This window comes from Bos indicus, chromosome 24 (assembly GCF_029378745.1).
Source record: "Bos indicus isolate NIAB-ARS_2022 breed Sahiwal x Tharparkar chromosome 24, NIAB-ARS_B.indTharparkar_mat_pri_1.0, whole genome shotgun sequence".
NCBI classification, from domain to species: domain Eukaryota; kingdom Metazoa; phylum Chordata; class Mammalia; order Artiodactyla; family Bovidae; genus Bos; species Bos indicus.
Window position 1 is genome coordinate 2344519 of NC_091783.1, and position 72089 is coordinate 2416607.

The 72089-nt window shown below is 46.7% G+C and overlaps 1 long non-coding RNA gene across 1 annotated transcript; it reads right to left on the bottom strand.

The window, feature by feature from the left end:
• Nucleotides 1-30058: 30058 nt before the first annotated feature.
• On the bottom strand, nucleotides 30059-41786 carry LOC139179369 (uncharacterized). The gene is made up of 3 exons (XR_011563741.1): nucleotides 39938-41786; nucleotides 31818-31955; nucleotides 30059-30471 (listed from the first exon to the last, which is right to left on the bottom strand). It is a non-coding gene; the product is annotated as an uncharacterized lncRNA (long non-coding RNA).
• Between the last annotated feature and the right edge of the window lie 30303 nt (nucleotides 41787-72089).

Here is a 72089-nt window from a genome sequence, read left to right on the forward strand (position 1 = left end):
ATTTGCCTATTTTACTTTGTTAGGTAAAATGATGGTGGAGGGTTCAACTTTGAAAGTTCTTATTGTTGTAGCCATGCGTTCCTGGAAACAAACTGTCAAGTGAGTGTATGTTCCTCAGTTTTTGTCTCGTCACAACAAAGATTTGGAATGACGGACATTAAACCCCCTCGACGTGTCACAGCTCTCGGGTCTTGGATAGACCGTGTTACAGCTCTCAGGTCGCAAAAGGACCGTGTTATAGCTCTTAGACAAATCAGTGTTACAGCTCAGTGTTACAGCTCTATTTTATTTAGAAGATAGCAGGAAAATCCATCTTCGAGGCGTGAGGGCATGTCGATCCAAAGACACGAAAGAGAGAGAGAGAGCAAGAGAGCAAGCTAGCTTTGGCTCCTCTATTTATATGTTTATCTCTCTCTGGGCCTGTCCTATGTAAATTGGGCCAGCCAGGAGTGTTGTTTGTTTTACCGGAGGTCCTCACTGGGGTCCTCGGGATCTTCTTTTGTTCTATTTTTGCGGGCTTTTCCCTTCCTTGTCTTTTAGCCACCGCCATTTTGGACTCCTTTTCCCTATTCTGTCTACCTAACATTTCCCCTTCAAGAGATGGGAGGCCCAATTCCTTGGGAATAAGGGCGTCGAGGTCTTTCTGGCTACTTCCTGCTGAATTGGGATGGTGGGGGTATTGGGCCTCCCCTTCTTGCTAGTCTAAAGCCTCAGAGTCCTTATAGCGGTGTCTCTAAAGGTGAGTGATATTTTCCGTGGTCGGCTGTAGTTTTATATCTTTGTTGAACTGGCACTGCATGTTGTAGCTGGTTGACCTGGGCAGAGACAAAACAGGTTAGACTATTGACAGTACATGGAATAATCATAAGCATCATCAGTATAGCATAACAAGGACTAGTAGGGGCATTAGCCAATTTTAAATTTACATTGCCAGGATGGCTCAAGTCCCTCCATGTTCAGGGATCAGAAGATCTATCTCCTGTCTGTTCTGGGGTACAGTCCCTACCAAGCTGTGTTGGCTCTTTAGAGCTATCCTGAGAAATCTTATCCCTAGAAACCAGATTTTGGGGGTGTTCATTAGAATGGCACTCATTGGTAGTCCTGAATAGGAATCTGAGAGCTCCCAGGGGCTCACAGGTGTACTGAGTGTCCTCTTCTGTTTTCTTCCATGGCTTGACTCGTGAGTAGTGAATCCAGGAGTCATGTCCTGGCACCTTGACTGCTGTGGGGGTAGAAAGTATTACAGGGTAGGGGCCCTTCCACGTGAGCTGGAGTTGAGCCTTTGGGGACCCATCTTTCCAGACTTTAATTAGGACTTGAGTCCCTGGAGCATATAGTGGTGACTCCTTTTGGGTCCTGGTTCATACCCCACAAAGATATATCCTGTTGAAATTGCCCAATGGCCATGGTATAAGACTGGAGGGTCTGAACCTCTGGATCTAAGAAGATGTCATTGACATAAACAAAAGGTCTCCCATATAGCATCTCATAAGGACTAAGACCAACCTGTTCCTTAGGGGCAATGCGGGTGTGGAGGAGAGCTATTGGTAAAGCCTCCTTCCATCCCAGGCAGGTCTCCCCGGTTATCTTTTTTATCTCTGATTTTAAGAATTGATTGGCTCTTTCTACTTTTCCTGAAGACTGAGGCCTCCAGGCGCAATGGAGGTAATAAGTACTGCCCAATGCTTTAGAGACCCCTTGGGTGGCCTTAGAAGTAAATGATGTCCCATTGTCACTTTGTAATGACCTGGGCAGACCAAATCTTGTAATGATTTCATGGAGCATTTTTTTTACCACCTCCTCAGCCTTCTCAGTCCGGGTGGGAAAGCCTTCAGTCCATCCTGTGAATGTATCTATCATGACTAATAGGTACTTATGCCCTTGAGAAACTGGCATCTGGGTGAAGTCCATCTGCCAGTCCTCTCCTGGGTAGGCCCCACATCATTGGACAGGCTGGGCCAGCTGGGGTCTTTGAGCTCCTTGGGGGTTGTTTAATTGGCAAGTGGGACAAGAGGAGGCCACCTGTCTTTTAGTTGTTTGGAGGCCTGTTCCTCTGAAGGACCTTTCTAGTAATCTTTGGAGGGACTTTGCTCCTAAATGAGTGGTGGCATGTAAGGAGTTAACCAACTTCCATTGGAGGTTCCCAGGCAGAAAAAGGAGTCCCTCCTTTTGAAACCACCCCATATGATCTTCTTGAGAGCCCTCACTCTTAGCTTTAAGAGTCTCACCTTCAGTATATGAAGGAGTTTCTGGCAAATTAGTCTGTGGAACTAAGGTGGCCACCCCTATTAGGTCATGGTTCTGTAATGCTGCTCTCCTAGCTGCCTGATCAGCTAGTTGGTTCCCTCGTGCCACTTCGTGTTCCCTTTTTGGTGTCCTTTACAGCGGGAGACTGAAACCTCAGCAGGCAGATGGACTGCCTCCAAGAGTCGAAGAATCTGATCACCATATTTGATTGGGGACCCTTGAAAGTGGTCAAGTGGCCCCTTTCTTTCCAAATAGCCCATGTGCATGTAGCACCAGAAAGGCATACTTGGAGTCAGTGTAAATGGCTGCTCTTTTTCCTTTTCCCAGCTCTAAAGCGCTAGTCAGGGCTATGAGCTCAGCTAATTGGGCTAAAGTACCTGGTGGCAGAGGCTTAGCTTCTATGGTCTCAAAATTGGAGACTACTGCATACCCGGCTCTTCTTTTTCCATCCAAGACAAAGCTGCTTCCATCAGTGTAACAGATTTCCTCAGGATTGGTCAGAGGATCTTCTGACAATCCCTCTCAGGGTTTTGTCCAGTGGTCCAAGGTTTCCAGACAAGAGTGAAAGGAGAGAGAGCCCTCGGGGGTAGGCAGGAGGGTGGCTGGGTTAAGAACCTCACAAGGGGATATAGTGAGGCCTGGATTTTCCATCAGCATTACTTGATATCTGAGGATTCTTTGATCAGACATCCATAAATGGCCTCTCCCATTTAGAAGTTGTTTTACTTGGTGGCTGGTAAAAATAGTTAGTTTGCCCCCAAAGGAGAGTTTTAAAGCATCTTCTATCATGATTGCATAGCTGCAAGATTTCAAAGGCAGGGGGGCCAGCCTCAGGTGGTTGGATTGAGCCTCTTGGATAAGTAAGCTACAGGCTGGGGCTCAGATCCCAACCTCTGAGTTAACACTCCCAAGGCTATTCCCTCTCTTTCATGGACATAAAGTTGGAATGCTTTTTCTGGGTCTGGCAACCTCAAGGCAGGTGCCTGAGTTAAGCCTGTTTTAGTGTAGCCTCTGCCTTCTTTTGAGGAGTTCCCCACATCAGTGGGATTGAATCATCTCGTCCCTTTAAGCTTTCATATAAGGGCAAGGCAATTAGACCGTAGTTGGGTATCCAGATTCTACAATATCCATTTAGCCCCAGGAAAGCTCGCAATTGTTTGAGTCATGGGGGAGGGCAACTGGAGGATTCCTTGTACCCGATCAGAGAACAGCCTCCTGGACCGGTGTGTAATCTGAACTCCCAGGTAAGTGACCTTTGTCTTGACCATCTGTGCCTTAGCACAGGAGACTTTATATCCCCTCTCTGCCAAGAAATTTAGAACCTGAATTGCATGTTGTTGGGCACTTTTCTCTTCTGAAGAGCAGACTAGTAGTTCATCTACGTATTGTAATATTTTCCCATTAGGTCCTAGGTCCAGATCTAGGAGATCCTGGCTAAGGGCCTGTCCAAACAGGTGGGAGCTATCTCTGAACCCTTGGTGTAATACTGCCCAAGTAATCTGTTGGTGTTTTTATCCTGGGGTCTCCCACTCAAAGGCAAAAAGATATTGGGATTCTTTAGCCAGTGGTATGCAAAAAAATGCATCTTTGAGATCCAAGACTGTAAACCACTTGGCACTGGGTGGGATTTCTCCCAAGATTCCATAGGGATTGGGTACTGTGGGATGGAGGGGGACTACAGCTTTATTTATGATCCGGAGATCTTGAACCATTCGCCAGGTTCCGTCTTTTTTCTTTACTGAGAGGATTGGGGTGTTACATGGTGAACTGGTGGGGAACAATAGCCCACAAGCAAGGAATTTATTTATTAAAGGCTGTAGTCCCTCCTGAGCCTCTCTTTTGAGAGGATATTGTTTCTGGTTAGGAAACCGAGTGGGATCTCGGAGGACAATGATGACCGGTTCAGCTTGGTGGGCTCATCTAGGAATCCCCGGGTCCCACACCTGGGGGTTAATTTTGTCTTCCCATAGGTTTTGGGCCCTCTCTATTGAAGGTGTAACGGGTTCTTCAGTAGTAACCAGGAGCTGCAGAGCTCTAGGGGCTGAAAAACTTCCCATCATAGGGTGGTCCCCAGTTCACTGAGTATATCTCTTCCCAATAAGGGAGTAGGACACTCAGGGACCACCAGAAACTGGTGGGAAAATATTTGTCCATCGCAGCAACAAAGAGCTCGGGTGAATCTTTTAGTAGTTACTTTTCCTGTAGCACCCAAAATGGTACAGGTTTGGGAGGAGAAGGCTCCGGAGTAGAAGATCAAGACAGAGTAGGTAGCCCCGTGTCAACCAAGAAATTCTCGGACTTACCTGCCACATCCAGTTGCACCTTGGCTCCAGCCCCGTGATGGTTATCTGTGACAAGCAGGCTGGCTGGAGCGGGCCGCTTCAGTCCTCTTGAACCATCGTGAGGGTAGGCTCGACGCTTGACCTTGAGGCTCTTGGGTCCGGAGGGCAGAGTGCCGCCCAATGTCCCAGTTGATGGCATTTGTGGCAAGCCGTTCTAAGAGACTTGTCACGGTTGGGACACTCTTTGGCCCAATGCCCCACCTGTCTACAGATAAGGCATTTGTCTCGTGCCTTGTCCTTCAAGGACTCCGGGTTTGCCATAGGGCTTCTCCGGAGGGCGGCCAGCATCTGGGCATGCCTTGTCTCTTTCCTTCTCTCCCTCTCCTGGGCCTTGGCCTCCTTCTCCTGTTCTCTGTTATAAAAGGTATTGGTGGCTGTCTGGACCATCTCATCTAGAGGCAGCAGGGTCCTGCTGTTGTAGCTGCTGTAGTTTAATTCTAATATCTGATGCACATTAGGACAAGAGTTTGTCCTTTAAAATCACCCGTCCCTCGTAAGAGTCTAAGTCCAGGTTGGTAAACTTTTGGAGTGCCTCTTTTAGCCTCTCCAGAAAGGCAGTGGGGTTCTCATTGGGCTCCTGAGTTACTGCTGAGACCCGGGCACAGCTAATTACTTTTTGTTGGGCTGCTTTCAGTCCTGCCTTCACACAGATTAGAAAATGATCCCTTTCCCAGATGTGCTCAGGGTCATTATAATTCCAATTAGGATCGGAGGAGGGGACTGCAGTTTCCCCTACTGGGTATCTATCACTGGACATATGAAGCCCTGTTGCATACCTCTGGGCTTCCTTTAAGACCCTAGTATGTTCAGAGTCAGATAAAGTTTGACTAAATATGACCGTGATGTCTTTCCACATCAAGTCAAAGTCCAAGGTAGTATGTTGGAATGTATCTATATATTTGCCTGGGTCATCTGTATAGCTTCCCAGGTCTTGTTTACTCTGTCTTAGTTCTAAGAGGGAGAAGGGCTTATGGACCCGGGTTGGTCCGAATTCTCCTCCAGTTTCAACTAAAGGACATACTCGAGCTGGCTTTTGTGGAGGAGGTGCTCCCGGATATGGGGGCACATTTGGATACAAGGAAGGACAACAGGCAACTCGGGAGCTGTGGGGGGTGAGCCTTCACAGGAGGGTTTCTTCTCCTGGTTGCCTGTGCCTAACACCATTTGCCTATGGGGCTCACTTTTAGGGTGTACAACAATCCCATACTTAAGACAGAGTTCCTTCATATCTCTTAGTCGGAAGAAAATTTGGACATTGGGGATCTCTGTCCATTTCCCTTGTCTTTGCAGAATAATTCTAATTGCAGGATGGTATTGTAATTTAAAGTCCCATCCTCAGGCCAGTGTTCCTTGTCCCCCGGTGGATACTGTGGCCATATAGTGGCACAAAAGAATTTCAAGTGACTTCTCCTTACAGCTAGAGGGTTGAACAGCTTCCAGTTATCAAGGATGCATCTCAGGGGCCTCTGCCAGGAAGTGGATTGGTTATTTCCCAACTGAAAGACAGTCATGACAGAGAGAAAAGAAAAGACCTCTTTCGATTTTCATGGGTGGACTTCCTTAGGGGTGAGTCTTTCTGAAGCTTATCCTACCCAGAACTGTTGCAACCTGAGAGCCAGGCGTCCCCGGGTCAGGGTGCAGATCCCCAGGCAGGGCTGAGGCATGACAACCTCCTAGAGATAGAATCCCTGGACAGGTTGAGGCGTGACAGCCTCCCAAGAATTGGGTCCCTGGGCAGGTGAAGGTGTGACGACCTCCTGGGACCCCTGGGACTAGTGGATCCCCGAGCAGGTTGAGGTGTGACAACCTTTCAAGGCCCAGATCCCTAGGCAGGTCAAGGCGTGATGACCTCCTGGGACCCCCCAGACTGGAGTTGGGCGTCCCTAAGATCTCCAGTGTGACCAGTACTGGGTAGTATTAGGGGGTTGGATATTACACAGTATTTCCCTCCCAATGCCAGCTATTTTCTGGTTGTCTCTCCAGAAGATTGTAGAGGCAACCTTGTGGGTCTGCATGGGGCTCAGGAAAAGAGCATGAAACAGGAGGGAAGGGGGCAGAGCACAACCTTTGAAAGAAAGACATAGCACAAGGGTATAACATAAACCAATTAAAATCAATTGGGTCCAAGATGACAAGTCAAATTCAAGTAAACCTTAGTCCCCAATCTATAAGACACACCCAGAGGTGGCAGGACAGCTCCAAGGCACAAGGTCAGAAGAGGGAGGAGTGGGTGGCTCCCCAGTGGCTGGGACGATCCTCTCGCTCATTAGCATATGAATTCACCCCGCTCGCAAAACCTAGCCAGGCCGCTTTCCATGGCCAGTACCCTGTAGAGTGGGCGCTTCTCTCTGAATCTTAACAAGTCTGCCTCTTATCTATCACTTTAACTCTCAATGAATTTTTGCAATGAGACCTCAGAGCCTGAGCTTTATTAGGTTCTGAAGCCGGGCATCCTGGGTTTTAGTTGGGCTCAAGTCCCAGGACAGAGAGCTGAAGCAGTGGGAAAAACGTGCCAAGGAATCCCCTTCATAGCCTGCCAGAAATTTTGCTAAATCTCTGACTGGTGCTCACAGTTTCATTGGTCTGATCCTTGGCACAGAGAAGAGAAAGGACAGAAGAACCCCCACCGGCTTGTGTAACAGCTCCTGGGGCTCAGCAGATAGAGCCTTTGGGACGTGCTGAGGAGTAGCCTCTCCAGAGTCCCTCGGTTGTGCCTACTGCCGCCCGCCTGTTTGCGGGAGGTTCAAGGAAACAAGAAATGAGAGATTGTAAAGGAATTAAGATTTCATTAGGCATGTCCCTCCAGCCACAGGAGTGAGGACCTACCTTAACCGGAAGTCTTCTGGAATCTGAGACTGAGCCGAGAAAGCTTTCTGCTGAGCTCATTTGTCCCTATCCCGGTTTCCAGCACAATGGGCCTTCCCCTGCGCTGGGTTTTCTCCGAGTTCACCTTCTACTGCGGGAGCTTTGCTGAGTTGGGCTCCTGCTGTGCTTGGCCTCTTCCGAACAGAGGTTGTTTCAGCCAGGTTAAACCCGAGTCGCAGCACCATAGATATTACGCGAGTGTATGTTCCTCGGTTTTTGTCTTGTCACAACAAAGATTTGGAATGACGGACATTAAACCCCCTCGGCGTGTCACAGCTCTCGGGTCTTGGATAGACTGTGTTATAGCTCTCAGGTTGCAGAAGGACTGTGTTATAGCTCTTAGACAAATCAATGCTACAGCTCAGTGTTACAGCTCTATTTTATTTAGAAGATAGCAGGAAAATCCATCTTCAAGGCGTGAGGGCACGTTGATCCAAAGACGCGAAGAGAAGAACACCCCAGTGCGGGAGAGAGAGAGAGAGCTAGCTTTGGCTCCTCTTTTTATATGTTTATCTCTCCCTGGGCCCGTCCTGTGACAACTGGGCCAGCCAGGAGTGTTGTTTGTTTTACCTGAGGTCCTCACTCCGGTCCTCGGATCTTCTTTTGTTCTATTTTCCTGAGCTTTTCCCTTCCTTGTCTTTTAGCCACTGCCATTTTGGACTCCTTTTCCCTATTCTACCTAAATTCACTCAGAAGGACAATGCAGATAGTGGAGTGCAGTTTATTACACCAGTGGGCCCAAGGCAGAGTCTCCTCTTAGCCGAGAACCCCGACCAGTTTTTGTGAAAACCTTATATACCCTAAGTGTACGTGCCCAAACCCACCTCCCCAAATTCCCTGAAACTAGTCTGAACAAAGGAAAAGAACGATACAATCAAAGTTAACCCGGGTTCATATGCCTTAAGCCTAGGTAGTTAACAGTGGACAATTATCAATAGGCCTGTGTCATACCCCAATAAGCATAATAAATGTTACACAGATAATTAGGGTATTCTTTTAGCCTATGGAGAGTCTAAATATGATCTAGGTATGGGACTCTTCCGTGGTCCGGTCGGGGGGTGGGGGTGCTGGTTTCCCAGATGGTATGTCATTTCCATAGATACAGGGCATACAGCTCAAAGTCCACGGTCCAGCCCAAGATGGAGTCCTGCTTTCAAGATAGACCCTGTTCTGTCTGTTTCCTCCTTCATTATCAGTTAGAGATGCACATTGGAGACATATTTAGGGGTGAAAATTGCATGACAGATTTGCTGGAAAAACACAATACACAAGTGAGGGGCTAAATAAACAAGCTTGCCAAAATGTTTATTAATTGTTGAAGCTGGAAGATTAACCTGCATTTCTTTGCAGATCTGTGATTTTGCAGTGTTTCTGTAAGAGCGAGAATCAAACCTTGGCCATAGTTAGTCAGGAGTGTACTCAATTGTGTCCACCTCTTTGCAGTCCCATTGACTGTAGCCCTCCAGGCTCCTCTGTCCATGGAATTTTCCAGGCAAGAATGCTGGAGTGATTTGCTGTTTCCTTTTCCAAGGGGTTTTCCCAACCCAGGAATCGAATCCATCTCTTGCTTCTCCTGCATTGGCAGGCGATTCTTTACTATGTGCATCACCAGGGAATCCCAACCTTACCCATAAATATAGTCAATTATATCCCTTCTTGAAAAGGTAATATCCAATCTTTCATGTCTGTGTCTCCTTAATAAGGCACTAAATCCTTCTGTACTCTGAGATTAATTTCTGGTTCTCTGATTGGCTCCATTGAACCAAGTTTGCATCAATACTGCACTCTTTTAATGATTACAGATTTTAATTAAGGTTAATCTGGTGGAAATGATAGCCACGTTTTCAACCGCCATTTGCTATCTTATTTCATCTCCATGAACCATCTCTGGTCCTACCTCTTGGCTTCCCTCTCAGCCTCCTGCTGCGTCTTATCGGGTTCCGTTTGACAGAGGGTTGGTGAGTGCAGTCAGTCATCTCCTGGGCTTTCTCAGCCTTTGGGTGGTGCTAGCTTTGCTTCCTGGCAGTAAGATTGGCTGAATGTGCTTTTCTTCAGTCCACTCATAAGTGAACAAGGAGCCTGGTGGATGAGATCTATGCTGGGTGCTACCATCAACCCTTGGAACACTAGCCCCCTCAGGGTGTGTTTCTACCCATCGCCTGGCATCCTGTAGACCTGAGATGGTCTCCAATGAAACCTGCATGCATCCCCAGAGTGCCTTCAAGGGCAATACTCCTGAACCCAGAAGAGTCTGTGCTTCCCACCCCTGGTCTCTGCCACTGTGAGGTTATGAACCACATCTGTGAAGAATTAAATCCCCCAAACTGAGAACCCTTTCTGCTCTGCTGCAGAGCTTTGTTCAAGGAGATCAGGGTCCCCGACAGTCAGAGAATCTCGGGGCACCATCACACGCCTTCCTCCTAGTGGTTTCCAGCAGTTGCCATGTGCAGTAGGATTGCATCGGTTTTCTTTTGTTTTGTAAAATATTATCACCCACTAAGACTTTCCCCAGTGGCTCAACAGTAAAGAAAGTACCCACAATGGAGAAGACATGGGTTCGATCCCCAGATCCGGAAGAGTGCCTGAAGGAGGAAATGACAACCCACTCCAGTATTCTTGCTTGGGAAATCCCATGGACGGAGGAGCCTGGTGGGCCAGAGGCCATGTAGTTGCAAAGAATCAGACGTGACTGAACAACAAATCACCCACAAAGCAGTTTGCAACCACAGCACTGAAGAGCTCGCAGTTCGATGGGATGTACATCCAGCTGGGTTCTCTGAGCAGTGCATTGCAAGGTTGAGAGAAGAGTCCACCAGGGCCACATGTTGCAAGAATTCATTCTTTATGGCTTTAAGATCAATGTCCCCATTCCCTGACTGACTGTCAGGGAGAAGAGGTTCCCCCACCCCTTACCACCCAACTCCTCCCTCCGTCTTCAAGACTGGCACATGGGTCCCTCCCACACTTTGCATCTCTGGCTTTCCCTTCTGCAATCAGCTGGAGAAAACTTCTCCTAAGAGGCTCTTGCCACAAGGTCAGGCCCACCCAGGTCCTCTCCTTGTTTTACAGCCAACCGTGCCTTTCGATATAACTTGAACTTGGGGATGACATCTAAGCACGGTACCAACCCCAGCAACTGCAGGCAGGATGTGTACACTGCACATGGCGATGGAAATTTGAGGGAGCATTCTAGAACGCTGCCTACAATAGGAATGGAGAAGAAAACGTGAGGAGAGGATATTAGCTGCCTCGGTAAGCCGTTATTATTAGTTTTGCTATTTTTATTACATCTGCATAACAAGTTAGTGGAAAGCCATATCAAGGGTATGGATGCAAATTGTGCAAGAAATACTTCAAAAACTTTTTATTTCTAGATGACTGCAGATTCACATGCAGTTACAAGGAATACTATGGGGAGACACCACCCCTCCCCCACACCGGTGAAGTCTTGCAAAGCTGTGGTCAACATCACAACGGAAGACTGACACTAGTTCAGGCAAAATCTAGAACATTATTGTGCCTACAAGGGTGCCCTTCTGTAGCCATTCTGACTTTCCTCCCTGATCCCCATTCTGGAACCTCTGAAACCACACATGTGTTCCCATATCTATAATGCGGTCCTTTCAAGATACTATGTGAACAGAATCATATAGAGTGTTAACTTCTGTGATTGGCTTTCTTCACTTAGTGTAATTCCCTGGAGATTCGTCCACAATTTGTTCATGTTTATTGCTGAGAGGTATGCAATGAATATTTATTTTTGTAAGTCAAATTTTTTTCACTCAGATGCCACTACGAGCTGTCTGGGAGTAAACATCACATCGTTCATTCAGTCTCAGTGAAACCCTCGTCTCCTTCAAACTCTTGACCAGGGAATTTAATAATGCTTTTTAATCTCCTTCTTCATGATGGACGTTTTTAGAGAACAAATACCAAAAACCTTGCTCTTTCTGTTTTGCAACCTGCCGCATATTTAACTGCAGCAGGAGCTCAGAGTCAACATAGATGAAGGTGAGGAGAAAAGGCAAATATAAGCCAAGAAATAGACCCTCAAGTAAGACCTTGCGCAGCTGCCCTGGGGGTTCTGCGAAATGTCGGTTCAAAGGAGAAGCCCCACAACGTTCACAGGAGCTGTGCTGGTGTCATCGGTCCCAGGCTCTGGGTACCGCCCATGCTGGGTGTTACGGAGGGTGAGCGAGTATAACTGTGTGTGTTACAAGGATGCGTGTGAGCACCACTGTAGCTCCCAAGGCACCACCACAGAGCATCTTGTTGAAACTCACAACCACCTTCTGAGAAAGAGTATGAGATAGTTCTTTCTCATTGTAAAGATGATAGCAATTCGATTCACTGATTTTCCTTGCAAGTTTGTGGGAGAGAAGACACAGAATAATAATAGAAATAATACAGATAAATGTTCTTATACGTGGCTCAGTGTTTATTGTTGCATTGTAACTATTTACCTGACAAAAGTGTACTGTCCACCATATTCAGAGAGCTAATAATCATCTTTTCTATGGGAAATTAGAGAACAATTACAAGAGGTGGTATTTGGGATGGAAAAGAAACAAATGGAGTTCTTTGAAATAAAAAAGGAGACAGCTGTAAGAAAAACAACTAATTAAATACAATCACTGAAGTTTACCCCATGAGTGCATGAACTCTCTCTGTTTTTTCACTGCAATATGGTTAGTGTCTATCATAGTGTATTCCGAGGTATATAGGGGTGTGTGTGTGTGTGTGTGTGTGTATGTGTATAATATATATATTACAAGATATATAGAGGTGTGTGTGCGTGCATAGTGAATTGTAAAAGAAATAAAAATTTTTGAGAAAAATTTATTATAGCTACATATAAAGGACCTAATTAAAATGCCAGATGAGCGCATACAATTCTCTCAATAAGATACACAGGTGTTTAACATCCACGGATGTTCCACCACTATGGTGCAGAATTTTATTCTGTTCTTTTTCTAATTAATAATTTTTAAATGAATAAAAGCCAACCTAGGAAGTATATTAAACTCTTGACATCGGTGACTGTAGTACACTCAGGAAGGGCTTATTTTTTTACATGTTCGTCAATTCTTTGGACACAAAGTCCAGTGGATATTTAATTATTAATCGGTTTGAAATTCCACCCTCCGATTTGGATTGTGTCTCCCTCTGAAAGCTTATCGAGTGATGCTCTCACCCATCTGGCGCGTCAGGCCGCTCACAATGGGTATTGATCACCATTGACAAGGCCAGTGTGGAGAGCCAGACTCTCGTGGGCTGTTTGCTGGGGGCTTATAGCAATGACCTTCAGGTAAACTTGGGAGACTGACAGTTTACTTACAGTTGCTATTCTCCAGAGGAATTCAAAACACACCTCTGTCAGTTCCCATGGAAACAGTCGTGTGATTTTCTTTCTCTGAATATCCTCCTGTCTGATTCCCTTGCTGTTACACTCTGCAGGTGAAATCTCAAGAAAACTCTCTGTTTTCATAACTGTGTAACATACACCTTTTTAAGAAGGCACGAAGCCTCTCCGGAGAAGTTCGGGAAACATTGGCCATCTCCCTACTCTGATCTAAAAATCACGTTTTACTTTATCACTCACACTTAGGTGATCCCATGTGGGCACACGGCACATTTACGAGAGGCAGAAGCTGGAGAATGGGTTTCCCAGGTGGCCCTAGTGGTAAAGCACCACCTGCCAACGCAGGAGATGCGGGTTCAACCCTGGGCCCAGAAGATCCCCAGAGAAGGGCATGGATGGCAGACAACAGCCGTGTTCTTGCCTGGAGAATCCCATGGACAGAGAGCTCAGTGGGCTACAGTCCACGGGGTCACAAAGAGTGGGACACCACTGGAGCGACTTAGCACAGGCACAAGGAAAGTGGAGAAAACACTGCCTCCAAGACAATTAAAACACAGGTGATTTGAGACGGATTTTTCTCCTCAAGAATCCTGCCAATGACAGAAAGGATCTCTCCATCACTGGCTGCAAGCTACGGACCTATTTTGAATGATTGCAGCTCTCGCCCATATGAGATAAACACAAAGTAAATCAGCGTATCTCATTCTTATTCACTGTACTGGTTGGATATAATGTTTCTCAGCCCAATTATAATATATTCCTGAGAATGTCTGAACTCTCTCAAAGAAAGCAACCCCCCAGGCCGACGGGGTTGATTGTTCATTTACGTGCTGCGCATTTATGAAATGGTGCCAGGAGTTTAATACACTGCAAGCCACTGAGACAGAAGCTTCAGACTGGCGAGGCCCTTCCCTATGGAGAGCTTAGGAACCCCTTAGGGGAATGCAGAATGACAGTAAACAAATCAACAGTAAATAGTAACGTAAGTTAACATGGGAGCGCCCTTAGGTGCTGTGGAGAAGGTGAACAGTGTGACCGGCAGTGGGAAGTTATTTTACATTGTGTGGTTAGCACCCTCCCTCTGACCAAAAAAAAAAAGATGGCATGAAAGCCTTGATGTTGAAGCAGGAAGGAGGCACAGAGCCCTGGGGAGACCAGCATCACCGCCTGGACCAGGCAGGAGCTGAGTCCTTTCGGAACAGCAGGAGCTGGGCCACTGAGTCCGTGAGAAGCGGGAGGCGGTCCACAATGACGTCAGCTAGGACGAGGGGCCACATCGCGGGGACTCTGAAATGTGGAATTGTTTGCAGTTTGTTCTAAGAGGGATGAAAAGTGCTGAAATCTCTGGCAATGCCCCAGTGGACAAAGGGAGAGTTTTTCTATAAAAAAAGTTCTGGTTGCTGAGTGGAGGCGAGACTGCACGAACAAGGTCGGAGATCACTGGGTCACTGTGGTTTGGACCTGGGGAGCAGGGTCTGAACAAGGATGGAAGGAGCAGGAGATGGAGGCACCTGGGTGGCTTTGAGGCATCTGAGGGTGAAGGTCCTAGAAATTGTTGGTAGATTAGATGGAGTGGGGTGAAAAAAGAGAACACATTGGCTCCTGGTTCCTCCAGGAGGGTGGGGCGGTGGCAAGAGCATATGTCAGGATCTGGATAATTTCCGTTTAGGGACCTGTGTCCTGAACAACCGCAGTGCCCGGACCCTCGCCTCCATCCAGGAGGGGAGAGACGCCATGGACAACAGATGCTGTGGACTGATTCCTCTTCAAAACTTGCCCCTGCACTTCAGGGGGTGAGGACCAGACCTTCAGTGTGACATGGTATTTGTCAGAATAGAGCACATTCTCCCCAAGCTGTTAGGTGGATATTAAACACATCTGAATAACCTAAAATAAATACACACATTAAGTCACAGCAAAAGCCTCTCAACTTGTTAGAGAAGATAATTGAAAACGAATATTCCTTGTAAAGAACACACCCATGAAGAGCGTTACACTGGCTGGTTTTGGAGCAAAAGTTAATGGAAGCATTTCTTTTATATGTGAGTTTCCAGGAGCACTTGGACAGTGCTTGAAAGTCTGACTATGATAATTTTTCCAATGACAGGCGCAAAGCATATTATTAATCTGGGCGATGTCTCCACTTTCTTTCTGTTCATAGCCTGTAGGAATATATTTCAGGATTTTAGACAGTTCGGTGTCAATAATTTTCACAGATTAAATTATATTCTGATCAGTGAGGAGAGATGAGCCATCCGGCAGGAACACCCATCAGGTAGGGTGGGAGGGAAGCAAAGACAGATGTTCCTGAGCATCCTGCCTTCCTTGGCCGAACCACAGGACCCATGGGATCCATGTGTCTGGCTGGCTTCTCTTTTCACTGTGATTCTCTGCCTGGCAAAGCTGCCACTGGCCACGGCCACTCCAGTGGGGCCTCAGCAGGATCCTGACAACTGGAAGATGTTCTAGCGGTCCCCTCCCTTCTGCTCAAAGGGCTGCTTCTCTGGTCCTTAAACCTGCCTTAGCCTCCTCAGTGGCCGGTCCGCGGAGGGGACATAACAGAACCAGAGTCCAGGGAACCTGTGTCTCCATCTCCAGCTTACCAGCATCCCAGCATCACCCCTGGAACATGCAAGCAGACAATTCACAGAGGACTGTCTAATGGGCAGTAAGCACAAGGAAGGATGCTGGAAATCAGCCCTAACCAGATTCACAGTACGCCTCAGCGACAGCCCTGGTTTGACAAGGATGGCACATCTGTAAAAGTTCAATAGTATGCAGCCTTGGCGAGAGTGTGTGTCAGGCAATCATTCATTGCAACGCCCGTTGATAGGACGTCAGCATAATAATGAAAATACCTGGAGAACAATTAGATAGCATGCGTGTCAGGCCAGACAGGCTCTGTGCTGTTAAAATAATTTCCTGGTTCTTAATGGCTAAACACAACGCAATTCTGATTTCTAGTTCATATCCGTCCAGCACCATTGGTGGGAAGAGGAGGAAGAGGGGCCATTCTCCTCCACCCAGACACTCCAGGGTCTTTCACTTAGTGACCCCACCTCCACTGGGTCACCTCAAGTCCTCCCGCGGTCCTTTGCTTCCAGTAGGTCAAGAAACAGAGAATGCACAGAGGTGTGGGGAGGTTCCAGCAGCTTCGGGGCCAGACTTTCCTAGTCCAGAGCTGAGTGACGTGGTCTTGTCCACCAGCTCTGGGCATGTGGGAAGGGGTCAGCTCTGTGCTCTGTGTCAGGGGCAGGAGGCCCTGACCGAGCAGAGCAGCTCCTTGTCCAGAGCCCAAAGTCTATAAACAAAGAAGATGCCTCAGTGGTGATGGAGCCGCGTCTCTCACCCTCACAGGTGACCCCGAGGCTTAGTCCTTACACTTTCTTCCCTTCTGTTGTTCTGAGTGCTTTGCGTGCCGACTGTATGTCCACACCAAGGCTTCAGTCCACACAGATGCAGACACTGCCTTGTCTGTGTCTGTAATAAAATGAATCTATAGATGGGCAGTTAATGGGACATCCTCAAAGTGTCCCCAAGACTTCACAGCCTGTAAGTCAGGGGGGCAGGTGATGCCCTAGGGCAGACATGTGCTGTTTATAGGAAAAAGATGTGCTCCAAATGACCCATCTTATCCAACAAGATTTCTTTTATAAACAAGTTCTTCTCCTTCATGTTTATTTTATTTCAGCAAATAAAACATTTGTCACTTTAATCATTCAGCTGACCAGCCTCTGCTCTGCTCGTTTTTTTCCATTGTGATGCAAATTACACAGGCAAAAGTAATGGGCACTTTTTAATTAATAAAGTATTGAAGAATATCATGATATTTATGATTAAATTTATGATAGCTGACACAGCAAATATGGATCCATTATACAAATCAAGTCTTTAAAAGTTAATGGATTTTCCTAGGCTATTTATGCTTTTACATTATATTATCTTAAACAATAAGAATATTAGAAAAAAAAACAGCAAAGGAAACCCTTCAAATAACATACAAATAAACACTTAAAAATAAAAATGTTTATAATAAAGCATTATATGCTTGTTCCTTGTCTCTTCTCTTAAAGATGGACTAATCTAAGTGGTTATAAATACCATTTAAGTCACTTCTCGTGGCACTGATTGGAGGAGGTTATTTATAATGCAGCTATTTAAAGGTGGTAATTGAAAAGCAGATTGGGTTTATCATGTTGTCTTCCAGGTAATAGCATTGTCTCAGAGTTTAGGGAATGCTGAAATAGGGTTACTCTTTCTCTTTTCTTTGGGTTTTAATGGAGTCTTGACTTTCTGTTCAAGTATTTCTTCTGAAACTTTGTATGGATGGGGAGTAGGGACAGGAGATAAAGTTTAAAGAATGTGTCTCCAAACGCCCAATTATTGTGTCCGGTGAAATGGATTGATATTCGTGGGGCACATTATTCTTACTTAAACAAGAGGCCATTACAATTTTCTTTAGAACACGATACTGTATGGTCATCTTCCTTTGTCATGAAAACACCCAAATAAACATGAAGGGGATGACTTTTCATTTACTTTCAGGAGAAATGTGCTAAACCCTTTCCTTCACTATTTATTTAATGCACATGCTACACTCTTTGTCACTAAAAAAGCACATTTACTTAATCTTTAAGAACAACTACTGTGATTTATGTGGGAGACAACTTTTAATTCTGTCTTTTCAGCACCTGCAAGATGCTTTTCATGGGTGTGAGGTTTAGATTGTTCCAATCTTTATGCCATAGTTGAAATAGATTTCTGTCTATAGCTGATATTTAGCAGTAATTTGTGGGGGGTAGGGGCTGGAATGCTCCCTGCCTGTTAGCAGCCAGCTTTGTCCAGGCACTTTCCCTGCTACTTACTTTGAGTTTTAAAAGATGGCAAGCATGGGGCTTTCCTCGTAACTCAGACAGTAAAGAATCCACCTGCCAATGCGGGAGACTCAGGTTCGATCCCTGGGTCAGGAAGACCCCCTGGAGGAGGGCATGGCAACCCACTCCAGTATTGTTGCCTGGAGAATCCCACGGACAGAAGAGCCTGGCAGGTTTCAGTCCATAGGGTCGCAGAGTCGGACACGGCTGACTTAGAGTGCACACGCGGACTTTTGTGCAGGTCTCAAGTTTATAAGTTACAGCTACCTGGCCTGAGGGAGATATTGGGCCTCACTCTGCATCTTTTCTTATTTTCATAACCAGGATAGTTACTTGAGTTCTGAATGAGCAGCCTTCTCTTTCTCTCACTTGGAAGGTCTTTGTTGATTTCGCAAGACGAAACCTCCCTTTGTTTTCTTAGCCCAGATGAACATGCATTGCTGCATGCTTGCTTCTGGTTAATAGTTTGCTCTATGATGAATAGATGGCTCCATAGATACATTGACAGATAGTTTGCCATACCTATCAATCTGTATACTTGTGGGTACAATAGAAACCTTGCTGTAAGTTTATAACATGGGCCAAATAAGGTTTTCTTGGGATTTCTCACTGCAGCTAGTTTTGACTTTGCTTTCTTGAAACTCTCCCAGGAAAAATTCTTTTTACAATTGTTCCTTTGTTTGGTTTTTTGAGGGCTTTCATGGTGGGATAAAGTTTGGCGATGAGATTTGGGGAGGGTGGAGCTGTGGCTTTCTTTTGTAAAGCGAGAGAAGAGTGATTGTAAAAGCAACAGGGACAGACGTGGGAAAGCAGAGGACACACTCAAGGCATCGCATAGAAAGAGTCACTTCTGTGAAGCGGAGTGCTCACAGTTGGTGCCATATGGCCCCATCCCTGCGTGTGCTACATGGCCTTCTCTGCCGCCACCCTGCTGAAGAAGGGGGCTCCAAAAGGACTCCAGGGAGGCAGGGAGAAGCATCACAAAGCTGCTCTAGAGGAGTAAGGAGCAAGCTGGGGGTGGCTTCATTTGCAGTCAAGGTGATAAAGATCAGTGGAAACCAGGATATATGGTAAAGTCAGAGCTAAAAGAAATTACCTACAGACTGAATGGGAGGTAAGATAAGCAGAGATCAGAAGTTGTTTATGGTCGGAGCAAGAGCATGCACAGCGCTGCCCCTCACTGGACAGGAAAGGGGACGTGTGGACAGGGGAGCTGAGGACATTGATAGTTGTGTTGGCCACGTTGAGACCGAGGACTTTACTTGATGTCCAAGCATTAGGGCCATTGCATATGTTAGCCCAGAACTCGGAAATGGCGACCTTTCCGGATAGAGAATTTCAGAGTCAATTAATGCACAGGTGATACTTAAAATCAAGTGACTGAAGGACCTGGTCAAGAAAAGAGAGAAGAGGGGTCCCAAGCCCTCCATCCCCTCAGCAGGGACTGGTCGGAAAGAACAGGACACAGTAAGGGCAGAAGGGCAGGAGGCCCTGGGGTTGACGGCCGGGGGAGCTGCTCCCTGGGAGCTGAGAGGACAGGCGGACAGTGATGCTGACGCAAGCTGAAAAGCCGCTGAACAGGAGTAGACGTGGCGTGACGGCACCGCACCACGTATGCGGCTGCCCTGACAGCGAAGGACCACGTCTGGTTTCCTACCCTTCCAGGCTCGAAGCCTCGCAGAGAGACGGACACACGTGGAATTAAGCCCCACCTTCCTGACCCCGTGGGAGTGGTCAGTGAGGGGAAACTCGGCTCCCATTCTCCGGGGCAGTTAACGGCAACCTGGGTCTGAGCTAGGCTTGGAAAGCCCAGTCAAAATCTTACTGGGCTGATTTTCAGAGCAGCGTGTTTATGGAGAAAGAACAGAAACAGAAGAACACAGACATGGGAGGCGCGGTGCTAAAGACACTGGCCTGAGCAGTGATGGCGATCAGGGGAAACGGAACGTGGGGTCGGGCTGCAGGTGGAGCAAGGCCTTCTGCAACGCGCGGAGGAGACGCGACGGAAAGAGCACCCCTCCCTGCCATATGGCCTGTGGCTTGGTCTCAGCACTGACAGCGCCGGAGACACTCACCGAGGATTCCCGCGCACTCACCTCCTCACCCGTCAAGGACCCAGAGACCCGCCCAGGCCACTCTGAGCCGGGCTCGGAGGCTGACTGCAGGCGGAGGACAGGCGGGGCCAAGCACAAGCCCAGCGTTGTCTACATGGCAGGAGCACTCTGGGCGAAGTTTTGGGAGGCTCCAGGTGACTTAGGCCTCACACGCTTTTCCTCTTGTTGTTGTTCAGGCACTCAGTCGTGTCCGACTCTTTGTGACCCCATGGACCGCAGCATGCCAGGCCTCCATGTCCATCACCAGCTCCCAGAGCTTGCTCAGACTCATGTCCATGGAGTCGGTGATGCCATCCATCCGTATGTTCTCTGTCATCCCCTTCTCCTCCTGCCTTCAATGTTTCCCAGCATCAGGGCCTTTTCCAATGAATCAGTTCTTCGCATTAGGTGGCCAAAGTATTGGAGCTTCAGCATCAGTCCTTCCAATGAATATTAAGGACTGATTTCATTTAGGATGGACTGGTTGGATCTCCTTGCAGTCCAAGGGACTCTCAAGAGCCTTCTCCAACACCACAATTCAAAAGCATCAATTCTTCGGTGCTTAGCCTTCTATATGGGCCAACTCTCACATCCACACATGACTACTGGAAAAACCATAGCTTTAACTAGATGGACCTTTGTTGGCAAAGTAATGTCTCTGCTTTTTAATATGCTGTCTAGGTTGGTCATAGCTTTTTTTCCAAGGAGAAAAGTCTTTTAATTTCACGGCTAAAGTCACCATCTGCCGTGATTTTGGAGCCCAAGAAAATAAAGTCTGACACTGTTTCCATTGTTTCCCCATCTATTTGCCATGAAATGATGGCATTTCATCATCATGGGACCACATACCATGATCTTAGTCTTTTGAAGGTTGAGTTTTAAGCCAGCTTTTTCATGTTCCTCTTTACCTTCATCAAGAGGCTCTTTAGTTCATAATCTCAATGAAAACCAGAACATGTAACATATGATTCTATCATTAGGTCTTAGTTAAATCCAGACATTAAATGGTTTTCATCATTATTCGATGATTGAGCCCATGAGTAAAAATTTGTGCTTACTAAAAAGCTGGAAACAACGAATGTAACAATGAACTTGCCTTTAAAATGAAGCCTCTCAGATTCAGTTTTGAACCATGCATGTTAGGACAGACCCTTACTGTTGTCATGAAATCATGATGCACAGGTGAACTTTCTCAGGCTTCTCAGAGAGAACCAGTTAATTTGTTTTGATCACAACAGGTGTCTCAAAATGAATCCAGGAATAACTTTGGCTTTTAGCTATTTCAGAGAAATATAGGGAGAGACACAAGAGGATGAACAAGAGAGAGGGTGACAGGTGTCAGCGAATGCCAAGTGACCCAGGTGAAGCAGGCCCCGTGTAGAGCAGGGTGCTGCCCACCACCGTGTGGACACCAGCTCTCCGTGGAAGGACTGGCTTTCTGCTCCTGGTGGACAGGATGCATGTAGGTGAGTAACTGCAGCTGAAGAGTTTGCTGCTCCAATGTTCCATGCCCGCCAGCGTCCCCACTCCCTAACCTTGCAATTCCTCCCACTGAAGAAAAGCAATGTGCTTCCCCATTTCTTAGCTTTGAGCTTGACCAGTGATCTGCTCTGGTAAATTTCTGGGAAAGACAAGACCCCAAGCCTGGAGAAGCACGAGCCGTGGACTCTCCTCTCTGACCTTCATCTTCATCTGGAAGAGAGGATGCTGTGCTGGCCTCTGGGGCCCCGGGGACCCTCAATCTGACCCCCAGATGCTTGAGCTGGAGCAAATGTCAGAGTCCAGCCCAGTTCTGAGCCCCATGGGGTGATGGCTGATGAAGCTACTGAGTGTCTAAGGATGCTCATAACATTAATGTCTATTATGTGATGTTTGCAGCTGTGGGTACCAGATACAGTGGCCAAGCATCAGAATATCCTTTTAGACATGAAGACAAAGCCAGCCAGGAGATGCAGTCAAGAATCACATGTTGTATATTTATGTCAATTTAATAATAAAAATTTGTAATTCTTGTAGTTTACGATGATACATCTAAATGCCCAAAGGCTTCAGGAACAATGCATTTTTGCTTTGATGTAAGCTCTGTGGGTGTCAGAGGACATTCATGTTGACACTCATCAATATTTATGGATGTGTAATAGGATTTACATCAGCAGCACAGAAAACCTTCTCGATAAACGCAACTGCCTCACAGTAAAACACAAACATAGGTCAGATCTCATGCAGAAATAGTCATGAATGTGAACTTGGGCACACCTAGAATGTGTCTCATCTACCATCAGGGGACGGATTTACGTAACTTCAGTGGGAACAATAGCAATCCCTGTCTTTCCTACTACTCACAGGATTGTTAACCTGAGCTCCAAATTCTCAGAAGCATCTGTGGGTGGGCTTTGTTGTTGTTCAGTCGCTTAGTCATGTCTGACTCATTGCTACCCCAAGGACGGCAGCACACTAGGCTTCCTTGTCCTTCACCATTTTCTCCCAGACTTTGCTCAAATTCATGTCAATTGAGTCGGTGATGCCATCCAACCATCTCATCCTCTGTCGTCCCCTTCTCCTCCTGCCTTCAATCTTTCCCAGCATGAGGGTCTTTTCCAGTGAGTTGGCTCTTTGCATCAGGTGACCAAAGAACTGGAGCTTCAGCATCAGTCTTTCTAATGAGTATTCAAGGTTGATTTCTTTTAGGATTGAGTGGTCTGCTCTCCTAACAGGTTTCAATTATCCTGCTGCTGCTGCTGCTAAGTCACTTCAGTCGTGTCCCACTCTGTGCAACCCCATAGACGGAAGCCCACCAGGCTCCCCTGTCCTTGGGATTCTCCAGGAAAGAACCCTGGAGTGGGTTGCCATTTCCTTCTCCAATGCATGAAAGTGAAAAGTTAAAGGGAAGTCGCTCAGTCGTGTCTGACTCTGCCATGGTTTATGTCAAGCATTCCTTAATAAAGCTGAATTTAAAATAAAATTTTAAAAAATAGCAACTGTATGAAAAAGAAGAGAGAATGAGAGAGGCATTTGGCCTTGTGACCAGGTTGAGAGTGATGACCAAGCTTCAGGCAGCCTCCCCAGACGCCACGCTAGAGTCAGGGAGCTGGCTCTGACCCACCGTGTGACCTCTCACGGCCTCTGATCAGCCAGAAGGAGGCAGCTCACTTCTTCTGCCAGCCTAGAGGGGCTTCTCTTACCTGACATTATAGCTGCTTTGCTGCTGCTGCTGCTAAGTCGCTTCAGTCGTGTCTGACTCTGTGTGACCCCATAGACGGCAGCCCACCAGGCTCCCCCATCCCTGGGATTCTCCAGGCAAGAACACTGGAGTGGGTTGCCATTTCCTTCTCCAATGCATGAAAGTGAAAAGTCGAAGTGAAGTCGCTCAGTCGTGTCCGACTCTTCACGACCCCACGGACTGCAGCCTACCAGGCTCCTCCGTCCATGGCATTTTCCAGGCAAGAGTACTGGAGTGGGGTGCCATTGCCTTCTCCGATAGCCGCCTTACAAGACTATATATTATGCTCCTTCAGAAACCAGTCCTATGACTTAGTATCAGTGAGAGGAGAGGGAAGGAAAAATCTTGCAGATGAAGGAGCAAAAATCTGCAGTTATTTCAAAATGAAAATACCTACTCTCCATGCATGGTCAACAGGCAGAAGACTAGAGAATAAGACACGTTAAAATATCACCTCCTCCCAGCCTCTGTCCTGGGTTTATTCCACTTTGATCCTCCTAATGAAATATGAAAATTCTCTGTTCCACGCAGTCCTCAGTGTGAATGCACAGAGAGAAATAGGAAAAGGAGATGCCGCACCAAGAAGATTACTCTCTCCTCCACCTCTGAGCTGAGCTCCGTGGCACTGGCTCTTTGAGAGATCTAGATAGTACATTTTCTGAAATGATAGATTTGCAGGAATGCACAGCAGAGCCTACAATTAGGAGAATAATCTGAGTCACACCACCCTGTTCTGAGTGCCATCCCCAGCCCTGCAGGAGAAAGAGTAAATTGGGTCTGAGTGGACCAGTGTGGAGGGATGCGCACCCCAAACTCGGGATGTGTCCACCCATTAGAAGCCCGGCGGCCACTGCTGCTCTGTCTGAGGGGCCAGTGCTTCCTGCAAGTCAAAAAAGTTGCTGGGGATGAAGGGAGGCTCGGCGGTGTGCTTCTGTAGGGTTTTCACGTCTGTGAAGTGCCCCAAGCCCGGGATGGCTCAGAGGCTGATGGAAGGGGAACTGGGGACGTGAACTGTCCCCACCCGTGGCTCTGTTTAGACAACCGCTCCCTGTTAGTGACCTTGGCAGCGCTCACAAGATGAATGCTTAAAAACAAAACCGTTTTGAATTGGTGCTTTGATAAATGCCAACTCCTCCAAACCTCGATAAAGTGGACTATGTAAATTAAAATAAACGAGAACAGGCTCTGCCAACTACAGTACTGTCACACCCCCAAAGCAGAGTGAGCCTCAGGAGTGGAAGGAAACGGTAGCCCCCAGACCCTGGTCATTGCAGCGCTGCCGGGAGGTGACCCCTGACAGCCGGGGCCGCTTCCCCGCTGCCTGTGCTGGCCTCACTTACGTTCACACACACAGGCCAGTCTGAGGACACCCTGGCTGACGGCTGCTGTCATGTCTGCACCACAACGGAAGAAAGCTCAAGATTTAGTAGAGGGAACTCATCTGATCCTGAGGACTAGGAATGGCTTGCTCATCAAGTAGATTTTTGGTTCTAAAGTTCTGGGTTCCCGATTTTCATTTATACTAGAAAACATTGAAAATATACTTTGTAAAAATACTGGAAAGAGATTATTATTAATAGTTCCATGGCTGAATTCACTTCTTTATTACCCTTCTTTATGTGATTTTACATTGGTGAAATCTTATTATATATAGTATATAAATTTTATTGGATGTAACACATATATTATATAAATGTAATATATAAAAAAGTAATCCTTACAAGCATCAGTTTACTGGCTCCATGGTGTCCTCCTGGTGCTCTGTTGGCTGGAAGTAAATATTGTTATCTCCAATTTACTGATGAAGTATCTCAAAGAGGCCACGGAATGGTCAAAGGCCACGTGGCCAGACCGTAACTGGCCAGGACCTGTCTCCATAGCTTGGGCACTTTCCCACCCTGTTCTCTTCCCCGGTTCTGGGGTCCCGACCTTCCATGGATCATGGCAATCACTTAAAGCCCTTCCTTGAGGTTCTCTTCCTCATCCCCTTGTGCTGAGACAGTTTAGGCGTAAATCAATCTGGACTTGGGTCCTCTGTGGAGAGTCCTGTTATTTTTCCAGAGGAAGAAAATCACGAGCTATTCCTAGCAAACTGGTCACAGTCATGTTCTGATAACACGCGTACCACTCTCCACGTGGACCAGGGGTGATGCCCAGGCAGGAGGAAGCTGGACAAGGAGGTGGGTTCATCTTTGTTTTAAGCAACCAATCAGCGCCTCCCTTTGTGAGCAGGTGTCACACCCCTCACAGGGTACCACTTGCTGATGGACTTCATCCCTTCTGCGCGTGAGGAGCCTGGGGGTTGCTGCTCATGCTGGAGGAATTCCGGGGGGAAAGGACAGGTGGGTGGCATCTGCAGACAGAGCCCAAAGCCTCTACCAGCTTCACCTTGGTCATCATTATGTCATGATTCATCTATCTGCATTTTCCAGACCACACGGATGGATGGCTTTCTGTGAGGAAGAGCCATGTATGTCACTCTGCCCAGGCCACCTGGCTGGAAGGAGCTCACACATCCCCCCTGTCCCTGGGGCTCGGCTGCACCCACACCCATGCGCACTCACACAGCCACACCCGAGTGGGTCCACAGCCCTGGGGCGGGACTGGTGGGATCCCCCCCTGCCAGACCATCTCTCCTGACCACAAGGTGACGACTTGGACTGACAACAGACTGACAAATTTATACTTTTCTAAAAAAAAAATTTTTTTAAGGTTTATTCTTCATGTCCAGGCTGGTTACATGCATTTAATCCTCACAGAAACCCCGCAAGGTTAGTCATTCTTGTCTCCAGTTTCCAGGCAGGACAGCAAGGCCCGGAGGGATCGTGTGCCTTCTCCAAGTTCCAGGGGTGGGGGGGACCAGGCAGGACCGCGTGGGAGTCCATGTTTCCAACAATGGTGTCATTTGCCTCTTGCAGCCAGTTCCTATACAACTTCTCTTACTAAAGAGGGAAAGAATCAAATATAAGCCAAGCCACAGTCAATATTCCTTATTAAAAAGCAAACCAAAAGCCTCAAATCCCCACTCATTCCCCAGTTCTCACTAAATTGTGTTGCTATAAATCACCAAGAAATACCTCTCGGGTCTAGCCCTCAGGGAAGTGTGAACGCGGAGCCTCCTCCCAGCTCCCTCCAGCAGCAGTGTGCCCTCGGATGGTTCCAGGAAGGAGCAGCAGGGGGCAGAGCCAGCCTGGGTATGGACCAGCCTCCTCTGCTGCTGCTGCTGCTAAGTCACTTCAGTCGTGTTGCTGCTTTTGTTTCAACTTTTTATTTTGTATTGAGATAAGTGGATTAACAGTGTTGTAAGTTTCAGGTGAACAGAGAAGGGACTCAGCCATACATATATATACATCTATCCGTTCCCCTCCAAACCCCACTCCCTTCCAGGCTGCACATAACACTGAGCAGAGCTCCCTGTTCTGTACAGTAGGTCCTTATTGGTCATCCATCTTAAATCTAGCAGTGTGTACGTGTCCATCCCAAACTCCCCAACCATCCCTCCTTCCCACTGCCACAACCAAAAGTTTGGTTCTAAGCCTGTGCGTATCTTTCTGTTCTGTAAGAAAGTTCATTTGTATCATTTCTTTTTAGATTCCAAATATAAGGGATATCAACCATATTTCTCCTTCTCTGTCTCCTGCAGGTTTCTGTTACAGGAAGTCTGTGATCTCCACACAAGTGATTGGGAAATTCAGTATACTAATTTGCCAAAAAAGTTTCTCTTCATACATGCAGAGATATTGATATTTACACGGATCTATACACATTTATATGCATATATATTGATGTGCATGTCTTTCTGTACAAATGGTCATGGTGGTTTAGCTGCTAAGTTGTGTCCAAGTCTTGAGATCCCATGGTCTGCAGCCCTCCAGGCTCCTCTGTCCATGGGAATTCTCCAGGCAGGAATACTGGAATGAGCTTCCATTTCCTTCTCCAGGGGATCTTCCTGACCCAGGGATCAAACCTGCATCTCTTACACTGCAGGCAGATTCTTTATCACTGAGCCACCAGGGAAGACCTCTGTACAAATAGATATAGACACATATAGATAACTAGAACCATAATAGATGGAATCATCGTTAAATTAGGGGAGTATTTGACGAGTTCTTTTAGACATAGTAATTTAAATCAGTATTTTAAATCAGTTTAGGAAATTCTGAGTTGTGTTGCGTAATTAATTGCTTGACTCATCTTTTCTTAATGTCCCAATGGAGTTCTCATGAACATGCAGACAGCATGTAAAGCTGTAATTCTGCTGGAAATCTAGTGTCAATTCATGGTTGTCCAGACGCAGGGAACAATCCCCCCAAAGCCAAGGTAACGCCCAGGGGCCCCACCGCCAAGACTGAGAGTCCTGGGGACCACCCTCCCCAGATCCATCGCCTCCAGGGTTGAGGCCCAGCTCCCAGCACCGCCCTGACCTGATTCCCCTCTCTCAGAGACTCCCCGTGACACGCCGAGCAGTCAGACCCCCCCACCTTAGAAACAAAGCCCCGGGCTCTGGGCGCTGGGAGCGGCACCCGAGAACCATGGCCGCGCGTCTGCCTTTAACCGTGGGTTCCGACGGGGCGGTCGAGGTCTGCGGTCCACACTGCCGGCTCCTCCAGCTGGGTCAGCCGCCGGGAAAAGACAGGAGCGATCAGAGTCGGGGCAGGAGTTTGACAAAGCAACTCGAGTAGAGACGGACAGAACACAGCTGGAACTATGTTCTAAGAAAAACAAAGTTCTGTTTAATTGGTAAAATTCACTTCAATCAATGTTGCTTGAGGAACTACCCTGGGCCTGGTCCGTCCCAGCTTCTGTGGACCCCGTGTTCCCGCAGGAGCTCAGTTTGTCTCTGACTCCGTCTCTGTCTCTCTCTCTCTGGATCTTTCTCTCCCTCTCGACTCTCTCTCTCCAGCTCTGTCTGTCTCTCACAATCTCTAACTGTATCTCCCTCACTGACTCTCTGTCTCTCTCCCCTTCTCTCTATCCCCGTCTCTCTGTCTCTCTCCCCCTCTCTCTGTCTCTCCCCCCACCTCCGCCGCCCCCGTCTCTCTGTCTCTCTGCCCCCTCTCTCTGTCTCTCTGTCTCTATCCCCCTCTCTCTGTCTCTCCCCCATCTCTCTGTCTCTCTCCCCCTCTCTCTGTCTCTCTGCCCCCTCTCTGTCTCTCTCCCTCTCTGTCTCTCCCCCCTCTGTCTCTCTTCCCCTCTCTCTGTCTCTCTCCCCCTCTCTCTGTCTCTCTCCCCCTCTCTGTCTCTCTCCCTCTCTGTCTCTCCCCACTCTGTCTCTCTTCCCCTCTCTCTCTCTCCCCCTCTCTCTGTCTCTCCCCCTCTCTCTGTCTCTCTCCCCCTCTCTGACTCTCTCCCCGCTTCTCTCCCCCTCTCCATCTGTATCTCTCTGTCTCTCCCCCTCTCTCTGTCTCTCTCCCCCTCTCTGACTCTCTCCCCGCTTCTCTCCCCCTCTCCATCTGTATCTCTGTCTCTACCCCCCTCTGTCTCTCTCCCTGCCTCTCTCCCCCTCTCCATCTGTATCTCTCTGTCTCTCCCCCTCTTTCTGTCTCTCTCCCCCTCTCTGACTCTCTCCCCGCTTCTCTCCCCCTCTCCATCTGTATCTCTCTGTCTCTCCCCCATCTCTGTCTCTCTCCCCCCCTCTATCCCCATCTCCATCTGTCTCTCTCTCTCTCTGTCTCTCTCTACCCCCTCTCTGTTTCTCCCCCTCTCTCTGTCTCTCTCCCCCTCTCTCTGTCTCTCCCCCTCTCTCTGTCTCTCCGCTTCTCTCTCCCCCTCTCCCCCTCTCTCTCCCCCTCTCCATCTGTTTCTCACTGTGTCCCTGTCCCCCCATCTGGTCCTGCCACAGGATGGCGTCATGGTCCTCAGCTTCTTCCGCGGCATTAAAGGCCCTGCAGCAAGTGTCCAGAGTCCTCCAGGGCTGGTGACCTTGAGGGAGCTTCCGGGGAAGGCAGGGTTGGTCTGACCTCACCTCTGAGTGAAGCGTCACTTTCTGTGAGATGCCAGCCTGGGGCCACCCGGGATCAGGGAGCATCTCAGAACGACCGCAGTACAGTCAGGGCTTCAGGGCTGGGACGGACCAGAGGCACCTTAGAGAGTGAGGGCGACACCCCGACAACCCCAGATAGCTATGGTCCCCGGCTTGATGGCACCCAGGCCCCAGAGTGCCCACGTTTCACCTGATCTTTCACCCACTGAACTCCTCTGAGCCAACCTAAATGTAGCAGAAAGCATAATAATAAATATATCTGACATAGAAGAGTTAGAGAATGCAGTGGCACCCTACTCCAGCACTCTTGCCTGGAAAATCCCATGGATGGAGGAGCCTGGTAGGCTGCAGTCCGTGGGGTCGTGAAGAGTTGGACACGACTGAGCGACTTCACTTTGACTTTTCACTTTCATGCATTGGAGAAGGAAATGGCAACCCACTCCAGTGTTCTTGCCTGGAGAATCCCAGGGATGGGGGAGCCTGGTGGGCTGCCGCCTATGGGGTCGCAGTGAGTCGGACACGACTGAAGCGACTTAGCAGCAGCAGCAGACATAGAAGAGTTCTAGTGTAACATGAATATTTGAGACTCAAAATGAACTAAACATCAGACAGTGTAAGTAAACATTGTAACTCTGAGTACAACACAAATATAAATATGCTGATCAAAAGGAGAAATACAGAACAAACATAATGCTACAACTTGAGTCCCGCATCCTAATATAGGAAAACTAGGTCAGGGTTTTATCTGACACGGACGGTACGGGGAAGTTACAGCGTCACTTTGAAGTTGATCAGAACCGTGCGCTGGAGTTCGTGTCCGGCCGTGGGGACAGCGGCCGGTGGGAGAGGGGGCGGCGGGCGGGGCGGAAGGCCCCGCAGGGCTGGGTCTCAGGAGGGTGAGTGGCCCGCGTCTTGCGGGGAGGGTCCCGAGTGTGTGGTTTATAGGTCCTCACTCCAGTGTTTACAGGACTGAGTGACAATAGCCCAAACGTATAACTCGGTACAGTATAGTCTCAGGGTGAAAGCAAAGTTCTTGCTAAAATAAAACCCATGAACTCAAGTTTTATTTGACATTATTGTGGGGCACACAATTCATAGACGTGTCCCAGTTGTCAGAATTCACACTCTCACACACACACACACACACACACACACAGGAACCGGTTCAGAGCCGACAGTGACTTTAATAAGAAGCACTGCGGCTCAGCCCTGGCGCTTTCTGTCTGCAGCTCATCATCAACCAGGCTGCAGAGCTGTTTGAGCTTCGGAAGACTTGACTGTAAGTCCGCAGTCTGTAGGGCCCTGCAGTGATCTTGAACATTCGGGAAGTGGGTCCTGCGAATGCTGCTGTAGTCAGGAACCTTTAGTCCAGATTCCAGAGAGGAGATGCCAGAGGATTTCTCCTGGAAACTGGACGACACACAAGCGGGACATCTGTGCATCAGCCCTGTGGAGGCTCCGCAGGTTAAACGGCGACAGCTCCAACTGCACAGGATGTAACCCAACATTCTGCAATTATGCTTCAGAACAGGCCAATCTAGAAAGCATCTTTTGCTAGAATTCTCATTTTTAATGGGAAAAATTAAATTTTACATATGGCTATTGACTGCAGCCATGAAATTAAAAGACGCTTACTCCTTGGAAGGAAAGTTACGACCAACCTAGATAGCATATTCAAAAGCAGAGACATTACTTTGCCAACAAAGGTCTGTCTAGTCAAGGCTATGGTTTTTCCTGTGGTCATGTATGGATGTGAGAGTTGGACTGTGAAGAAAGCTGAGCGCTGAAGAATTGATGCTTTTGAACTGTGGTGTTGGAGAAGACTCTTGAGAGTCCCTTGGACTGCAAGGAGATCCAACCAGTCCATTCTGAAGGAGATCAGCCCTGGGATTTCTTTAGAAGGAATGATGCTAAAGCTGAAACTCCAGTACTTTGGCCACCTCATGCAAAGAGCTGACTCATTGGAAAAGACTCTGATGCTGGGAGGGATTGGGGGCAGGAGGAGAAGGGGACGACAGAGGATGAGATGGCTGGATGGCATCATGGGCTCGATGGATGTGAGTCTGAGTGAACTCCGGGAGTTGGTGATGGACAGGGAGGCCCAGCGTGCTGCGATTCATGGGTTCGCAAAGAGTCGGACACGACTGAGCGACTGATCTGATCTGATTCTATACTAGGTGGAATAAAATTGAAAAGATCTATGATTTTGAAATATCTAGATTTAATAAAACACTAAAAATTATAATTAGAGACAAGTTATTGAATGCACTTTGCTTCATACAAATCAGTGCCAAAAAAAGGTACTTTTCATGGGACAAAATATCTGCCAACACAATATTCAAGCTAAAATATTTACAATTTCAATATGAAAAACACAAAATTGAAAAAAGTTCTACTTTAAATAAACATGGTATTTCTGCACCCTACCACAATTATTTTCCTTATGGTCAATTAAAAGTGTTGAAAATGTCAGAACCTATAACCACAATACATAACTTTAAAAAGGAAACATATATTTTATACAGACATAAATTATAAGATGAAATTATAAAAAGCATATATTTTTAGAAAGTATGAGCGATATAGGATCAGCAAGGATACAGCCAACAATTTTTAAAACTAAGTGACTATAGAATAAGAATAATAATTCTGCTTAAGTGTTTTTTAATATTCAGATAATATAAACAAGCCTTTTATATTTTGCTTTAATGTACATGAATATATAATATTCTTTCTTAAACAAATATTCAAATTACATGATCTTAATACTTTTAGCACCTTTTAAGTCTCAGCTTGTCTACCTCTGCTTAGATGACAAATTACACAGTTACCTTGGTTACAGGGCATTAGCCCAGCAACAAATGAAGTGGCATCTTTGATGTTTATATTTCTACCCTCAGGTTGAAGCCGCGACTGGGCTGAGGCCCAATTTGGATGCTCTTGGTCCTTTTCCATAATTCTCTTAGAACCTTAATTCAATTGAAAGGATAGAAATGTGAAAATGAAATTTAAAAAAAAATGAGGAGGATTTTCCTTCTGGGAAGATGGAGTAGACATACTTTTCCTCTCTTCTTCTCATTAAGCATAACTAATAACCTTGGCCATAATACATAAAACAAGCATAAGCAGGCTCAGAAGGGAGGCTTCCCCAAGGGCCTCTGGATGCAAGGAATGGCACATGGCGAGGTCCCTGTGCTTCTCAGGCTTAGGGAAAAAGAGACAGGCAACCACAGATGCCACCAGGAGACCCCAGCAGAAGCCCTGTCTCTCGTGAAAGGGCCAGGACAGGAGCAGCCCCAAGACAGAGTCCTTTCAGACAGGAACCTCTGCTCCAGCCACACCACACACAGTCCCTACCCGCCAATCATCCCAGACGAGTGGGCACCCGCCTGTCCCCCGGTCCCCCAGTCACAGGACAGCGGCCCCTCCACCACCCAGCGAGTGCAGTGACGTCAGCTAGGACAGGCCAGCAACACCCAGATTCTTACTCCGTGATGCTCAAAACACCCAGCTTCCAGTCGGTACCCATGCACCGCACCAAGAAGCAGGAAGATCTCAAAGTGCATGAAGGGAGACACAAGGGAGCTGCTTCAGTCGTCTGACAAAGACCTGACAGCCGCCGTCACAAGCGTGCCATCGTGAGCAAGCAGCACAGGGGACACGAATGCAGAGAACAGGAGCCCCGGCAGAGAAGTTAAAATCTCCAAGAGGGAGACAGAAGATGAAAGGAACCCAGTAGAAATGTCAGAGGCGACGATTGGAAGAACAGAGCGAGTTAGGGCAGTTAATAGTCACGGACGGAGGAATCAGTCACCTCTATTCTGTGCTTCTAAGGTCCGAAAAGAAAGGAATAAATGCAGAAGCCCACTCATCTCTAGACTCTTTAAAAAGTTTTCTAGAAATAATTTTTATTTATTATACTTTTATTGAAGTATAGTTGGTTTACACAAAGTGATTCAATTATACATACATATGTATCTTTTCTCAGAGTCTTTTCACTTACAGATCATTAGAAAATATTGAGTGTAGTTCCCTATGCTATACCCTAGGTTCTTGCGGATTATGTTTTTAAACATAGTTGGGTGTATATGTTAATCCCAAACTCCTAATTTATTCTTCCCCCTTCACCTTTCTCATTTGGTGACTGTATTTTTAAATCCCTTCCCCCGCCCGCCCCCCACTAGGGAGAATTATTTCAGGTTCTCCTCCCTGTAGGCAGTGTGTTCTTGGCTGGCCTTGGAACAGGCCCGCCAGTTCTGTTTGATGCTACATCTCATTTGTACACATGCCAAGACGCATAAACATGTAATCAGAAGCCTTTCAAACTGTTTTCACGCTTCCCCAATGGTACTATTTCACCCAATAACTTCATTTCCACATTTTTGACTCTTGCAATGACACATTTAGCACTGTGAATATCCAACGCCAGGCTGAAAAAGATGTTTGCCTCCTGTGATGAGTTACTGAATATCAGAAGGGCTTCCAAACTCCTTTCTGCCTTTCCAAAAGGAATCCAAGTGTATTTACCCAGCACTGATTTAAACACAAAGTCCTCCTGTTTAAATATTATTGATGTCTCAGTTTCCAGATGATAAATAATTACGTGTGCCAACTTCTGGTTTTTAAAGCGTCTTTCACAGGTACTGTCTCATTTCAGGGTCACAAACCCTGAGGAGGAGACGTGATAGGTAGGTGGGTGTCATCACAGACACACCGTCTGGGGGAAGAGATTGGGAATAAACATTTGCATCTGCCACTGGTCACCCACAGAGGCTTCCCTGGTGGCTCAGTGATAAAGAATCTGCCTGCAATGTGAGAGATGCAGTTTCCATCCCTGGGTCAGGAAGATCCCCTGGAGAAGGAAATGACAACTCACTCCAGTATTCTTGCCTAGAGAATCCCATGGTCAGAGGAGCATGACTGTCTACAGTCCATGGGGCCTCAAAGAGTCTGACACAACTGAGCAAGCAAGCAAGCTTCCCCAGTTGCATATTGGCCGCCTCTGACCTTGGGGTCTCATCTTCTTCTTCCGGGTTACCCACCTCTTTAAGCATCAGATCCCACCCAGAAAGTCACTATTTTGCATTCTTAGGTACTCACTCTAGATTTCCGCACTTCCTTCCAGTTCCTTCTGCTAGCAAATAAGTCATTTTTCTGCCCCTTGTCTGATCCTAAGGCTGTTTACTTTCTTCCCTATAAATGCACCTGGATCTTCCTCACCTCTGCCCACACCCACCTGCCAGGTCACCTGCCGGGGGTGCTCTTCTGACTTCTGGCTCCTTGAACTCTGCCTCCCAAAATGTAGTTCAAATCCTACCTCCTCCTAGAGTCCTTCCACAGGAATTGCTAAAGCAATTAATGTCAAAGTAATTCATCTGGCAGTGAGTCTAAAAAAGAATCTTGTGATATATTGTTATTTTACTCATCATGGATTTATATCTTGTTTCTTAGACTCAATTATAATCTTTTTATCAGCAGGAAAGTTCTTAAATATTCTTTGTATTTTTATAATGACTGTGTGTGTGCTTAGTCACTCAGTCGTGTCTGACTCTCTGCTGCCCCATGGACTGTAGCCTGCCAGGTTCCTCTGTCCACGGGATTTCCCAGGCAAGAATACTGGAATGTATAACAAATCACAGAAAAGGTGTTCCATAGGTCTCTGTTGGTTTCATTTGACCTGGAAATAAAATTTTCTCACTAGAAATACCATTTCCTAATAGAATGTTATCATGGTTTTATTAAAAAAAAAAAACTCTTCTAAAACTGTCTAATGACAGATGCTGATGCTGATGCTAAGTCGCTTCAGTCGTGTCCGACTCTGCGACCCCACAGACAGCAGCCCATTAGGCTCCTCTGTCCCTGGGATTCTCCAGGCAAGAATATTGGAGTGGGTTGCCATTTCCTTCTCCAATGCATGAAAGTAAAAAGTGAAAGTGAAGTCGCTCAGTCGCGTCCAACTCTTAGCAACCCCATGGACTGCAGCCTACCAGGCTCCTCCGTCCATGGGATTTTCCAGGCAAGAGTACTGGAGTGGGGTGCCATTGCCTTTTCCGCTAATGACAGATAACTCGACACAATTATCTAGAAGAGGAAAAAAAGCATTTCTTTTCAAAAACGCTCCAGTTTTAAAATGTTCAGTAAAAGGAAATCTTTGTACGCAAAATGCCACAATTAGAAATGGAACCATAGAGAATCTTATATGTGGTTGTTGTGGGGTGAAAGCTTTCAGCAGACGGTCAGAGTGAACGGAGAAGGCAAAATGAAGGCATATGGGGGTCATATGGTACCTTCATCTTACACGGAGGCTACTCTAGAGGATGGAGCCTAGCCTGAGAGCTGGCGGCGGTCTGGCGAGATCCCTTGCACCGTCAGGACCCTCCAGGAGTCCCTGGGATGCTGGACGGGAGGGGACCGTACCAGGAGGCCTGCCCAACACAGGCCTGGAAGCGGGGCCGGGGCTCCTGCTCCTGTCGGTTCAGCCCGGAGGGTTGGCAACCCAGAGCCTGCATGCCCGGATTAGAGTCCACGCCACGTGGATGGGACTCGCTGGAGAGACTTAAGGAAAAGGGCAGCTGACTGGGTTTTATACTATCTTTTAAAATAATCACCTTTGCTGTTGTGGAGAGAACGGTCTGGTCAGGAGTGAGCAGAAAATTTAGACATGAGTTAGGAGACAGTTGTGAGAGTCTAAACAGGAAATGATGGCAGCTTGGGTTGGATTTAACAGGCCTCTGTGGAGGAAAGATTTGATGCAAGACGTGGATTCAAGATATGAGATGGATGGAAGAGATACAGGGATTGGAGATGTGTTTTACCCCAGATCATTTCTAAGTTTGGGGCTTAAGTAGTCAGGTGGATGATATGCTAGCTAACTGAACTATGAGTAATATATATTCTAGGGCAAAATATATCCCAGGAAGTGTCCTCACGGACCAAGTGGGAGTCTTCCCTTTTTATAAAAACACAGCTGAAGTACAGGTAATGAAGTGCTTTACTCCGAGCATCACAAAGACAGAACGAAAACTTAAAACATCTATAATGCCACAATCTGTACTTTTTACCCTCTCATGGGGCTTCCCTGGTGGCTCAGTGGTAAAGAATCCACCTGCAATGCTGGAAACCCGGGTTCCATCCCTGGGTCAGGAAGATCCCCTGGAGGAGGAAAGGGCAACCCACTCCAGTATTCTTGCCTGGAGAATCCCATGGACAGAGGAGCCCGGCGGGCTACAGTCCAGGACTCAAAGAGTGGGACACAAATGAGCGACACACACCCACACGGAAAGGTAACTAATGCTCAGAAATAGGGAGTTTCCTCAAAGTAAATGCTTTGCTATGCTATGCTAAGTCACTTCAGTCGTGTCCGACTCTGTGTGACCCCATGGACGGCAGCCCACCAGGCTCCCCTGTCCCTGGGATTCTCCAGGCAAGAACACTGGAGTGGGTTGCCATTTCCTTCTCCAATGCAGGAAAGTGAAAAGTGAAAGTGAAGTCGCTCAGTCGTGTCCGACTCTTAGCGACCCCATGGACTGCAGCCCACCAGGCTCCTCTGTCCATGGGATTTTCCAGGCAAGAGTACTGGAGTGGGGTGCCATTGCATCCTCAAAGTAAAGGAAAATCCCAAACCCAGGATGACGACCCTTAGCCCACCCTCGAGGTGGAAGCTCCTTCCTCCTCCAGACACAGGTGTGGTGACGTCACTGGGGGCGAGGTCTCTGGGGAAGCGCTCCTGACCCCCACCCGCCCGGCTCCTGCGCTCTAGGCTGAGGGGCGCCTCTAGCAGGAGCGCTGACATTCCCCTGGCACGGCCCACCCGCAGACCCCATGCCCGTCCCTGGAGGAGTCCAGTCAGTGGGATTCCCAGACCAACTCCTAACCCTGAAGGAAGCAAGGAAGGAGAGAGGAAAGAAGAAACATTTTCTGTTTAAAAACCTGTTTGATTAGGAGAGGCTTTGCCCCTGGTAAGTGAATTCACATGATAAAGCCCAATCTTGTCAGTTGTACATCTGACTCTGCGCTATTTCATTACACTTTTAGTTTGGGAGGACAGTTTCTTTTGATCATCTCAAATTGTTTCAACTACACAAAGGAGGAAAAGAAAAGTTTGAGGAGGGGTCCAGGAACCCCGTGTCTAGGGCAGCGGTGAGACTCCAACTGAGACAGCAAGGGCCTAGCTTTGCAAGGAGTGTGAATTCCAGGGCGGCCCCTAGGGACACTCACGTCTGCCACCTCGCCTGCCTCCTCTCACTCCTTCCTGCTGTCATGAAGCTTAAACCCTGGTCTACAAAGAAGAGTTTTCTCTACAGAAAATGAATACTGAGTTTTAGTAAAGCATTTAGATTCAGCTTCCAAACAGTGAAAAGATGAAGGGAAAAATAAAAAAGGAGGTAGGAGGAAAGAGAGGAGTCTTCTTTGCATTCAGGACATCTGGGAATTTTGCAACTGACACAGACTCAGCCTTCAGGACATGAAGGGTCAGTGACTACCTGCCTTTCTCCTTTCTCCACACTCTCCCCTCCTCAGGCTGGGTGCCCTAACTCTTGACTAACAGAAGGTCCACGGGAGCTGCAACGGGAGATGCTTTGCGGGCTTGGAGGGTACGCTGTTGACATGGCAACTACCGGGAGTCAGAACAAGTCTCAACAGGCTCCGGGTCAGAGAGCGGAAGGCAACCTCGCCCGGCTTCCTCAGCCCTTCATCAGCTTCTGTGACTTCCCTCCAGGTGACCAGCTACAGGTCCTGCCCCCCATGCCTGGCCAGGCTCCAGCGCTGACTCCTGCTCTGTTAACGGTCACTGGCTATTTACGGATCCCCTCACATTAAGAAGGCCCCTCGGCGAGCAGGTAAAGCTATGGTCTTGGAAGCAGGATGCCAGAGCCTGGGTCCTGACTCACGGCTGTGAGTTTGAACCTGCATTAGTGATCTAATGCCCCCGTGCGCATCTCACTTCATCCACAAAGGGGAGGGGACATCAGTCACCTGATGACATCAGGGCCCCCTTCCTAAGGCTGTGAGCACTGAGGGCTGCTTATGAGACACTTAGAACACCGCTCGAACCACAGCATGTCAGAGTCAGAACAAACTGAATGTGATCTAAGAATAGAAGCTATTGCCTTATGATCCTAGGGTTGTGTGAAAACAAAATGCATACGGTTTCTACCATGTCATCAGTACCAGCTACAGAACAAGTGACTTGGGCCCACTGCTCGCCAGGGCCCAGGCACTGGAGTGAGCACTTTGCCTGTGTGTTTTTAATTCTCACTTGTTTCCTGTCGTTCTGGTTCATTTGCAAGAGGAGATGTTCCCGCTGCTCCCACACACACACTTCCTGAACTGGGGATCCCAGAACAAACATGGTCCTCATTACAAGGACCACAGACACCCACCTCCACATGGTTTAGCCAAAGTGAGTTTACATTTGTAATCAACAAACACTGTGAGCTGATTATAAGAAATACAAGAGGTTGGAAGTTCAGCATAACCAAGTTCTGAGCATATTTAAACAAAGAAATCGATAGTGTTGCTGTGAATGCTCTTGAGGCTTATCTAAAGGTTAATTCTTTTTTTTTTTTTTTTTTCTGCACTGTGTGGCCTGTGGGATCTTAGTTCACCAGTCAAGGATTGAACCCATGCACCCTGAAGTGGAAGCACGGACTGCTAACCACTGGGCTTCTGGAAAGTGAAGTCGCTCAGTCGTGTCCGACTCTTTGTGACCCTATGGACTGTAGCCTACCAGGCTCCTCTGTCCATGGGATTTTCCAGGCAATAGTACTGGAATGGATTGCCATTTCCTTCTCCAGCAGATCTTCCCAACCCAGGGATGGAACCCAGGTCTCCCGCATTGTAAACAGACGCTTTACCGTCTGAGCTACCAGGGAAGCCCTTAATTCGCTTTTAATAGACTTTGAAATTTCAGTGGTTTTAGAAGGTCTGAGGAAGAGGATGTGAGGGAAGGACATGGGAAGTTGATGGACTTCATTGCCCGTGAGAATCAATGGTGTTATTATAACCCTCTACCCACGTCTATAGGCTTCCCTGGTGGCTCAGATGGTAAAGCGTCTGCCTGCAGTGCGGGAGACCTGGGTTCAATCCCTGGGTTGAGAAGATCCCCTGGAGAAGGAAATGGCAACCCACTCCAGGACTCTTGCCTGGAAAATTCCATGGACTGAGGAGCCTGGTGGGCTACAGTCCATGGGGTCACAAAGAGTCGGACACGACTGAGCCACTTCACTTCACTTCTTCCACATCTACAGTTCTCAACTTTTCGTGAGCTTAAGAAACAGAAGACCCAGATTGACTTTCCCTTAGCCTGGGAAACGTAAGGGATATTTTTAAAATAATTATAGACTAGAAACAGATTAGCTGGTTCCGGGGAAAAGCTCAGGTGAGAACTGCTGGTCTCATATTATGCTCACAGTGGGCTGGTCTTAGCCTTCATCCCACTCAGGCAAGTTCCCTCTGCTCCTGTTTTATTTCAGACTTTTTATTAGAAATGGATGCTGAATTATAATCTATGCTTTCGGCCACCTATAGATATAATTACAATCTTCCCCCCTTTAATTTGGCAGTCACTAAGCATTATTATGTTTTCTTATATATAAAAAAAGTACTCTTGCCTTCCAGTCAAATCTGCCATCCAGTGGGTCCAAAATTTCTGTGATCACCTCTCCTTTTGTCTGGGACATGCTTCCTCCATCATGAAATCAGACAAGTCAAGTGTGAATCCCAGTTCCAATGGGACAACAGGAGTGTTACTCATGATGAGATGCAATGTCGTGTATACGGAGTGTGGGCAGTGCCTGGCACACAGCCGGACCACAGTAAAGGGTGGTACCGTCAGCATCTCTGTCGGGGGTGTGCTTCTCCAGGAAACCCTGGTCCCCGCGTCAGGACCACCTCCCTCTTCCCGGTGCTTCCTCTGAGGTCCCCATCTGCCCCCACCCCCACCACTGACCTCGGCACAGCAGGAGGCGGGGGCTGCCCTGGGGCTCAGCACAAACCCTGCTGGTGCAGACAGGCTCCTGTCCAGCCCTGGAGAGCAGGCCCAGCAGGTAGGTGAGAGCCACCAGCCCTGGGCTGAAGAATGGCATGCCGGTCACCAGGCAGAGGAATTTGCTGGAAATGGAACCTAAGATTGAATATGCCCTGGAGTGGACAAGGCTGGAAAGACACTGCAGTTCCTCAAACTGAGAAAAGCAGCACTTTTGTGTGGAGAGGGCTCTGTACGCAACGTGCCCACAGGAAACTGGGGCGTGTCATTTCTGAAAATATCAAGTCTTAAGTTCTTACATTTTACCGCAGTTGTTAAGAAGCATATTATTTTCTCCTGACAAGTTCAAAGGACTTTTACAGGCCGTTCAGGAGGGAATTATTCAGCATACTTGTTCACTTTGCTCTCTTCATTCAAAGTCATGCCCATTAGATTCTGAAAAAAAAATAATAATAGCAGCATCATTTTGGTTCTAACACTTTCACCGTCACCTGTTTGCTGTATTTGTCATTTGCCACAAACTTTCATTAGCACTGCGGGTCAAACCCACAGGCAGCAAATGCATTTTGAGAAGTGCAGTTAGATGTGCAAGGTTTTAGCTATTTATAATTCCTGTGACTTACAGTCTAATGTAAGAGATTATATCTGTATTTTTCCATATTAGCCATAATGAGACTTTCATAGAGTAAATAGATATTGTACTTATTTTTGGCAATCACATCACAGATGTATAACCAATGGAGAGCTGGCTCTCTGTAAGACCTTGATTTCCAATTTGTTCAAAACACCAGAAATTTTGTACAAATTTTTTCATGCACTTTCTGCATTAAAGTTCACTAAAGAACACAATGTATGCATATTCATAAAGGCCAGATGTTACTGGGTGAAACAGATTCCCCAAGCAATTATGTTTTTGGCAGGCGTGAGTCGACTGTCCTCAGATGCTCAGAGCTTCCCAAAGAACTTGAATGTGTTGGTCAGATCTCATGTACCAACAATGAAGCAATCACTAATTCTTTGGGCATTTGAGAACTGAAAGCTCAGACACAACTCAGGGGGCTTTGAGACTCTAGTCTATTTTCTTTCCTGCATGCTAAGGTCGTTTCTCAGTGACAAGGGGGAGAGAAATTCTCCATCACGTGGGGACCTGGCTGAGGCTCCCTTTTTGACAGTTTCCATCTCCTCCATGTTCTGTGTTCCCCGAAATCCTGGCTCTAGATCAGGAGGGTCAGCTGGGAGACAAGCTGGGGAGGAGGTGGGAGGAATCCTCTCTCTGCTTCACTTGACGTCAGAGTTCTGCCTCGAGAATCCGTCCTCGGAATTCACTACACAGTAGTCAGTGGGGCCATTTCTGTTTTGATTCTTAAACCTGCCTTCTTGCTCCACGTGTCTGAGGAGCTTCAGGGCTCTGAGAATGGTCCATCCCAAGATGACAATTTCTTTCATGTTTTTATGTATGTAAAATGTCAGCTACTTCAGATAAAATGTGATCATACTTACCCCATGCATTTAGGTAATCAAACTATGATCTTAACATGAAAAGTTACCTACTTTACTATACATAATTAGAATTTTTGTGTATGCTCATTTCCACGGAAAAAATAAACAGGTTCTCAAAAAATGGGTGACTATTTTAAGTGTTTCAGAAACAAAAGCACTAAGACTAAGATGGGAAAGGAGCAACAGTCTCTTTGAAAGAGGCGGCCGCGGCTGCTCTTTGGTGGCAAGCTCTGAGAGATGCTTCTAGCAGGGCCCTCAGGGGGGAGTGACAGATGGGGGTGAGCCTCCACTGAGGCCCAGAGTTTCCCGGGCAGGGCGCCTTCCTGAAGGTTCTTGGTTCACTTTCATAACCTTCCAGAAAATGCCCCTCCCTGGTCAAACCTCCTCCCTTGACCCGCTCTCTCATTCCTGGGAAAATTATCCAGAAGCCGGGTATAGCCTCCTCCAGTGGAATTCAATCCAGTGGTGATCTTCAGCAGCACCTGATGCGTGAAGACAGTGGAAGGTGCAGGAGAGCCTCGGGGTCCTGGAGCTGACGTCTCCCCGGGAGGAAGGAGCAGACTCCCTGAGTAAACTGCTCAGGACTCACACACACAACCCCCACCCCTCAGCCTGGGGGCCTCCTGCCGACTCCAGGCTCCACCCTCCCTCCTGCACAGCTCTGCCTGCTCATCCCGGTCTCTGCAGAGTCCTGCCCCTTCCTATTCTCACAGTGACTTCCTCTAAACGTGTGTTCTGACAGCTCCTGATGCTCTACATGTCAAGACCGGAGAGAAGTCAGGGCAGAAGGTACTAGAACGAGCACCCTCCAAAGTGCAGTCAGCCCCCAGCCCTCGGATGGTTGTACCTCTGCCCTGTGAAAACCCAGACACAGTGATTCTCACCAATTTCTTGCTCTGGGGACCTGTTATCACTCACGTCGAGCAGAACTTCAGGCCTGGGCGATCCATCCGTTATCTTTTGGAGGAGTGCCCTGACTGGGAAAGACGTCCCCGCAAAGCTTGGGGGTCCTTGCTAACGCCTGCTCCCCAGGCTCAGTGCCCCAGGCTCCCTGGTGGCCATGAGGCCCCCTCGCCACCCTCCCAGCTTGTCGTCACCTGCTCTCTGGGCCCTGTACCAGCTGATGCGCTCAAACTCTTCATTTCAAGATCCAGAGGGGATGAGTCGACAGTGGGTTCTGCACGGAGGCTGGGACGCTCCCTGCCCGGATTCTCCAGGTCGCCCTCGAGCTCCCCACGGCGTCACGCACTGCCCCCTGCTGGTCATAGAGTCGTAGCGTCACAGAGAGCGATGTATTTTACACTCGCTCTGTTTGCAGGAAGCTATTCCGGAAGCATTTTCATGCCGGTCCCTTTTTACTTCTGTAAACCCATCTTGGTATCGCTGGATCAACAGCCATCTTGTGGCACCTGGCTCACCCTACCTGTGGCATTGCTGGAGACCGTGTTTGATGTAAAGGTTATTCCCCTTTACAGGTGGCGCGTTTGTTCCTGGAGGAAGAAGGGTCGTTATCAAGAACCATTGGGCCAGAATGGACTGGCTGTTCTTGTGGAACTGCCTGATGACATAGAGCTACGTACTCAGATGACACAATTTTCCTCCAAGCTGGTCTCAGAAGTGTCCCCAGATTTGACTGGGCTATGCAGACTGATGTCTCCAGTCTCCAAAGTGTCCCCTGTCTTTATCTTCATTCCTAGGAAATAGAAATGAGAGTCCCTTGGACTGCAAGGAGATCCAACCAGCCCATCCTAAAGGAGATCAGTCCTGGGTGTTCACTGGAAGGACTGATGCTGAAGCTGAAACTCCAATATTTGGCCACCTGATGCGAAGAGCTGACTCACTGGAAAAGACCCTGATGCTGGGAGGAATTGAGGGCAGGAGGAGAAGGGGATGACAGAGAATGAGATGGCTGGATGGCATCACCAACTCGATGGACATGGGTTCGGGTGGACTCCGGGAGTTGGTGATGGACAGGGAGGCCTGGCGTGCTGCGGTTCGTGGGGTCGCAAAGAGTCAGACACAGACTGAGCGACTGAACTGAACCGAGGCGAGAGAAGAGTGACAGGAGCCATCCTGAAGACGTGACTGACTGCTTCTGTGACATACAGGAGCCCCTTCACACCCTCATATTCCCAAAGGGGCGGATCTCACAGGCAGTGGCATGGTTCGAAGTAATGAATTTTCTGAAAAGAACAGACTTCAGAAATAAGAATGTGATTTACACCCAAAAACCACAGGTTTCACTTTTGCAGTAGACCATCTAAGGGAAGTAAGAACCTGGATGCTTTCCATGACTTCACGGTGGCATCACGGTGGCACACCCTGACAACACGCCACAGACAGAGCGGCGCCTTCTCCTTGGGGCCTTTCCCAAGGAAAAGCACTCCACGTCCCCAGTATCCCATGGACGCCCTCCCCTCACTGTCACCCCAGCCCCGTGGACGCCCTCCCCTCTCTGTCCCCTGATACCCCATGGATGCCCTCCCCTCACTGACCCTGACACCCCGTGGACGCCCTCCCCTCACTGTCCCCTGATACCCAGTGGACGCCCTCCCCTCAGTGTCCCCCGACATCCCGTGGACGCCCTGCCCTCAATGTCACCTGACGCCCTGTGGACGCCCTCCCCACACTGTTCCCTCATGCCCTGTGGATGCCCTCCCCTCACTGTCCCTGAGAACAGCCTGCAGCTCTGGCACCAGAGCGGTGGGACAGAGGCTGCACTCCTTCCATCAAGGGGAGAGGACCTCTTCCTTACAGGGCCGACTGTCCTTCCACTTGCAAGTCTGAGCTCGGGGTCCTGGTGCTCACACTGCTCTCCACGCTGTGCCGACGCCCGCGCAGCCCTGCAGTGCGCCTGCTCGTCCATCTGTGCCGTCTGGCTCAGCGGTGATTTATACTCGTCATTGTCATCCTTGTGCTTGCAGGAAATGATACTTGCTGGACGGGAGATCGTCGGACTTGCCTGTTACAGTCACGTTTAAATGCAAAGAAAAATGAGTAAGATTCTAAAGTTCACAGGGGAAAAACCCAGCGGACATTTTGAAAATGTTTTAAGGCTTTGTAAACTGAGATGCAAATTTGTATGACTGTGTCAAATACTTCTTACAACCGTCACCATTTGTTAATGATATTTTGCACTTAGTTTTGTGGGGAAAAGCTACACACGGGCTTCCCAGGTGGCACAGTGGCAAAGAATCCACTTGCCAATGCAGGAGACCCAAATTTGATCCCTGTGTCGGGAAGATCCCCTGGAGTAGAAAATGGCAACCCACTCCAGTATTCTTGCCTGGAGAATCCCATGGACAGAGGAGCCTAATGGTTCACAGGGTCACAAAGAGTCAGACATGACTGAGCACACGCGTACACATATATACACTGTGGACACACACAATTTTCTTTTTAATCTCTGAATGCTAATTTCAACACTGTAGCAGGGAGTGATATCTGTGACATAACTAACTCAGCAGGAGGATTAGCAAACAATCAACAGGCTGTTAGCAGACAAGATATACACAAGATGCTTTTAAAGGCCCAGTGCTGCTTCCTAACAAACTCCCAGATGGGAGGCAGCGCTGGGGCTCCTGAGCACCGGCCCGGATCAAGCTCTGGCACTTACCACGGAGGCGATGGCCCTTCCTCCCAGCTCCCTCTTGGCCCTGCCCCAGACTCCTCTGGGTGCCAGCCAAACCCTTGCATCCTTCCTTAAGACAGAGGACAGACACCCCTCATCCTGAACTGAGCAAACATTTTGATAGGAAGCCCTTAGTTATTCACAGTCTTGGCATTTAACCTTGCACTGACCTAGACATCAGAAAACCATCCTGCCCTTCTCTCCTGCAGAAGTGAGACCTGGACAGGCTCAGAAACCTTAGTTTAAATTTTTAAAGCTAAGAATTCACAGTTTCACTCTTCATTTCTGCATAACTTTGCATGTTTAGAGCCTCTTTACAGCTTATTGGCAAGTGTAGTTTTTCTGCATTAAAAGTCATTTTAAAAGGTAAGTCACTTACCTTTACCTTTTTAAGGGAAGCATAGAAAGAAGAACGTTCTGATTTTGCCATCAGAAGCTCACTTTTGAAGTTGTGCCGGATTGAAACTTTTCTTTTTAGCCTGCCACAAAAAGGAAGGTTACTGTATTTTCTGCATGTGCATGGGTGTCTAGCTTCAGACAGTAAATCAGCAACAAAACTTGCAGACAGGGCCATCACGGTTTAACCTACATTATTCAACGCTTGTGGCCTTAACAAACCCTGTTTTTAAAACCAAATTGGCCACGCAAAAATGAATCCTTTTTTAATGACAGTGATGGATCTCTCTTATTCCTAGCCCCAGGCTCCCTCTCTCGTTAGTAAAAGATAAACCCTCTTTTGACCAATCGCTCACCTAAGTATTCCTGTCACTGGGGGTCAATGGAAAATCAAGCAAGCCGGCAGCACCAGTCTCCTTCTGAAGCAAAAAAGCAAAGGGTGGTCACTGTCTCTACTCAGCTGGAGCCCTACGACCACTCTAATTTTATTTTGCCCTCAGAGGAGCAGGCCATCTGGGGCAATTAGAAGTCTTTGGCTGGTGAGGAAACCTGCCAGCTCACTCCTGCCTTGAGCCAGCCTCAAACGCTGTTTCTAGCTCTGTGTCCTCTTGGCACAAGGGCCTTCTCCTTAATCTCATCTTTGTTTGCTGGACGGTGCTTTCCACCCAGTGGCGGTGGACACAGGCCATGAGCTGGACTCTCTCTCACAGAGCCGGCTCTTCAGAAAGTTCTGGTCTCCGCAGCTCTCCATTAGTACACCACTTCCACCAGGAGAGTTCTGACCAGTGCACCTACTGAAGGCCGGTCTGTTTAACTCCTCCTCCAAGGTGGCTTCAGTCCTGCCCTGGGGCTACTCATCAGTTACAGACCCTTCCTTCTTTTTAAGGTGGTTATCTTTTTAACCTTTTTTTTTCCCCCTTAATAAAAGAGGTTGCTAATTTAAACGTCTCTCTTCTGGTTATATTTGGAAACACAAAATAGGTTAACAATCAGGATTGCCTTTGTCCTGGGTAAGAGAGAAGTGCTGTACTTTTACTCCAAGGTGTTGGTAATGTAGCCGGATCCCCACTGCTTCCAGCTTCTCTGGGCTCCTTGGCTCAAAGTCTGACTTTAGTGGAGTGTTCTCTTTAGCCCTCTGAAACCTGTAAAGGGAGAACTCTTCCTTTTTAAAATATGTCTTCTTTTAGTTGTTAAAAAAAAGTGTTTAAGATAAAGCGCAAATTCTTTTTTAGTGCCTAGAATTCATAAACACAGAACCTGAGACAGTTCACTTGTTCTAAGAATTAGAAATGCTTCTGCTGCTGCTGCTAAATCGCTTCAGTCACGTCCGACTCTGTGCAACCCCAGAGACGGCAGCCCCCGAGGCTCCCCTGGCCTTGGGATTCTCCAGGCAAGAACACTGGAGTGGGTTGCCATTTCCTTCTCCAATGGAGGAAAGTGAAAAGGGAAAGTGAAGTCGCTCAGTCGTGACCAACTCTTCGCGACCCCATGGACTGCAGCCTCCTAGGCTCCTCCACCCATGGGATTTTCCAGGCAAGAGTACTGGAGTGGGGTGCCATTGCCTTCTCCAAGAATTAGAAATAGTAACTTCAAAAGGAAAAAAGTTGCTTTTTTGGTTTTTGGTATGTTTTGTTTTGTGGTTTTGTTTGGGGGGGGGGTGGTGCGTTTTGTTTGTTCTTATTTTGGGAAGTGAAAGTGAACGAGTCAGTTGCTCGGCCGTGTCCGACTTTTCACTACTCCATGGACTGTAGCCCACCAGGCTCCTCTGTCCATGGGATTCTCCAGGCAAGAATACTGGAGTGGGGTGCCATTTCCTTCTCCAGGGGATCTTCTCAACCCAGGGATCCAAGTCAGGTCTCCTCCATTGCAGGTACTTTCTTTACTGACCGAGCACCCGAGGTTACATTCAAGGGGGGGTGGGGTTGCAATAAGACTTCTTTGAAAATTGTATTTATTTGTATTTTCCTACACCACTTCTTCTCTTATTTAAAGAACTATACGGTCCATGATTTGGACTCTAGAACTGATCCCAAAGTGTCAGGTAGAGGTTAATGTCACTTCAGCCCTGCACTTGGCCTCAGGAACGCTCCCCTTCCCCACCCCACTCTCACTCTGAACTCAGCAGCCCTGGTCTGGCTGCACTGCGACCCTCACCTCCTACTTAAAGCCCTTTCTGTGAATCGAAAGTAAACTCAACAGAGTTTGAAATGTTTCCAGTGCTGTATGACCACTTGCTGGACTTCCCTGGTGACTCAGACAGTAAAGGATCTGCCTGAAATGCAGACCTGGGTTTGATCTCTGGGTCCCCTCCAGATCCCCTGGAGAAGGAAGTAGCAACCTACTCCAATATTCTTGCCTGGAGAATCCCATGGACGCAGGAACCTGGCAGGCTATAGTGTATGGGGTGGCAAAGAGTCAGACACAACTGAGCAAATAACACAATACACAATGTGTCCGCTTGTTACATCTTCCCATTCAGAAACGTTTTAAACAAAGTGAGTGTGGTTTATATGGGATGTGAGTGCAGTCCCTCAGTCGTGTCCAACTCTTTGTGACCCCATGAACTGCAGCATGCCAGGCTTCCCTGTCCATCACCAACTCCTGGAGTTTATTCACACTCCTGTCCATTGAGTCAGTGATGCCATCCAGCCATCTCATCCTCTGTCGTCCCCTTCTCCTCCTGCCCTCAATCTTTCCCAGCATCAGGGACTTTTCTAAGGAGTCAGTTCTTCACATCAGCTGGCCAAAGTACTGGAGTTTCAGCTTCAGCATGAGTCCTTCCAATGAATATTCAGGACTGACTTCCTTTAGGATGGACTGGTTGGATCTCCTTGCAGTCCAAGGGACTCTCAAGAGTCTTCTCCAACACCACAGTTCAAAAGCATCAGTTCTTCAGTGCTCAGCTTTCTTTATAGTCCAATTCTCACATCCATACATGACTACTGGAAAATCCAAAGCTTTAACTAGATGGACCTTTGCTGGCAAAGTAATGTCTCTGCTTTTTAATATGCTGCCTAGGTTGGTCATAGATTTTCTTACAAGGAGCAAGCATCTTTTAATTTCATGGCTGCAATCACCATCTGCAGTGATTTTGGAGCACAAGAAAATAAAGTCTGTCACTGTTTCCACTGTTTCCCCATCTAGTTGCCATTAAGCGATGGGACCAGATGCCATGATCTTAGTTTTCTGAATGTTGAGCTTTAAGCCAACTTTTTCACTCTCCTCTTTCATTTCATCAAACGGCTCTTTAGCTCTTCTTCTCTTTCTGCCATAAGGGTGGTGTCATCTGTATATCTGAGGTTATTGGTATTTCTCCCAGCAATCTTGATTCCAGTTTGTGCTTCATCCAGCCTGGCATTTCACATCATGTAGTGACAATATACAGCCTTGACTTAGTCCTTTCCCAATTTTGAACCAGTCTGTTGTTCCATGTCCAGTTCTAACTGTTGCTTCCTGATCTGTATGCAGAAATCTGCATACAGATTTCTCAGGAGGCAGGTCAGGTGGTCTAGTATTCTGAAGAATTTTCCACAGTTTGTTATGATCCACACAGTCAAAAGTTTTGGCATAGTCAATAAAGCAGAAATAGATGTTTTTCTGGAACTCTCTTGCTTTTTCAATGATCCAGTGGATGTTGGTAATTTGATCTCTGGTTCCTCTGCCTTTTCTAAATCCAGCTTGAACATCTGAAACATCTTGATTCACGTACTGTTGAAGCCGCTCTTGGAGAATTTGGGGCATTATTTCGCTAGCATGTGAAATGAGTGCAGTCGTGCAGTAGTTTGAACATTCTTTGGCATTGCCCTTCTTGGGTTTAGAATGAAAGCTGGCCTTTTCCAGTCCTGTGGCCTCTGCTGATGGGATGTGAACCATCACACTGAAACTAAGAGCTCACGCAGAAGGGCACTGAGCAGGCCGCCAGCTTCCCACCAGGCCCGCGTGAGGACATGAGCCAAAATAATCGTGAAACTCAGCAGAAGAACATGGAGAAAGAGCAAAAGAACCATAAATGTCAGAGCCCATAACTGAAAGCTCTTAGCAAAATCCTTCCTTGTTTGTTAGGCTACCATTAGCTGGCTGTGAACCTCTATGGATCCTCTGGTTCACAGATTCTTGGCCGATCGTTACCCCAGACTTCTTATTCCTAGGGGTGGAGAGCAAGCTTGCTCTCCAGGGGGCTGATTATAAAAGTTTAAACAGTAAAGAGAAAAGGATGGGAGTCTTGTGACTGAGAAAGACAGGGCATAAGACTCAGGAAGTGAATCTCCACTGCCCAGCGACCTACCTTTTAGGAGGCTGGGAATCCTGGCCACATGTAGGAAATATGTTTCAGTCTTAACTGTGTATCACCTGAAACCCACAGCACACACCTCATTGTAATGAGAGGACGGGGTGTATTATTCTTGATGGAATCTTGTTGTTATTGCCAATTTACAGAAAATCACAGATTCAAAAAAGTGCTAATTTTAATAGCGTTATACAAGTAGGCTTCACTGAAATAGTAAAGCCATTGTAAAATCAAATAATACTTCCAAGGAGAGACCACAGTACACATTCAAAAAGTATTCCCACTTTATTTCTAAAACAACAAACTCTGAATCAACACAAGACTTTCAGTGCACTATTCCATACGGGTAAACTCTTCAACTGACAAATATCAGTGCCTCGAATGATTAGAATAGTCAGTCAAGCAGAAATTTTTATACAACAAAATCAATAGGTGTCACTAAAATTGTTTTTTAGTTGTAAGAAATGATCTAGGATATTCAGACCATTCATAATGCATGTCATAAAAAAATGTTCAATAACATCACACCCACGCTTCCTAATCCATCACCGGGACTGACGGCTTGAGATTCATGCTTTGTGCTGTCAGATGGGTCTCAGCAACAGTCACACTGAATTTGCTTTGTAGCATGACATTATATGCAGCATCACGATGGATTACAAAAGGCTTTATCAAATCATAAAGTTCATAACATGCTTTAATATGAAATTATTTATGAAAATAAGAATACAGTTTAGCATTGAAACATTGTGATATTGACTAGTTCATCAACTTCTAAATCTATAATCTTATTATACCTATGTGTTATGCCAATGATTTGTTCTTTGGAAAAGTAGACTAGAGGGCTCTAATGCATCATTGTTTAAATAGCACAGCATGTATGAAAGTATTTTGTTGATATAATCAGAACACAGGTATCTTTCTCACTGATATAAAGAATAGTCTGTGGTATTTTTTGGTCAAAATTGAACCTCTGGTGGCAATGATATGGGTGACTGCAGACAATCGCACAAGTGATGTCCTTTAAGGGTGAGAAGGTGGGCAATGCCCGTGACCAGGACAAAGCCAGGAGGGAACAGAGCACACTTAGACCTCTGCTTCCTGTTCAAACAAGGGGCACTCAGGTCTCAGCAAAATGCACATTTATGCAGTTCTTCCAATTAGCACAAGCTAATATCCAACAGCAATGCCAAAGAATGCTCAAATGCACAATTGCACTCATCTCACACGCCAGTAAAGTAATGCTCAAAATTCTCCAAGCCAGGCTTCAGCAATACGTGAACCGTGAACTTCCAGATGTTCAAGCTGGTTGTAGAAAAGGCAGAGGAACCAGAGATCAAATTGCCAACATCTGCTGGATCATCGAAAAAGCAAGAGAGTTCCAGAAAGACATCTATTTCTGCTTTATTGACTATGCCAAAGCCTTTGACTGTGTGGATCACAACAAACTGTGGAAAATTCTTCAAGAGATGGGATTATCAGACCACCTGACCTGCCTCTTGAGAAACCTATATGCAGGTCAGGAAGCAACAGTTAGAGCTGGACATGGAACAACAGACTGGTTCCAAATAGGAAAAGGAGTACGTCAAGGCTGTATATTGTCACCCTGCTTATTTAACTTCTATGCAGAGTACATCATGAGAAACACTGGGCTGGAAGAAGCACAAGTTGGAATGAAGATTGCCTGGAGAAATATCAATAACCTCAGATATGCAGATGACACCACCTTTAAGGCAGACAGTGAAGAGGAACTAAAAAGCCTCTTGATGAAAGTGAAGGAGGAGAGTGAAAAAGTTGGCCTAAAACTCAACATTCAGAAAACTAAGATCATGGCATCCAGTCCCATCACTTCATGGGAAATAGATGGGGAAACAGTGGAAACAGTGTCAGACTTTATTTTGGGGGGGCTCCAAAATCACTGCAGATGGTGACTGCAGCCATGAAATTAAAAGACACTTACTCCTTGGAAGAAAAGTTATGACCAACCTAGGCAGCATATTAAAAAGCCGAGACATTACTTTGCTAACAAAGGTCCGTCTAGTCAAGGCTATGGTTCTTCCAATGGTCATGTATGGATGTGAGAGTTGGACTGTGAAGAAAGTTGAGCACCAAAGAATTGATGCTTTTGAAGTGTGGTGTTGGAGAAGACTCTTGAGAGTGCCTTGGACTGCAGGGATATGCAAACAGTCCATTCTAAAGCAGATCAGTCCTGGGTGTTCATAGGAAGGACTGATGCTGAAGCTGAAACTCCAATACTTTGGCCACCTCATGTGAAGAGTTGACTCATTGGAAAAGACCCTGATGCCGAGAAGGATTGGGGGCAAGGGGAGAAGGGGCCGATAGAAGATAAGATGGCTGGATGGCATCACCAACTTGATGGACATGAGTTTAGGTAAACTCCGGGAGTTGGTGATAGACAGGGAGGCCTGACATACTGCAATTCATGGGGTAGCAAAGAGTCCGACACGACTGAGCAACTGAACTGAACTGAACTGAATATCCAATGTCTAAACAAGTTACTTGCAAGTGGTTAAGAGAGGAAGTGAAAGTAAAGCACAGGTAAGGTGGGAATACAGACTGCAAAATCAGAAAAATGTCAGGTACATCTGACCTTATTTTCCATACCTTGCAGGCAACAAATAATACCTTCATTGTTGTTTATTTAAAAGCTAAAAGTCCTCATGAAGATGAACTGATCTTCCCCAAACCATAACTGAAGAATGATGGTCTGCTCTCTCTCCTGGAGTAATTTCATCCTACTTTCTTTGACACATTCTTCCTACAGAAAAGTCTTCAAGATTCAGGGAACAAGAGCTTGACATTCTATCACTTACTGCTGTTTAGTCAGTAAGTCGCGTCTGACTCTCCGTGACCCCATGGACTGCAGCCCGCCAGGCTCCTCTGTCCATGGGACTCTCCAGGCAAGAATACTGGAGTGGGTTGCCATGCCCTCCTCCAGGGGATCTTCCTGACCCAGGGATTGAACCCCCATCTCTTACATCTCCTGCATTGGCAGATGGGTTCATTACCACTGTACTCCCTGTCTCTGGGTTGGTAATTCTTGCAGTCTCTCAGATTTGTCCTCCTTATTATATTTTCTGTGGTGATCTGTGGTCAGTGATCCTTGATGCCACGGTTGTAATTATTTGGGGCACCACAAACCCCACCCACACAAGCCATTGAACTTAATCCTGAGCTTTCTGCCTGGCCTCTGAAGTCCAGTGGACTTGCAGGTACATAGACTTGTTAAAGATAGTTGAACATCAAATGAAGTGTTTAATAGTGTTTTTAGAAGAGAAGAGTACTAAGCATGAACACAGTTTGGCCTTCTAAGCATCAGTGAGGCAGAAGTCAAAACAATACTAAAAACCAGAGAACAAACGTGTGTCACGTTAAACACAGCAAGAGGGTAAGGACAGGAAACGTTCAAAGAGCAAAGAGAGGTCAACTCACTTTAAATCCAAATTAATGCAGCAGGAAAGAAAAGACTAAAATTAAATTCTGAAATGCTCTAATCGTATAGTGATATAAAGCTTGCATGAGGGTCACTGATGATAAGGGGCTTTTGAAAAGTATGTTCTGAGCTGGTGGCTTATTGTAGGTGTAACACTGACGTTGCAAGTCCAAGGGAACATGAGCCAGGGACCACGCTGAGGAGACAGCCCAGCAAGTGGAGGCCTGGGCGGGGAGTGGTCGGGAGGACTCCCTGGGACAACCACTTGGAGTCTTAAGAATAGGTCTGGGGGCTCCCCTGGTGGTTCAGTGGTTAAGAATCACCTTGCAATGCAGGGGATGTGGGTTCAACCCCTGGTTCAGGGGAACTAAGATCCCACATGTCTCAGAGCAATGAAGTCTTCCTGCCAAAATGACTGGAGCCCCTGAGCCACATCCAGAGAGTTCATGCACCCCACCCAACCCCCGTGGGACACCGTGAAGGTGCCCAGGGAAGCAGGGTGCCCAGTGCAGATGACCCACAGTGAAGGTGCCAAGACTAAGACCCTATGCAGCCAATAAATAACAAAGTTTAAAAAACGGAACGAGTCTGGGTGGAGGATGAGGAGTGGGGATACTCTGAGAGGAGGGTCAGCAAAACAGACCCACCCATGATGGACACAGGGCACCCGAGGTCCTCGGGACCAGGGGATGTGAGGGGGAGGTCAGGGGTCCACCGGAGGGGCACTAGCGACCGTGCAGGCCTCACTGGAACAGTGAGTCAGGGCATCTGTTAGGTCACAGATGACCTAGTGAGGCTACAGAGTCTGAGGATTCCTGGGTTACTTCCTCTCTATCAAGGACTTGTTTACCGCGGAGCCCTGAGAATCCTGTCCATACATTTAACATCCAGCGGCTCTCCTAAGATGCTCAGTAGGAATTGATCTTGGACTCTTGGCTCCTTAGAGCACCATCTGTCCTTTAAATCTTGTGACCCGATCTCCCATTTTTAAAGGACTGTCACAGATCTTTTGCACGTTTTTGTTTGGGCCTTGCTTTGTCCCCTCGTCCAGAAACACAACAGGCTTCTGTTGTAAGGGCTCCACTCTTCTGCCCACCATCTACCCTTAATTATTCTGCACATGCTTTTGTTCTTTCTTCTTTTCTCACGACCCCTTTCCTGTCCCGACTGTGTGGTCAGCAAACTGCCCCCTCCACACGTCCTCCTGACCTTCATGTTGATGCTTTTTCTCCCCAACTGTTTTCCTGGTTTCTGCAGCTCACTTTTCATCTCGTCCTGCTGTCTGAGAAGGACTTGTGTGATCGCATGGAGAAACCAGTCTCCAAAGAGGCCCCATGTGTGCCCTTCATACAAGAAGTGCAGCATAGAACCCCCTCTGAGCCCCTGACCAGCGAGCGGCCCCCAGACACGGGGCCACTTCTGCTTCCTCACTCTTGAAAAACAAACACATCACCGCCTAGGTTACTGTCTATGCCCTGATTTTACTTCCTTAAATAACATATTAAAAAAATAGATATCAAAAATGTAGTCCTTTCAATAGTGTCTAAAGGAAAGAAAATACGTGCTTTTATCTATTGTGAGTTTTTCTCTTGAGTTCATTTCAAATGAAAAAGCATCAAAGACTCTGTAAGAGGACTGATATGCATTTACACCAAGGGCTGCAGTTTCCAGACTCTTCCAGGTGAAGGCTCCATAGCAATTGCTTCAAACATTTTGCCCCAGATGCCGGAGGAATGCTCACTTCCCCCAGGAGTTTTGACTCTCGCAAGGGTGGGAAGGGGCAGCGTGGGTCCAGGTGGGGGATGACGTCCTGGGCGTGGGGTGGTAGACGTTCCCGGACTGCTGGCCAGGCCCCTGCGCTTCACGAACCGTGGCTGACTAGACAAAGCCACACTGCTTTTACCCATCGTAGAGTCAGAAATCTAGACAAATACCGAAGTCAGTAATTTTCATTGCCTTTCTCTCTACTTTGCTATTTGTGAGATAAATCACTCTAGGGAATTTTGTGTTGTCAGAGGTCGAGGTGTCAGAGGTCGTGGGAGAAGTCCCACCCACACTCAGTTCAAGATCAGGCCAACAGTTCGAGGATCCTGACGACAGCTGTTCAATCCCTTTTTAAGCACAGTGATTTGCAAACAGAAAGAGGAAGTATTCTAAATTAATTTAGCAAAAGCTGTGGTTCGCAACCTCTGAAGAAGCACCACTTATGGGAGCTGTTTCCAGGACCGCAGTGGAGATTGCATCTGAACCCAGACACCGGATTTTAAACAAACCTTAAGTAGTAACCCACTGCTGACATAACCCAGAAAACTGCGTTTTTCATGCAGGACAATTTATAATAATAACTCCTCAGAATTCTTTTCTCAAATAAAATGAATTTTGCTGATCCATGTAAAGTAAGCCATCATCCTATTACTGATTTTTCCACCAACATTTGCACAAAAATCTCCAATTCTAGAAATGTTGCTCTTTAGACCTTCTGATGGTGTGGGGTTTACCCCATTACATAGGTTTTTATGTATTTCCGAGTGCAATAAGCAATGGTTCCTATGCAGATAGCATCTATGTAAACAGGAGCATCCGGTTTGCTTCCTGGACTTGCCTGGGAGCAGAGCTCAGCAGTTCTCTTCCTCTTCAAAGGGAAAATCCACTCCTGCAAGATACTACTGAGAAATTATTCTTTTACTAGCAATTTTAGTGGGGAGATCAAAGAGGGAACAAATGATGCTGTAGAACACAGATTCCCTACTAAATGCACCATTCCTCCAGAATTCTCTGATGAGAGCTCCCTGGTCACCTTCAAACAGCTGCTGCAAGTTATCTCCGAGAAGGGGAGGCAGGCTGGACTTAATCTTGTCACTCTGGCACTGGCTTTGAGGTTTATGACTTTATTCTGCAATTATCTACTGGATATATTTTTTTCTTCTGTTTTTTAAGAAGAACATAAACATAATTTCCCAGGCCCACGAAAGAAGACAGAGGACGGTTATCTCTGAAAGTCTGGGAAATGTTGAACTAGATGGTATTTCCCATCATTAATTCTCAAGGGAAAAATGCACAAAATGAATACTCCTGACTGAACTTGCACTGGTTTTTATACAGCACCTAATAGTTTGTTTTCTTAATTTGTCCTTGACCACAAACATTTTCCCAGTTTCCATATATCCCACAAACATTTTTCTCTTAAGGCTATGTCTGCAGAGAAGGATGTTTCGGCAGGCGTCAGCCAAGCACAGGGTTGGCCTCTGGTACATTACACCATTTCATGACTTGCCTTTTTCTTCTCTGTGACATTTATAAAAAGGTGCTTCTAGCACAAAGTGCTTCACAGGAGAAATATCAAGAGTGAAAGAGAGTGTGTACAACCCCCAGGACAAAGGGTTCCCCGTGTGCACGGCTCCTCCACGGCTGAGGGCTGCCGGCCCTTCAGCCCGCTGTCATGGGGGCTCCACCTTGCGTCCAGGTGTGGGGATGCGAGGCTGGATGGTCAGAGCAGGTGGGAGACGATCCAAGAGGGATGTCACAACAGACGAGGCTTTCTGTGAACACTGAAGGGTTGGAATCTAACGCGGGCGCTCTGTGAAGGGCTGCAGAAATTCTAACGAGGTAGCCCTCGTCTTACACAAGCCCCTAGACTCCTCACGGGGGACGGGGCACAATTCTGGAGACATGAGCCCTGTGTTCCCCTCTCTGCCAGCTGAGGATTAAAGCCAGCTATTTCTACTTTTCATTCGGCTTTGGTGGGCAGGGAAAGCCAAGATTCTGGCCTGTTACAAGGTTACCTGCTCACAGTCTGCCTTCATCCTGCCTTTGTGTAGCTCACGCCTAGCTTCCTTTGGAATTTATAGGGATCTTGTAAAGCAAGGATGCGTGGGAATCATTCTTAGTGGGGAAACCAGCTCTGGTTTGGTTGACCTCTGAATTCTCTTAGTTAAAAGCAGAGCCGACAGGAATCTGAGGTTTCTGGGCAACAATGCTGTCCTGGCCCAAGTTCAAGACCACAAGGGGTTCTGCCCGTCAGGGCGGGCAGACTCTGGCCTGTGTGCTGCATTTCCCGTCCTAGCCCCCAGGTCGCTGGGCCGGGGAGTTTTTCGGGGCTGGATCACATTCCCAGTCCTCAGCTTAGGTTCCCGGCTGCCTTCCTACTAACAGAAATTGACCCAAGATTGTTTAAAATGAAAACAAAAAAGTTAGGGAAAATGTAACATGACAAGTTTAAGAGGTAAGGGGAACATGTAAAATGACAGAAGGCATCCATCCCACGCAGTTGTCTTTAAACAGCGTTTGCGATTTGCCAGTATTAAGCTGAGCAAGGCTGGGGAAATACCTGCCTGGCAGCGAGCTAGTTCTGCACAGTCTCTTCTTTGGCCACCTGATGCGAAGAGCCGATTTGTTGGAAAAGACCCTGATGCTGGGAAAGATTGAGGGCAGGAGGAGAAGGGGGCGACAGAGGATGAGATGGTTGGACGGCATCACTGACTCAATGGACATGAGTTTGAGCAAGCTCCAGGAGATAGTGAAGGACAGGGAAGCTTGGCGTGCTGCAGTCCATGGGGTCATGAAGAGTCGGACACAACTGAGTGACTGTACAACAAGTTTCTTCTTGGTCATGCTCAGCACGGGCTTGCAGGGGTCAGTTTTCAGTGAACAGACCATTTCCACTGAAAGGGCACAACCTTTGCTGGTGGACATTGGGGGCCTCCGTCTTGGACATACAACCCATTTCTCCTTCCCTGACGGTTCCACCCTTGTCTATGGCACAGTCAAGGGCATTTCCTGGGCATTGACCCCAGTGGGTTTCCCCTGAAGCAGGATTAAGACCAGTTCAAGGGTGCAGGCAAGGTTGGGAAATAAAATTAAAAACAGTTAAGTTGTATTTAACTCTTTTTGACCCCATGGACTGTAGCCCACCAGGCTCCTCTGTCCATGGAATCCTCCAGGCAATAATACTGGAGTGTGTTGCCATTCCCTTCTCCCGGGGATCTTCCCTGTCCAAGGACTGAACCCCGGTCTTCTGCACTGGCAGGTGGATTCTTTTACCTCTGAGCCACCTGGGAAGCCCCAAATTAAAAACAGAATCTCCCAACCCAGAAGCCCTCCCCGTGAAGGTAATAGAGAAAGAAAACAGGTTTACCATCGAGACAGAGTTAAACCAACGCATGACACACGTTGCAGGTCACCTGTAGAGTGGCGCCAAGGCACAGCGGGCTCTCCCTCTGGTCCAGCTGGGCAGATCTGACCTCTGCACACGTGGTCTCTGGGTGCAGCTGGTCCTCAGCCTCTAATAGCATACAATTCATCCTGAGTCTATCTGGTAGTCAGGGTAACATCTGTGCAAGTGAATCAGCTTTATGGAAAGGACAGATAAGCTTCTCACGCTTATCTTACGACAGGAGGTCATCCTGGAACTTGGAGTCAGGCCCCACTGATGCTGGGCTGCTCCCTGACCCTCCAGGAAAGTGGGAGATAGGGGGCTCATCACCGCGATGTTAATTCCCAAGAGATGAGCCACATCCTTGAGGAAGATGTTCCTGGTCATGAAGTTCAAGGGGCTTCTTCAGTTTTTACAGAGGTGTAATACATGTCACAAAGGTGAAGACCCAGGACAGGGCTTCTAAGGTCCAAGGGCGGAGTGGGACCTTTTCTCATCTTTCCAGGGGGAAGATTAGATTTTCTTTGGACCCCTTTTCCTCCAGTTCTCAAACTAGCCTGAGACTGGTGAGCAGCCCCACTCCCACTCAGGGCGAGGGATCCCTCTGGGCAGGTCTCCCAGATGTCAGCCTCCCAGGGGGCTGATTCAGAATCCTGCCTGCACCCCTGGTTCACAAGGGCCACGTGCATCTCACGTACCAAGAATGCCTATTGGGTCAGTTCCTGCCCGACCCCTTGCACTGATACAGTGAAACTGCATGGGCTGCTGAATTATCTTCATGCTTCTGATACCTTATCATTCCATCAGTCCATCAGTCTATCCATCCATCCATCCATCCATCCATCTATCCATCCATCCATCACCCCTCCATCCATCCATCCATTCCATCGAATACTTGCCACATGCCAGACCCTGGTGTGGACGCTAAGATTTCACAAGCAAACAAAACCACTCTAGTTCTCATCCTCAGAGAAACCTCTACTCATCTCAGAGCTGAGTGAACTTGTCTTTGCTTCTACTGAAGCAAAGCACATACGTGAACCATCCAATAAACCAGACCTGTCCATCTGTTACATCATCCAAGAATTCTTCAAGTTAAATGATACCTTATTGTAACAATTCAAGCTGTACTAATGTTGTTTGAGATGAGTTTTATTTGTGTTCTTACAATACATCACAGCTCTATTCTCATAGAATTGGACAGTCTTACCACTGGGACAGCCTCGAAAACAGTGGGTCATATTCAGGCACTTAAATATAAACAGAACTCCGTGTTTTAAACAACCCACTTAAAGCGCTCCCCTACCGTGGGAGAGACAGCACAACCCTTATCACTTGTGTTTAATCGAGAGCAGAAATGTGACTCTTGTAATTCAATTTCAAAAGCTTGTTCAGTTCCCTCCGAGAATTATTACATTAAAGAGAAGAGAGACTATTAATCATTCCTGGCCGGGAGGTTGCATTTAAGTATTAGTGGGGAATTAGAAATCCCAGGAAAAGATGTTTGCAACCGCTCTGGTGCTTCACTGAGTCATCCAGGGTCCCCTAACTGTGCAGTCACGTTGTGCTAATCTGTGGAGCTCTTCTTTATGGACGTTATTTTGCATCTTATTGGAATTTCAGATAGAGTATCAATTCCAGCGAGGTGCTCATCAAAGGAGAGAAACTGAACGTTGCGCACACGGTGTTACCAACAGAGCACAATAATGGGTTTGCAGATTCCTTTTACGCCAGATCTTATTCTGTGCATAAACATAATATAATTGGTGATCCATTGCATTTAACCACATGAATAGTCACAAGCTTTATTTCTGCTGTAATATAAAAAGCGTTCATTTTGTTTCTGTCTGTCTCATTTATATTTTTCAGCCTCCAGATTGTGTATAAATAATGTAGCTTCTTCCTAACTCCTTCCTTCACCTTTGTAAATTCCTCTCTTCAGTAATTCATCTCCCTTGGTGTGTATAAGTTGTGTATGTATTTTCTTCTGTCAGATTATTAACTTATAGATGACATTAACAGTATCCTATTAATGTCAATATTCAGTGATAAGTATTATTGAAATATAAAATGCCCTTCACATTATAGACATTTAATAAAACTTGTTTAAAAAAAAAAAGGAAAAAAGCTCTTAGGTGAGTGAATTATCACTTATAAAAAGAAAATATCCCTTGGCAGAACAGTTATCAACACTCTTTAAACTGTAAATTGACCCAGTTGAGAAGGAAAAATATCATTTGATGAGTCATGCGATTAGTTCCTTTAATGATGCAACTCTAGTGATGGAACAGCTGGCCCAGCATCTAGACCGAGCTCGAAAGCAAACATACTCATCGGTGCCTGGGTATATTTACCTATGTGTGAGCTCTTGTGGGCAGTTAAGTTCTTAGATTTGTACTCCTGAGTCTGGTTCCTGCTTTTGCGGTCACTTAATAGACTTCATTAAGAGAATCTCAGAGTCCGTGAACCTCCCAGGTTTAGAGAGATGGAGCTGAAACATAAATAACAAGTGGGATATTTGGTCCTAAGATCTGTATAACCACTGTGCTTTATATTTTGAGCTTCCTTCTTGCCCATTTGATGTATGTGAATGGACCCTGTGTGTCTCTCTCTCCCACATACAGATCTGGCCAAAACTGCGATCCTGAGAATGTGATACTTCTTAATGTTTGTTATCATCCTGCCAGATTCTAAGGCTTTACAGCAATTTCACATTCAGGATGTTAGGTCTTGACTGAATAAAACTAAATGCCTATTTGGCAAAAAAAAGAAAGGACCTGAGACCAATGCCTCATGGGAAGTAGGGAATCTCATCCCAGGTCAGTGGGAGCCACGGGCTCCCTAGCACTGCCCCCGGCACCACCCCCAGTCGCGGGCGGAACCCTTAGGACTGGGAGGCCGGCCTGGTGTCGGGGCCCCTGGGACATTTTCATGCTTTGTTCTCATGTTGTCTTCCCAGTCACTCTGTGCAGTAAGCAAAGCCTGCCCTGAACAGTCTCAGAGTCACCAACTCATCTGAGGTCACAGGCTGCTATTGACCAAATTGTGCCCCAAATTCACCTGTTGAAGCTCTAACCCCCACGTGGCTATGTTCTGAGATAAGGCTTTCAGGAGCCAATCAAAGTTAAATGAATCATAAGAGGGGGTCCCGGGTCCAAGAGGATCCATGGCCTCATCACAAGAAGACCTCTGTGTGTGTGTCTCTGCCGTATGAAGACCCAGAGAGAAGGCACCATCTACAAGCCAGGAAGCTGGTTTCCACCTCAAATGGAATTGCCCAGCAGCTGGATCCCCAATTCCTGGCTTGAGCAGAGAGACAGCGCACAGCCCTGGTGAAGTGAGACCCAGCGCTTCTCCAAGACCAAGGCTCTGAACTGCCTTTTGGTAAGAGGAGGCACCAGCCCTTTCTTGAGACATTTCGAGAAGACGTCTGCTCTTCTGCCCTGTACCTTTTATCTCATCTTTTAAAGAGATTTAAATATGTTATAGTGAATCACACAGGAGCTGTCTGGGCTATGGTTGCCAGATTCTCATCTTTCCACTGAGCTCCAGACGACTCGGGGAGGTCTAAGCGTGTGAGTGTCCCTCCAGTTCGATGCCTTCTCTTCCTCCTCTCTGACAAGGAAAGGCAGCTGCCAGCCACTCCTGAGAGGGTTTTGTATTACACGTGCTTAGACTGTGAAAGGTGTGTGCTTGTGACTAACACACCTTCAGCTGAGAAATTCCGTCTCAAAACATTGAATAAAAAAACCATCTTACACAACTTTTCTGCCAATTTTGGATACATAACATAATATTCGTGTCAAATTTCAAATTAGTCAATGTGTTTCCTTCCCTGTGTGTGGCAGGGTGGTAAGTAAAACTAGTAGAAGTTAAGGGAAAGGTCCTTTCTGGCTTAGAGAGTTTGTGTGGATTCCCAGGAAGAAATAAAATATTTGTATCATGAGGTAGCAAAATAGCAAATTAGAACTTCCAAATGCTCATCAGTCCAACCAGTTAATTTCAATAAATAATGATGGAAGTTAGTGTTCCCCTTCAGGTGGGTATCTGTATAAAGACACTTCTGTGAATAGAACATATCTTCTTTGACTTCGATCATGTAGCAACTTATTTTCCTGCGTTCTTCATGGGGATTTTGCCATTTTCATTATAAAGCTAAGGCATGATGAAATTAAATGTCTGATTTAAATCTAATGAGAAAGTTATTTTTAATTCTCTTTCCGACAGATTAGTGTCAACGTTTAAAAATAAACAGAGTTCATAACAAGTAATCAGAACTGAGAGCATGGTCCTGTCAGACAAATCACCTCCTCTTTATTCAGAGTCTGAAATGCTCAGTTAAAATGTCCACATCACCAGTTTTTTAGACCACTTTCACAGATAAATATAACCAAAATACTTGAAAGCTTTTTTATGTGTTCAGTGGTTATAAAAAGTCATAGGGTTGCTAAGATCTTGGAAACATTTCTTAAGTAATTAATAGTTTTTGTCCTAGCTCTCTAAAGATACCACCATCATCAACAACGGTCACATCATTGGCCCTCCTCTCCTATGGCTCTCCTGCTGCCCATAAAATAAAGCCCACAGGTCTTATCCTGGTCTGGGGTCCCTGAGGGACGCGGCCTGCCATCCTCTCCAGACCCTGGTCTCCACGTCGTCCTTCTTTCTGTTTCAGAAGACCTGGGTTTATTTCCATTCCCTTCCAGTGTCCGCCCATCGTCCCATCTGACCGTTAGCATCACATGCACCTGCTTCCTGGACCACTGTCTATGCTTGCTCTGGACTTTCCTCCTAAGCCCATGGCTCTGAGACCAGACCATCCATCAGAGTCATCCTACCTGGACAGAACAACCCGGTTCACTGGCCCCATCCTACGGCTCCTCAGCCTCTTGGCGGACAGATGTGTGCAGATGCTCACCGTGGCTATGACGTGTCTGTGGACCCTGACAACCCAGCGGACCAGCAGGAGAGCAAACGTGGGTGCAGAAACACAGGGAGCCTTGGTGCACGTGCCCAGCCATGCCACCAGCCCAGTGTGGAGAAAAGGTTCAGCTCCTTAGTTTCTCCTTCTCCAGGATATAATTTTGAATTTGCTGTGTATCCTTCCTTTTATATTCTATTTTACTAAATCTACTCCCGGAGCAACTCAGACTAAGTTTCTAAAGAAAGGGCCAGTCATCACACCACCTGAGACAGGCACCCCAACGCTCAAGTTGTGTGTTCAGTCGCTCGGTCCTGTCCCACTCTTTGCAACCCCGTGGGCTGAAGCACACCAGGCTTCCCCGTACTTCACCATCTCCTGGAGCTTGATCAAACTCATGTCCATCGAGTCAGCAATGCCATCCAACCATCTCATCCTCTGCCGCCCTCTTCTTCTCCTGCCTCCAATATTTCCCAGCATCAGGATCTTTTCTAACGTGTTGGCTCTTTGCATCAGGTGGCCAAAGTACTGGGGCTTCAACCTCAGCATCAGTCCTTCCCGTGACTATTCAGGGTTGGTTTCCTTTAGGACTGACTGGTTCGCTCTCCATTCAAGCGCCAGCACTACCAGCATCGGCGGCCACATGGGTGAGAGCGTGAGGTGAGAGCCCACAGCAGCACCCTCACTCCCTTCCCTGTTTCCCAGTGTTCAGTTTCACAGTTTGGGGGTCTTTACCAACTCTTGGAGGCTACGGCCACCTGTGAACCGAATTGGAGTCTTGTTTCTTTGAAGAGTTCTCTGTGGCCTGAGAAGTGAATGTCTTTTCAACATATTTACCTCCAACTTGCCATGGAAAATTCAAAGAAAGGAAAAAAAACAAACCCTAGGCTAGACCGTTTGGTTCTTGATGGCAGGACTTAAGTCCTATTAAAATCTATATCCCCATTACTCAGAGCAATGAACCACATGGAGGGAACACCCTGAGCTCTTCTGAACAAGCTGGCTGAACGGTACGGTTGCACACATTATTCCCTGGGTGTTTCTAATAAGCCATGGGGTCTCCGTGGAGACTTGGCAAATTAATGACTGAATGAGTAACTGTTGCACAGTGTTTGCAGAGGCACAAAAAATTTGCAGGGCATTTAGAAGGGATGAATTTACTCAGCTCTATTAGAAATGTACTGACTTGTTCCCATATGAAAATTTTTATAAAATCATGCTTGTGTTTATGTAGAACTCAAGATTTGGATTTTAAAGGGAGGTGAGATATCAATCTATTTATGCAAATGTTCATAATGCATTATAATTATTTGTTTTTTCTTCTTCCTAGAGAATAAAAGCAGAGATATAGTCATTTTATCTTGAAATAACTTGGAGCCCAAAGCTCCAAGTATATCATAAATCAAGACAAACTGTAGTTATTAACATTACTTGGTCCAAACAAAGTTCCATTCTATTCAGTTTTTCTCCTTAAATAAGTTAGAGTAGTTCATTTAGGGGTAATTAGATCCTCACATATTTTATTGGATCTTCGGAGGATATAAAATCATAAGAGATAAGCATGCTTCTGCTGGCATAAGCTTCTTTTGGGGAGAGGAAAGGAAGATGCAAGAGATGGGCGTGTGGTGTGCAGAGGGTCCTGGTCTCCCACTGGAGTAGCTGTGAGCTCCTCTCACTTAACAGGTGAGCACAAGACAGACTCAGAGCCGGGAGCCCGGCCCCAGGCTGCTTCCGGTCCAGGAGAGGCTGCGCATGTCACTTTTGTTTTTCCGCATTTCCCTCTTACCTGCAGTGGGGACCGGCTGTGTCAAGGAGATGGGTGACTTGCTTTTACCCTAGACCACTCTTTCCCTGTGGTTAGAAGGTCATAATGTCCTTTTCTTCTTAATCCCACCCACTGTCTTCACTTCCTCTGCTGTGTCTCTGCCCTGATATGTGCAAAGACCTCTGCATTTTTTGCACGACTGTCCCTTTCCCAAGGCTGTTTTCAAGCTTTGAGCACTCAGATATTTACTTTTTAATGAAAACCTACCGACATCATTTCTCTGCTTCCTACATTTCGTGGGCTCCATGATGCAGATTGAGGACGCAGATCGTTGGCGGACCCTCCAGCTTCTGCAGTCAGTTTCTCCCAAACTCTCAGGCAGCTCCCCGACCTGCCCCTCCCCCTGGAATACCGGTCTTCACACGCTCAGACAGGCCACTTCATTTCTTCTTCAGAGATGCGGGCATGCCTAGCCCAACACCTCAATTCTTCCCCTTCCCCAATCTTCCCGTCTCACATTTCCATGCAAGGTCACCCCTCCAGAAGATGCCGCCTCGCCACTCAGGAAGGAGAGGGCTCAGCTCTCCTTGACACCTTGTCACTCCCCCCACATCCAGCCTCAAGGCTTATTTCCACAATCATTTGTCGCTTGTCTGGCACCCGCATCACTACAGGAGGACCTGGGTCGCCATCCACCTCTGCCCCTTCTGCCCCATCTCCGCAAACAGCCCAGTGCTGGGCACCTCAATGGTAAACATTTGTTGAGTGATTGGAAGAAAGAAAGATCTTTGCCAGGTTAAGTGTCTGGGTCCAAGTGTTCTTTTCTATCAGATTTGTGGACATGAAAATGCAGATAAGAATGGGCTGTCGTGACTTTGCAAACTAATGGAGAGGCCAAGCAGTGACAGTGCCTTAGAGCAGAAAGCATCAGAGCACGACAGGAAACGTGCACGAGGGCCACGCGCGTTCTCCCGATGCAGAACCGCAGCGTCTCCTTCAACTTTTAAGGTCAAACAATGCATCATTCTAAGACCTTTAAAGTGTATCTTTAGTAAAGTCTCCATTCCAGTTAATACTAAAAATTAGGGTTCAAAATATTTGCTATTTATATTTGAAGCGATTACTTCACTAGCATCTACCAAAACATCTTGTTAACGACTTTTCTAAGAAATCTAACTGTTCTGCAGCCCTTGTAAATATTGTCAACCTAACCTCCCACAGGGTGTCTGCACAGTCAGAGTTGGTGTCCCCATGGTTTTTCCAAAGAATGCTTTATATAAATCAGTTTATTATCATTGCTGTCTTAGATGGTGTTGGGGAGAGGGAATGTTTCCTTCTAGCCCATTTGGTTCTTTTGGCTGCTCTCATAATTAAATTGACAAAAGACAGATTAACAGGAGAAAAAAACATTAATTTGTGTGCACAAAGATCTCCAATAAATAAGAACAAAGATGGGGCCAAAGTAGCCAGCTTTTCTACATTTTAGAAAAAGGAGGATGAAATGTGTGAGGAATTTACAGAACAAAGAAATTTAGGCTTGGGTGCTTAATTTATATTAAAAAAAAAAAAAGAGTTTGGCCTTGGGGTCATAAAAGAGCAAAGAAATAACAGGTTTCTCTATGCGACCTTCTTGGCCCTAAATTCCCATCTCTGGTAATAAAGGTGCTTCTCTGCCCACTTTTAGAGAGAGAGAGAGACTTTCACATGGGAGATCCATTTCCTGTTCTCAGAGAGACGGAGGGGATGAGAGGCAGCTGTTTCTCTAGTAATTTACATCCAAAATAATCAATATTCCTCCTGCCATCTTGGGGGTGGCCTGCCCTGAGCCCACACAACAGTCAAGGAATTTTTAGTTGCTATTGTTTTTTAAATGGAAATCACTGTTTCTTTTATCTCTTCATTTGAGCTTGTTGAGTGGCGACTCATTAACTGATCAGGAGCAAGGCTGTATGTTCATATCAACAGTACTTTTCATTCATAACTAAATGAGCATTTTGACTCATAAAATAGCTACATGGAGTTATATGGGCCATGCAAAACCATCCATTCTCTGAGTGCTAAAAATTGATGCATCCGTAATCCAACCTCCCTTTCTTTCTACTTGTCAAATGAGGACTCACTACTGTCACTAATGTATTTTTCCATTCAGAGTGAAGCAGCTGGGGTCGGCAATCCACAGCCTCTCCTTCCTGACCTAGAGGTTAATTTTCTAAGGAAAGAAACAATGGCAGCCCCTGCTTTATCCACCAGAGGTCTGGCTTTCAGGATTATATAACGCATGGCTCCACATCTTTCCTAAATCAGCATAATGAATAAAATAATTAAGCACAGATAATGTTTGCAGAATTCAATCAGGATGTTAGTGTTTACATTGTAAGGACTAACATGAGGTTCAGCTCTTTGCAGAGAGACAGTAAGAAAGTCAAGGAAATGAAGGGCTTCCCTGGTGTCCCAGTGGTAAAGAATCTGCCTGTGAGAGCAGGAGACATGGGTTCCATCCCTGATCCAGGAAGATCCCACCTGCTGTGGAGCAGCTAAGCCAGTGAGCCACCGCAACTGAGCCTGTGCTCTAGAACCTGGGAACCACAACTCAAGCCAGCACACCCTAGAGCCCATGCTCTGCAATGAGAAGTCACCCCGGTGAGAAGCCGGCGCCCTGCAACGAAGAGTAGCCTCCACTCCCACAACTAGAGCAAGCCTGGGCAGCGACAAAGACCCAGCACAGCCAAAAATAAAGCAAAATGCAAACAGCACTAAAAGGTTGAATCATAAGCAGCCGGAGGTTTGTCATCCCTGGGTCTGTTGGTGTGGTTCTGGCAGTGGGTCATTTCCTGTTTTGGAGCTGGGGACACTGCAGCATTTTCCGAAGGGAGGCTGTGGGTCCGCCCATCTGCATTTGGACAGGAATTATTTAAATGCATCTGAAGTCAACCAGAGCCCACATCCTAGAACAACATGCAGAGCAGCATCAACCACGACAGTGGAAAACCACAACTGCTGCTGGAAACTTTCCAAAATCACTTGTTCAGCGACCCTTGGCTTTTTAATGGTAAAAGAAGAGACGAGTCAGCATTTCAAAATTCAAGCATTAGCATCCACTGGGGGGTTAAAGGACAAACACAGATTATGAGCCTAAAGACAATGATCCCATAATGTCAGGAACAGTTTTGAACTATCCCAGAGAAAAACACAAATCAACGACTTCTTTTTTTTGAGCAGAATTTAGTCACCTGTTCAAGTAAGCCACAAGCGGAAATTGTTAGACTAATCAGATCCTGGAATCTTACTATATAAATGGACATAATAAAGATGATGTTGATTAAAAGAGGTTTATGTTGCTATGTCTCTCATCTTTCTTTAATTTCAAAGTGGTTCCTTGTATAAAAATATTGAGATTAAGAAATAGCATTAATGTGTGCAAGTGTTCTCTAAGAGACACAAGTACACCTATTTTAAACCAATTTGTTCTTTTATGATGAAAGAGTAATTATCAAAACTGAAGTCGGGAATGCAGAAACCTAAGAGTAATATGAAGAGAATGAAATAGACAGGGCACTTTTAACTGTGATTAAGAGTTAAGAGCCTCAGCCTATTGTATTTTTTAGATTTCACACATAAGTGAGGTCGTACAGCATTTGTCTATGTCTGATTTATTTCACTTGGCATAATGCCCTCCACGTCTATCCATGTTGCTGCAAATGGCAAGTTTTTGTTCTTTTTTATGGCTGAGTAGTATTCCATTGGGCTTCCCAGATGGCATCAGTGGTAAAGAACCAAGCTGCCAATGCAAGAAACATGAGACACAGGTTTGATTCCCGGGTTGGGGAGATCCTCTGGAGGAGGGCATGGCAACCCACTCCAGTATTCTTGCTGATAATGCCATGGACAGAGTAGCCTGGGTGGGCTACAGTGCATGGGGTCACTAAGAGTCAGACACAAATGAAGTGACTTAGCATGCACACACTTACCTCTCCTGGGGCTTACTTGAGAAGAGCCAACAGAGAATATTCCTCAGGCTTCGAGGTGCATAAAAATGCATGGGGGCTTGTTAACCTATCTCTGGGGATTCTGGGTCAGCAGGTCTACTTTTGACATTTGTAACCAGCATGTCAGATGGTTCTGGAACAAGGTATCGGGTTAAGAAAAAACTACAATAACATTACTTCCAGCAATCTGCATGTTCTTTGCACATCATGGAAAGAGATCTTACTTAATTTTAGCTTGTACATTCATCTTAGGTACAGATTGGTGCAACATGCACAAAGTACATGTATTTAGCAATGGCTATAGAAGCCCAGGAAGAATGAAGGATGGAGCCAAAGCAAAAGAATACCCAGCTGTGGATGTGACTGCTGACAGAAGCAAGGCCCGATGCTATGAAGAGCAATGTTGCATAGGAACCTGGAATGTCAGGTCCATGAATCAAGGCAAATTGGAAGTGGGCAAACAGGAGATGGCAAGAGTGAACATTGACATTCTAGGAATCAGCGAACTAAGATGGACTGGAATGGGTGAATTTAAGTCAGATGAATTTTAGTCAGATCTACTACTGTGGGCAGGAATCCCTTAGAAGAAATGGAGTAGCCATCATGGTCACAAGAGTCCAAAATGCAGTACTTGGATGCAATCTCAAAAATGACAGAATGATCTCTGTTCATTTCCAAGGCAAAAAATTCAATTTCATGGTAATCCAGGCCTATGCCCCAACCAGTAACACTGAAGAAGCTGAAGTGGAACGGTTCTATGAAGACCTACAAGACCTTTTAGAACTAACACCCCAAAAAGATGTCCTTTTCATTATAGGGGACTGGAATGCAAAAGTAGGAAGTCAAGAAACACCTGGAGTAACAGGCAAATTTGGCCTTGGAGTACGGAATGAAGCAGGGCAAAGGTTATTAGAGTTTTGCCAAGAGAACGCACTGGTCATAGCAAACACCCTCTTCCAACAACACAAGAGAAGACTCCACATGGACATCACCAGATGGTCAATGCCGAAATCCGATTGATTATATTCTTTGCAGCCAAAAATGGAGAAGCTCTATACAGTCAGCAAAAACAAGACCAAGAGCTGACTGTGGTTCAGATCATCAACTTCTTATTGCCAAATTCAGACTTAAATTGAAGAAAGTGGGGAAAACCACTAGACCATTCAGGTATGACCTAAATCAAGTCCCTTACAATTATACAGTGGAAGTGAGAAATAGATTTAAGGGACTAGATCTGATAGAGTACCTGATGAACTATGGACTGAGGTTCGTGACATTGTACAGGAGACAGGGATCAAGACCATCCCCATGGAAAGAAATGCAAAAAAGCAAAATGGCTGTCTGAGGAGGCCTTACAAATAGCTGTGAAAGAAGAGAAGCAAAAAGCAAAAGAGCAAAGGAAAGATATAAGCATCTGAATGCAGAGTTCCAAAGAGTAGCAAGGAGAGATAAGAAAGCCTTCCTCAGAAATCAATGCAAAGAAGTAGAGGAAAACAACAGAGTGGGAAAGACTAGAGATCTCTCCAAGAAAATTAGAGATACCAAGGGAATACTTCATGCAAAGATGGACTCGATAAAGGACAGAAATGGTATGGACCTAACAGAAGCAGAAGATACTAAGAAGAGGTGGCAAGAATACACAGAAGAACTGTACAAAAGAGCGTCACAACCCAGATAATCATGATGGTGTGATCACTCACCTAGAGGCAGACATCCCAGAATGTGAAGTCAAGTGGGCCTTAGAAAGCATCACTACGAACAAAGCTAGTGGAGGTGATGGAATTCCAGTTGAGCTATTTCAAACCCTAAAAGATGATGCTGTGAAAGTGTTGCACTCAATATGACAGCAAATTTGGAAAACTCAGCAGTGGCCACAGGACTGGAAAAGGTCAGTTTTCACTCCAATCCCAAAGAAAGGCAATGCCAAAGAATGCTCAAACTACCGCACAATTGTACTCATCTCACACACTAGTAAAGTAATGCTCAAAATTCTCCAAGCCAGGCTTCAGCAGTACGTGAACCATGATCGTCCAGATGTTCAAGCTGGTTTTAGAAAAGGCAGAAGAACCAGAGATCAAATTGCCAACATCTGTTGAATCATCGAGAAAGCAAGAGAGTCCCAGAAAAACATCTATTTCTGCTTTATTGACTATGCCAAAGCCTTTGACTGTGTGAACCACGATAAACTGTGGAAAATTCTGAAAGAGATGGGATACCAGACTACCTGACCTGCCTCTTGAGAAACCTATATGCAGGTCAGGAAGCAACAGTTAGAACTGGACATGGAACAACAGACTGGTTCCAAATTGGGAAAGGACTAAGTCAAGGCTGTATATTGTCACCTTGCTTATTTAACTTATATGCAGAGTACATCATGAGAAACACTGGGCTGGAATCAAGATTGCCGGGAGAAATATCAATAACCTCAGATATGCATATGACACCACTCTTATGGCAGAAAGGGAAGAGGAACTAAAAAGCCTCTTGATGAAAGTGAAAGAGGAGAGTGAAAAAGTTGGCTTAAAGCTCAACATTCAGAAAACAAAGATCATGGCATCTGGTCCCATCACTTCATGGCAAATAGATGGGGAAACAGTGGAAACAGTGTCAGACTTATTTTTTGGGGCTCCAAAATCACTGTAGATGGTGACTGCAGCCATGAAATTAAAAGATGCTTACTCCTTGGAAGGAAAGTTATGACCAACCTAGATAGCAGATTCAAAAGCAGAGACCTTTCCAACAAAGGTCCATCTAGTCAAGGCTATGGTTTTTCCAGTGGTCATGTATGGATGTGAGAGTTGGACTGTGAAGAAAGCTGAGCACTGAAGAATCGATGCTTTTGAACTGTGGTGTTGGAGAAGACTCTTGAGAGTCCCTTGGACTGCAAGGAGACCCAACCAGTCCATCCTAAAGGAGATCAGTTCTGGGTGTTCATTGGAAGGACTGATGCTAAAGCTGAAACTCCAGTACTTTGGCCACCTCATGCAAAGAGTTGACTCATTGGAAAAGACCCTGATGCTGGG